General features: G+C 36.1%; 2 protein-coding genes across 3 annotated transcripts; one reads left to right on the top strand and one right to left on the bottom strand.

Annotated features, from left to right (window-relative positions):
* The first annotated feature begins 37,230 nt into the window (after nt 1-37,230).
* LOC107814060 (uncharacterized) lies at nt 37,231-54,134 on the top strand. The gene is made up of 25 exons (XM_075229388.1): nt 37,231-37,703; nt 37,803-37,984; nt 42,649-42,866; nt 43,055-43,160; nt 43,257-43,358; nt 43,516-43,575; nt 43,694-43,772; nt 48,947-49,094; nt 49,623-49,746; nt 49,843-50,023; nt 50,411-50,439; nt 50,532-50,680; nt 50,872-50,974; nt 51,088-51,183; nt 51,255-51,310; nt 51,391-51,514; nt 51,655-51,717; nt 51,832-51,891; nt 51,979-52,140; nt 52,530-52,603; nt 52,688-52,781; nt 52,877-53,013; nt 53,112-53,192; nt 53,326-53,431; nt 53,748-54,134. Exons 2-25 carry the CDS (start codon nt 37,811-37,813, stop codon nt 53,808-53,810), a joined length of 2,589 nt encoding a protein of 862 aa, XP_075085489.1. The 5' UTR covers nt 37,231-37,703; nt 37,803-37,810; the 3' UTR covers nt 53,811-54,134.
* Nucleotides 54,135-56,379: 2,245 nt separating this feature from the next.
* LOC107814059 (heterogeneous nuclear ribonucleoprotein 1) lies at nt 56,380-60,025 on the bottom strand. Of its 2 annotated transcripts, XR_001654477.2 has the most exons (3): nt 59,672-60,025; nt 57,297-58,584; nt 56,380-56,771 (listed from the first exon to the last, which is right to left on the bottom strand). XR_001654477.2 is itself a non-coding variant. In XM_016639386.2 (2 exons), the coding sequence occupies exons 1-2, from the start codon at nt 59,891-59,893 to the stop codon at nt 57,406-57,408; spliced, it is 1,401 nt and encodes a 466-aa protein (XP_016494872.1). In that variant the 5' UTR covers nt 59,894-60,025; the 3' UTR covers nt 57,142-57,405. The 2 variants fall into 2 exon arrangements, 1 of the variants encoding a protein (XP_016494872.1); XM_016639386.2 differs by lacking the exon at nt 56,380-56,771 and having other exon boundaries at nt 57,142-58,584.
* Nucleotides 60,026-72,089: the final 12,064 nt, after the last annotated feature.

The raw sequence follows: 72,089 nt of genomic DNA, 5'->3' as shown, positions 1-72,089 counted from the left end.
GACAGCTGTCAAGATACTCCTGGGGATCCTCTGAAGGAGCACCACTGAAGTGAACAGGAAAGAGCTTGGTAAACCTGTCCAATCTCCATAAAGCCTCAAAAGACATAGCTGGCCCATCTCCGACCTGTGCCGCAATAACCGGTAGAAGTAATCCAACTGGCTGAGCTGCTGGAGACTGATACTGGGGAGCTATCTGCTCTGGAGTGGGAGTGGTGGGAGTCTGGGCTCCTCCTCCAGCCTAAGAGACTGCTGGTGCTATGGGAAATGCACCAGTCTGGGCCACACTCTCCATAAGGCCCACCAAACGAATCAAAGCATCCTGAAGTACTGGGGTAGCAATGAACCCCTCCGGAACCTAAGCTGGTCTGGCAGGAACAGTCTCGGCTGGAACCTCCTCGTCAAGCTCTATCTGAGGCTCCACTGCTGGGGTTGCAGCTCGGGCCTTAGGCTGAGCCCTGCCTCGGCCTCTGGCACGGCCTCGGCCTCGACCTCTACCCCACGTAGGAGCTATCACTAGAGGCTCTGGCTGCTACTCAGCTGAGGAAGCGGTACGTGTTCTCTCCATCTGTGAGAGAAAAAGAGTAGAAGAGTTCAATCAGCATTGAGAAAGCAAAATCGCACGACAGAGAAGAAAAGAAGTGAAACTTGTTCCTAACTTCATAGCCTCTGGAAGATAAGCACAGACATCTCTGTACCGATCCTCCAGACTCTACTAAGCTTGCTCGTGAATCGTGAGACCTAGGAAACCTGGCTCTGATACCAACTATCACGACCCAAAATTTCCCAACGACGGGACCGTGATGGCGCCGAACATTTCACTTGCCAGGAAAGCCAACGTTAGAGAATCATTAAACCAATTCCTTATTTCCATTCAGTAAATAACAATAATTAACTAAGATGAAATAAAATAAGTGCAGAATATCATAAAATTGTATTAATTACTACCACCCGGATCTGGAGTCACAATTCACGAGCATTCTAGAATTTACTACAAGTAATAGTCTTAAAGAAATACAACTGTCTGAATGAAAGAAACAATAGAGCAGAAAAGATGGACGGGAACTTCAAGGTCTGTGAACTCCGACAGATCTACCTTGAGTCTCCGGACAACGGACCAATAGCAAAATCTCGATCAACCCGAGCCGGTATCAAAATCTGCACAGAAAGTACAGAGTGCAGTATCAGTACAACCGACCCCATGTACTGGTAAGTGTCGAGCCTAACCTCGACGAAGTAGTGACGAGGCTAAGGCAAGGCACCTACATATCAACCTGTACAATTTAACAGTGTATATACAAATAACAGAAATAAAGAACTAAACAGGAAATGTCAGGAGGGGAACATACTGAGGGGAATACAAGATAAATAACTACAACAGAATGATCACTAGAGCAGTCAATATACCATGAATCAACAGGAATAGTAAATACAACAAGGAAAAATGCACGGCATCACCCTTCGTGCTTTTACTCTCAAACTCTCCATAAAATTAATAAAAATGTCACGGCATCACTCTTCGTGCATTAACACTCATAATATGGCACGGCATTACCCTTCGTGCATTAACACTCACAATATGGCACGACATCACCCTTCGTGCATTTACACTCAGAATATGGCACGGCATCACCCTTCGTGCATTATCACTCATAATATGGTACGGCATCACCCTTCGTGCATTAACACACTCCCTTACGATAATGCAATGTATAAATAACAATAGGAAGATAGAATAACAAGTACAAACCTTACTTCAACATTTGGTTCCATAATATCAATCTCAACTTTGAAATAAAAACTCAATTATCACCAGAAAATCCTTAAACATGATAAGAAAGATAAATTGAACAACTCTAGTATAACACGTAGCAATTTGGCATAGGAATGAGACAATATAAGAAAAATAGAGAAACATGGAAAACAGGTAAATTGACGGCGCATAAGTACTCGTCACCTCACATATACGACGTTCACATGAATTTCACTTAGCAAGTAATCTAACATTCCTAATTCCCTCAAGTCAGGGTTAGACACAACACTTACCTCGCTCTGAAGGCCACTTAATTCTCAATCACAGCTTTTCCTTTGGAATTCACCTCCAAACCACTCGTATCTATTCAGAAATGACTCGATAATATCAAATATTGCTAAAGGAATCAAATATATTGTATAAATTAAATTTCCCAAATTTTCCTCCAAAAAGTCGAAAAAGTGACCCCGGGCGCGCTTGTTCAAAAGCCGAGGTTCGGACCAAAATCCATTTACCCATTCATCCCCGAGCCCGAATATATAATTGGTTTTGGAATCCGACCTCAAATTGAGGTCTAAATCCCCAAATTTCTGAAATCCCTAGTTTCAACCCTAACCCCTAATTCTACCATGAAAACTCTAGATATTTTGTTGAAAATTCAAGAAATGTAATGGGTAATTGAAAGAAAATGGTTTAGAATTACTTACCAATAATTTGGGGTAGAAATGGCTCTTGAAAAATTGCCTCTCACCGTTTGGTTTTTGAGAAAAATGAATTTTTGGCTAAAATCCCGTTTTTGAAGTCTGTTTTAAGTCACTGGACAGGCCTTCATCGCGTTCGCGAGAGGCCTGTCGCGACCCAGTGGACGCGTTCGCGTAGAAGAACATGACCCCCTCCCCCAGGTCCTTAAACTATCGCGTTCGCGTGAGACAGATCACGTTCGCGAAGGGTACCACCCCCAACGCTTCGCTTTCGCGAAGAAGAAATTTCCCCTGCCCCCATTTTACCTTTCTTGTTCGTGACACTACCTAAGCGAACGCGAAGAAGGGCACACCAGAACAGCTGCTGCAGCAAAAATCTCAGATTTTCTAAGTGCAAATCACCCCGTAGCCTATCTGAAACTCACCCGAGCCCTCGGGGCTCCAAACCAAACATGCACATAAGTCTAAAAATATCATACGGACATGCTCGCACGATCAAATCGCCAAAATAACACCTAGAACTCCGAATTTAGCACCAAATCGAATGAGATTCTCAAGAACACTTTAAAATTACTATTTTCTCAACCGAAGGTCCGAATCACGTCAAATCAACTCCGTTTCTCACCAAATTTCTCAGACAGGTCTTAAATATCATAATGAACCGGGTTCCGGAACCAAAATACAGACCCGATACTAACAATGCCAAATATCAATCAATTCTTAAAACAAATAATTTCCGAACTTTTAAGTTTCATCAAAAATTCATAACTCAAGCTAGGTATCTCTGAATTCGATTCCGGGCATACGCCTAGGTCCTATAATTCGATACGGACCCACAGAGACCGTCAAAATACGGATTCGGGCCCGTTTACCAAAAATGTTGATCGAAGTCAACTAAAATTAACTTTTAAGGCATAAATTCTTATTTTCAACATAAAATCTTTCCGGCAACCTGCCCGGACTGTGCACGCAAATCGAGGAGGGTAAAAATGAGATTTTTAAGGCTTAAGAGCGCAGATTCGAGTTCTAAAACATAAGATGACCTTTTGGGTAATCACACCTCCTGCGTACGTAGCCCCCCCAATTAGCAACAATTATTACTTTAATTACCTATGGGGTAATTTTCCCTCACAAGATTAGACAAGAGATTTACCTTAATTTGCTCCAATTTAATCCACTAGAAGGCCCTTTCCTCGATTATCCAACTTTGATTGGCTCGAATCCAACCAAAAATAATTCGATACAATCACTAAAATTTATAGGAATCAATTCTATAACAAAATACTACATTTTCATTAGAATTCCCAAAATTAAATAAAAATTCATCAGTGGGGCCCACATCTCGGAATCCGGCGAAAGTTATGAAATCCAACAACCCATTCAAATATGAGTACAACCATACCAGTTTCACTCAAATCCGACTCTGAATCGATACCAAAATCTCAAAAATTAATTTCTATGAGATTTCTAAAATTTCTCAAATTTCAATCTCAAAACACTAATTAAATAGTGGAAACAATGATATATTTGTGTATATAGACCAAATTCGAGTTAGAATCACTTACCCCAATGTCTTTCCTTGAAAATTTATCCAAAATCGCCTCTGCTCAAGCTCTAATTTGTTAAAAATGGCGAATGGGACGAATGCCCTCTTTTTATAAAACTGCCCAGAACTGGGCCTCGATCGTGGCTTCGATCATGGCCCTCGAGCCAAGACCTTGATCGTGGCTTCAATCACAGGCTCGAGCCTGGACCTCGGTCATGGCCTCGATCATGGCATCGAGCGTGAGCCTTCGATTGTGACCCTCGATCTTGGGTCTCAATCCTGGCCCTCGAGCATTGCCTTCGATCATGGTCCTCGAGCTACACCTTCGATCGTGGGCTTCTATATTGAGCCTCATCCCTGGCTTTGCCTCAGGCCGTCGACCATGGGCTCGATATCTGGGCTCAATCATAACCCAAAATATCTAGCAAAAGGAAAAATATTGCAGCAACCTTTTAAGTCTAACTTTTGATCCGTTAACCATCTGAAACTCACCCGAGGCCCTTGGGACCTCAACAAAATATACCAACCAGTCCTAAAACATCATACGAACTTATTTGAAACCTCAAATCACATAAAACGACGCTAAAACCACGAATTATGCTCCAATTCAAGCTTAATGAAACTTAAAATTTTCAACTTCTACATTCGATGTCGAAACCTATCAAATCAAGTCCGATTGACCTCAAATTTTGCAAACAAGTCATAAATGTCATAACGAAGCTATGGAATTTTTTGGAACTGAATTCCGACTCCGGTATCAAAAAGTCAACTCTCGGGTCAAACTTCCAAACTTAAATTCTTGTTTTAGCCATTTCAAGCCTAATTTCACTACAGACTTCCAAATAAAATTCCGATCACGCTCCTAAGTCCAAAATCACCATACGGAGCTGTTGGAATCATCAAAATTCTATTTCGGGATCGTTTGCACATAATTCGACATCCGGTCACTATTTGAACTTATACTTTTAATTTTTCATCAAAATTCCATATCTCGGGCTAGGGACCTCGGAATTTGATTCCGGGCATACGCACAAGACCCAAATCATGATACGGACCTACTGGAATTGTCAAAACACTGATCCGAGTCCGTTTTCTCAAAATGTGGACCAAAGTTAACTCAGTTGAGTTTTAAAGCTCTAATTCACATTTTAATCTATTTTTTCACATACAAAGTTTTTGAAAACTTTTACGGACTGTGCACGCAAGTCGAGGAATGATAAATAGTAATTTTTGGGGTCTTAGAACACATAATTAACTATTAAATTTAAAGATGATATTTTAGGTCATCACACTATTTTCAAAATCCTTTCCTTTCTAATCCCGGATCACGTTAAACCCCATTAATTGCCCCATCCTATTTTCTCATTTATTGTCTTCTCAAATATAAATAAATATTTTTCTTCTATCTTTTTCATTTCATAATAGGATCTACGTATCCATTGAATATTATTTATTAATTTATTCTCTATTTCAAAATGGTATATTGTAACGACCCGACTTGTCGTTTTAAGAATTAACGTCCCATTCAGTGACTTAAGGTATCGAGTAGCTTCACATTATGTATTATGACCTCGGGTGTGGTCGAGTTTGAATTACTGAATATTCGGAATTAAATTAAAAGAACAATCCTTATTTAGAAACTCAAATGGAAAGAGTTGACCGGAGAGGTTACTTTTGAGCAAGCGACTCCGGAATGGAATTTTAATGATGTCAATAGCTCCGTATGGTGATTATGGACTTAGGAGCCTGTCCAAAAAATTATTTGGAGGTCTATAGAGAAATTAGGCTTGAAATGGCGAAAGATGAATTTTTGGGAAGTTTGACCGGGGGATTGACTTTTTGATATCTGGGTCGGAATCTAGTTCTGAAAATTTTCATAGATCTGTTATATCATTTATGACTTGTGTACAAAATTTGAGGTCAATTAGAATTGATTTGATACGTTTCAGCGCAAAATATAGAAGTTGGAAGATTTGAAAACTCATAATTCGATTCGATGCGCGATTCATAATTTCGGCGTTGTTTGGTGTGGTTGGAAGCCTCATACGTTGCTTATTGTTCTTTGCTCCGAAACCTCTTCGTGTTTCCAAGCAAAGAGAGGCAGCTGTAAGCACGTAATTTTTGACCCGCGCAACTTTTAAAAGCAGTATTTTAAAAATATTAACTTATTTTTTATTTTAATAGGATTTCAATCAACTTTTAATTTTAATTTTAAAACATAAGTTTAAAAATACAAAAAATAGTTTTATAGTATTTCTTCTCTTATTATATATCTTTTTATTTTATCCTTTTTTTTATTTAATTTATGACCCGGCGCTTATTCAAAAGAAAAAAAAACGGCTAAAAAGATTGTGATCGAGCCCTGGTATTGAGCTGTCTACAAATCCTTGGCCATAAAGGAATCAGGCCACGTGTAGTTCATAAGTGAGAAGAGTGATGGAGTAAACCGAGGTGTTGGTATATTTTTTTAAGGTCCCAAGGGCCTCGACTGGATTTCGGAAGGTAAACGGAATGGATTTCGGATAAAGAGGGTAGCTGGAAATTTCTATTGCAGAAATTTCGCCAAATATTTCTGGTGCGTGGAGCCAAATTTGGAAGCTTATATCTCATAATTAATAAGGAATCGGAACATTGTCAAAACATGAAAGTTGTAGTCATTTGATTCTAGTTTCCAGAAAGTTAAACCATTCATTATTTGGACATTTCTATAGAAAGTTATGATGGATTGAAAGAAGGCTGGTAGAGCAGTTTCGCCAGAAATTTTGCCAGACATTTCTGATGCATGGAGCTAACTTTGGAAGCTTAAATCTCGCAATTCATAAGGAATCCGAACATTTTCAAAACATGAAAGTTGTAGTCGTTTGATTCTAGTTCGTAGAAAGTTAAACCATTTATCATTTGGACATTTGTACATAAAGTTATGATCAATTAAAGGAAGGCCGGTACAAGCAAGTTCCGGTGGACCTTTAGCGACAGAAATGGATTTTTAGTGACGGATGGGCAGAAACTTAAGGACCAAAAATGGTCATTTCCTACATTTCGTTTTGGATTTTTGGAGCACGGTTCTTGGGCGATTTTCACGGAAAAATATTGGGGTAAGTGTTCCTTATCCTATATTGATTATATTTCATGATTCCATACTCATTTACATCATGAATCCGTGAATTTATGGAAGAAAAATCAAGATTTTTGCAAAATCTTCCAAAAGTGAAAATTTAAGATTTGGAGGTCGAGTTGTTATCGGAATTTGATAAAATTGGTATGGGAGGACTTGTAATTGAATGGGTTGTCGGATTTCGTAACTTTTGCCAGATTTCGAAACGTGGGCCCCACGGGCGAATTTTTGAGTTAATTTCGGATTTTTATTGAAAATGTAGTATTTTCTTATGAAATTGATTCTATAATTTTTGTTGACTGTATTGAATAATTATGACTAGATTCGAGCGGTCTGGAGGTCAATTCAAGTAAGAAGGCAATTTTGGAATATCGACATAACTTCAAAAAGGTAAGTGTTTTGCCTAACCTCAAGTGGGGGAATTACCCCTTAGGCATCGAGTCTTATGTGCCAATTGTAAAATGTGAAAAGCCGTGTACGCGAGGTGACGAGTATGTACTCGGGCTTATATGTGCAAATTTTATTGGATTAAAGTCTTAGATATTATTGTGTAGTAAATTGAATAATTGTTGGAATTTATTACATCATATAATTGCCATGCCTAAATCCTTATTGTTGAATTTGCTTTTATATGACAATTTGATGTGATTGTTACTTGAAAATGTATGTAATTTCGTGAGTATTCCTGCTTTGATATTTCTTGGAATTTAATTTCATTATGAATTTTCCCTATGCAAATATTTAATTAAGCAAGTTTAAAAAGAAGTGTTAATATAATTATCTAAATTTGGCCTAATGAAGGTGTTGCCCTATGCTGATTATTTTCTATCTCTGTTGATTATTTTTGAGGTTTTATATACATTGTGTGGAGCCTTGGGCTATTTGTTGTGAAATTAATTAATTTGATTGTATCTTTGGAATTGTTTGTGTCCTTTGGGCAAATTGTGATATGAATTGATTTTATTATGTTGCTGTGATAATTTCTCGTATAAATTGTTGTGTTGTGTGAGTTATTATTTTGAGGATATAAGGGTGGCATTTTCACCATTGATATTATGTGGGTATAAGGGTGGCATTTCACTGTTATTGTATTTGTTGGAATATTATCTGGGCGGAGCGATAAGGGTGGTTATAGGAGGGATAAGGGTGGCAATAGGAGCGATAAGGGTGGCTATTGATATTGTCAGGGCGGAGGGATAATGGAGGCTATTATAGGAGTGATAAGGGCGGCTATAGGAGAGAGATAAGGATGGCTATTGTCAGGGACGATATGTGATAATGTGGTGTTGTGGTGTTGATGATTTTCATGTGATATTCTTGTGTTTATTTTTATACCTTGTGCAATTTGCCTTTTTGCTGGTAAATTGATAACAATCTGATTTATTTTGAAATTGAGAGCCTGTAGCTATTGCCAGGTGGATTATAAAATAAAACGTGGGCACGAGGTGCCGTGAGTAAATAATGAGGATATTGGCACGTGAATTGGTTGTGCAATTGTGGTATGAAATAAGGGCACAAGGTGCTGTGATTAAATGATAATGATACTTGTCATGTGAATTGTCCTTGCAGTTGTGATATGAAATGAGGGCACGAGGTGCCGGGAAAATATGATGATTTAATTATGGGCACGAAGTGCCGTGGAGATATAAAAAATGGGTTGAGACCCGTGTTTACGAAAAATATAAAAATGAGCTGAGACCTGTATTTTTATGATTATGAAATGAGGTGTCACATGTTGACTTTTTAATTGAAGAATTACATTCAAAATATTTATTTGGAAGGATTTTTATTTAGAAAGTATTATATGAATGAATTGTATTTGAAAGATATTTATTTGAGAAAATTATATTTGAAGAGATTTATTGAAAGAATTATATTTGAAAGATAATTATTTGAGAAGATTATATTTGAAAGAGAGTTATTTGGAAGAATTATATGTCAAAGACATTTATTTGAAGAATTTGATTTAATTGGGTATACTTGTATTTATTAATTATTGAGCGATATTAATGATATTTTGTTGTCTTACTGTGCATATCAATGGTTGTTTTATGTTACCCTTATTGTTATTTGTTCCTATTATTTTGTATATTATATTGCACAGGTTATTAGACTAGTGAGTGTCTTGACTGTACCTCGTCTCTACTCCATTGAGGTTAGTCTTGATACTTACTGGGTACCTACCGTGGTGTACTCATACTATACTTCTGCACATTTTTGTGCAGAGCCAGTTATTAGAGATATCGAACTTGAGCAGAGTTAAAGCGGAATCGTAAGGATTCAAGGTAGAGATGCTTGGTCGTCGCAGTCCCTTGGAGTCTTTTTCATTTCATTGTACTGTTAATTTTTAATCAAACAATATTGTATATTCGGTCCTCGTGATCAATCCATGTATTCAGTTAGAGTTCGTGACTTAGTACTACCAGTCTTGGGAGATTGAAAATTTATTTTGTTCCGCTGTTAGTTTTGATTACTTATTTTATTTAAATAAATAAAAAATCTTGAATTGTAATTCAAATCGGCTTACTTAGTCTTAGAGACTAAGTGCCATCACGACACCTGTGGTGAAATTTTGGGTCGTGATATATATAGTATATTATTATAACATATCTAAATTTTAGTATAATCGATGACTCACAAAATTGAGTTAATTAGATTATGTGACAACTGATATTAATTCCGTTTAATAATTTAATTAAAAAACATTTTTAAACTATTTGTGTACAACTGTATACCCTGTTGGTATATCTATATGCTATACTGGTATCATATATTAGTTGAAACTTTTTTTAGTTGTATTAGCTACATTTAATTGGTACATTATTTGATTTTTTCTTTAGTAATAGTAGAATAGTACAATATCTTGATTTTTTATAATTTTCCTTTACGCATATGTATTATATAATCATTTTGATTTTTTCTTTATGTGTTTGTTTTATATAATAGTATTATAGTACAATATCTTGAAATATATTATTATATTAATATGTGGTACACTATTATTTTGATTTTTCTCTTTATGCATGTGTATTATGTAATAGTAGTATAGTCATATATAGTTGCTTGGAATTAATTAGTAGAACTGTATACCCTATTGGTATAATTATATATCATATTGGTATCATATTTTTTGGTTGTTTTACCTATATTTTTAAGTGAATTATATTATGAAATAATTTATATGATCATATTTTGCTGTGTTGGATTTTCTTGTACCTATGGACATAGATTTTGTGTATTATGTACTACCTCCGTTCCAATTTATGTGAACCTATTTTCTTTTTGGTCCGTTCCAAAAAGAATGACCCCTTTCTAAATTTGGAAATAATTCTGCTTAAACTTAGAATTCTACCCTTAATGAGAAGCATTTATAACCACACAAATATTCTGCGCCCCTTTTTGAATTGTTTAGGACCACAAATTTCAAAGGTCTGTATTTTTTCTTAAACTCTGTGCCCAATCAAACATGTTCACATAAATTGGAACGGAGGGAGTAATAGTTTTTATAGTTATATACAGTTGCTGGAACGATCCGGTACAACTATATACCCTATTAGTATAGCTATATACTATATTGGTATCATATGTTAGTTGAATCCTTTTTTGGTTGTATTAGCTGCATTTAATTAGTACACTATTTGATTTTTTTTTTTAATAATAGTAATATAGTACAATATCTTAAAATACTTTATTATATTAATATGTGGTACACTATTTTTTTTTATTTTTCTCTTTGCATGTGTGTTATGTAACAGTAGTATAGTCATATAATTGCCAGAAATTAACCAGTAAAACTTTATACCATGTTGGTATAGTTACATGCCATATTAGTATCATATGGTAATTTGAACATTATTTTGGTTGTTTTAACTGCATTTTTAAGTGAATTCTATTCTTGAATTATTTATATAAACATGATTTGCAGTGCTGGGATTTTTTTGTGCCGATGGACATAGATTATGTGTATTATATAATAGTTTTTATAGTTATAGGCAATTATTGGAATGACGCCATACAACTATATACCATGTTAGTATACGGAATGAGCAAGTTACTTTGCGAATATTTAGCTTGCAATGCGAGCATGTAATTTCTCATACTCTTATTGCATCCTTTAATGTTTTTGTACAGTAGTATAGCCGCAAATAGTTGTAGCAATATTCTAGAGCAATCATATACTCTATTGGTATACATGTATACCATATTGGTATCATATGGTACTAGAAGTCTTTTTTGCTACTTATAATTTTATTGCATTTTCCAATATTTTATTATCATTTCTATTCTAACTAGTATATATGGAGATTTGGTTGTTGTAGATTATGTTTTGCTCCATAACTGGTTGAGTTACTGCTAATGGTAGAGTGTATACTGATATTTGTTGGGAATGAGATCACGGTTTGCATGGCAATCACGTGGAATTAGAAAAGGAACAAGAAATAAAGAAAAAAAATAAAGAAGGAGTCAAATTTGAGTGTGAAATAAGTTATGGTAAAAATAACAATAATACGATTTGGGCAAAAATAAATGAATAAAAGAGAAAAAAGAAAAAAATAAGAAGAAAACGAGAAAAAAGAAAAAGGAGAAAAGAAAGAAAAAAGGAAAAAAGAAAAGAAGCATTGAAATAAAAAAGAATCGGAGAAAAAAGAGAAAACTCCACACAAAAACTACCATGGGTAGGAAATGTAATTAGTTTGATTGGTAGAAAAATAAATGGGTAGATAAGAGTAAATAATTTTATTTTTGTGGGTAAATATGTCATTCACCTTTTTTTTTCGAGAAATAGAATATGTATTAGTCCAACCCAGTAGTCAGTGGTAAATAGCACAATGAAGTCGCATTGACAATCCGCACAGGGAAGTTGTCAAACCAAGACAAACACTGCTTAAGATATCAAGCATACGGGCAAAGTGCACGAGTTGTTACTTTTAAGCCCGCTATTTAAAATATATCAACAATTTAGAATGTATTTAAAAATTAGTCAATTCACCCAAACTTCAGGACTAAATACCCTGAAATTGAAATTCAAGACTTAGTGTCCTAAATTTTTGAGGTACTAATTTGAAACTCGGGATTAAGTGTCCTGAATTTTTGAACCGCTAATTTAAAATTCAGGACATAAGATTTGAACTTCAGAATACAATTTTTGAACTTTAAGACATGATGCCTTGAAGTTTGAATTGAGGTTTAAACTTCAAGACATCGCGTCCTGAAATTTAAACGAATTGGCTAATCTTTAAATATATTGTGAATTGTTAATATATTTTTAACTACACGAGTAAAAGTGGTTACCTAGTGTCATTTCCACCAAACATACTCATAGTTGGTATGATCCACTCGATGTATATTGATGTATGTGGTCTATCCCAAACATGAAATTTCAACAACCTTGATTGTTTTTTTCAGTAAAAAATAAATAAATAAATTATTTAATGTATATTGATGTACGTGGTCTATCTCTAACCTGAGTATCAACAACCTTGACTTTTTCATTAAAAAAAAAAAAGAAATTAGTTAAATTAATGTTACTTTACTTGATATAGTGGGGTGGGCATTCGGGCAGTTCGGATTAAATATGAAAATATTATTTTTAATTTTTGATGTTCGATTGAAGAAATGAAAATTCAAATCCAATCCAAATAGGCTTGTGTTTGATCATATTTTTTAAGCTCTATTTTGAATTAATCAGTTTGGATATTTCTAATTTTCGATTTTGAGCCTATAGGTTGAGAGTTCCTCATTCTTACCGCAATCATCCAAATAAAGTATTCAAGTAATACAATCATAATAATAAAAAAAATGCAACACAAACATTAATAAAGGCCGATAAGAATTAGAAATAGTAAAATCATGTCCAAATAAAAAGTATTCTAACAGTAACTTAATAATGATAATACAAGAGTTAAAGTCTCACAAGTACGTTGGGCTTTTAGTATTGACGTATGAACAATGAAGAGGACTATTGTCTAATGGGCATCCAAAAAGAATAAGAATTTTAGATTTTCGGATATCCACAAATTTGAAGTACCAAATGCAATATTCAATCCGAAATTTAAAATTTTTTAAAAATAAATCCGAAATCTAATCGGTAGTTCTAAAATCCAAACCAAAAATCTAAAGAATTTGAGTTTTGATTTGAATTTTGGATTTGGCCAAACTATGTCCACCCCTAAATATAAATGTTTGGTTGAGACTTCAAATTTTTTAGGTACTCATCAACTTCTTCTTGATTTGCGTTAACCGTAAAAAAAGGTTTTTATTGGTCTTGGAGACTTATCAACTCTAGAAATTTCCCTGAGTGATTTGAGAGGGATGGCCACTTTGTTTTGTGTTATGTTATTACCAAATTCTAATGATTTGGTTAAGTTTGTCGTAAAAATTGCATGTTTGTGTCTTTCCTTTAATTAATTTAGGTTGCATTCCTTTTATAGATCTAGAGGTAATAATGCCACGACCCAAAATCCCACCACAGGAGTCGTGATGGCACCTGGTCTCTAAGACTAGGTAAGCCGATTTTCATTGCATTTTTGAATTCATTTTTTTTAAATTAAATAAGTAACCAAAACTAACAGCGGAAATAATTATAGTATACAACCTCCCAAGACTGGTAGTACTGAGTCACGAACTCTAACTGAATACATAGAATGATCACGAGGACCGAATATACAATATTGTTTGATTACAAGTTAACAGTACAATGAAATGAAAGGACTCCAAGGGGTTGCGACGACCAAGCAGCTCTACCTTGAATCCTTACGATCTCGCATTAACTCTGCTCAAGTCCATTATCTTCAATACCTGGCTCTGCATAAAAATATGTAGAAGTGTAGAGTGAGCACACCACAGTGGTGCCCAGTAAGTATCAAGACTAACCTCAATGGAGTAGAGATGAGGTACAGTCAAGACACTCACTAGTCCAATAACCTGTACAATATAATATACAAAATAATAGGAAACAAATAATAATAAAGGCGGAATAAAACAACCAGTGATATGCACAACAGACAACAAGAATACCATTAATATCACTCAACAATTAATAAACACAATTACACCCAATTAAATCAAGCCCTTCAAATAAATGCCTTTCACGTAGTTCTTCCAGATAACTCTCTTTCAAATATAATTTTCTCAAATAATTATTTTTCAAATCTAATTCTTTCAATAAATCTTTTCAAATACAATTTCCTCAAATAAATATCTTTCAAAATACAATTCTTTTATATAATACTTTCTAAGTAAAAATCCTTCCAAATAAATATTTTGAATATAATTCTTTCAATTAAAAAGTCACCATGTGACACCTCATTTCAAAATCATCAAAATATGGGTCTCAACCCATTTTTATATTTTTCGTAATTATGGGTTTCAACCCATTTCTATATTTTCACGACACCTCGTGCCCATAATTAAATCATCATATTTGCCCGGCACCCCGTGCCCTCATTTCATATCACAACTGTACGGACAATTCACGTGCCAAATATCATTATCATTTCATCACAGTACCTCATGCTCACATTTTATATCACAACTGCACGGACAATTCACGTGCCAATATCCCCATCTCATATCATAATTAACGGCACCTCCTGCCCACATTTCATTTTATAAATCACCTGGCAATAGACACTGGCTCCCAATTTCAATATAAATCAGATTATTATCAATTTACTAACAATAAGACAAGTTGCACAAGGTATAAAAATAAACACAAAAAAATCACAACATCACATGAAAATTATCAACACCACAACCCCACATCATCACATATCATCCCTGACAATAGCCACCCTTATCGCTCCTATAGCTACCCTTATCACTCCGCCCAGACAATATCAATAGCCACCCTTATCGCTCCTATAGCCATCTGTATCGCTCCGCTCAGACAATATCAATAGCCAACAAATACAACAGTGAAATGCCACTCTTACAACCACATAATATTAACGGTGAAATGCCACCATTATCTACCCAAAATAACAACTCACACAACACAACAATTTACACGAAAAATTATCACAACAACATAACAAAAATTAATTCATATCACAATTTGCCCAATGGCCACAACCAAATTTCAAAGCTACAACCAAGTCAATTAATTTCACAATAAATAGCCAAATGATCCACGGATAGCCAAATTTCACCCACGCAAGAATCTCTCCAAAAATTGCCTTCTACCGAGCTCCAAATTAGATTTTGAGTTATGAACTCAAATCCCCATTTTTTGGGACTTTTAATTCTGCCCAGATAGGCCTTCTTCGCATTCGCGACCATTGCTTCGCGTTCGCGAAGGACAAAAACTCGCTGCCTCAATTTCTTCTTCGCGTTCGCGAAGGCCTGCCGTGCATATCATCATGTTCGTGCTCACGCTCTCGCGTTCGCGATGCACTCAGGTCCTACTGCTTCGCGTTCGCGATTGAAGCTTCGTTTTCGCAAAGGCTGATGACTCCACGCCCAGTCCCCTCCTTCCTTCTACGCGTTCGCGACTGGCCCCTCGCGTTCGCGTAGGTTCTTCAGGCATACCTTCGTGTTCGCGAAGGCTAAATTTCAGCAGCCTCAAAACTCTTCTTCGCGTTCGCGAAGAATGAAGTCAAATACCAGATGCAGCAGTTCCGAAACAACCTGAAATGATCCGAAACCACCCCGAAACACACCCGAGGCCCCCGGGACCTCAACCAAATACACCAAAAAGTCCTAAAACATCATACAAACTAAGTCGAATTCTCAAATCACCTCAAACCACATCAAAACGGTAAATCGCACCCCAAATCAAAATTTATGAACTTTGAACTTTTAAATTCTATAACTTGTGCCGAAACATATCAAATCAATCCGTAATTACTTCAAATTTTGCAGGCAAGTCCTAAATAATATAACGGAGTTGTTGCAACTCTCGGAATCGCATTCTGATACCGATATAAAAAATTCAACCCCCCGGTCAAACTTTCAAAAAAATTGACTTTCGCCATTTCAAGCCTAAATTGGCTACAGACCTCAGATTCACGGTCCGGACACGCTCCTAAGTCCAAAATCACCCAACGGAGCTAACGGAACCTGCAAAACTCTATTCCGGAGTCGTCTTCACACAATTCCGATTACGGTAAAAATCCTAAGGCTTAAGCTTCCATCTCAGGGACTAAGTGTACCAAATCTCTCTGAATCATCCGTAAATCAAACTCGACCACACACGCGGGTCATAATACATATTGCGAGGCTGCTAGAGACCTTAAGTCACTGAACGGAACGTAAATTCTTAAAACGACAAGTCGGATCGTTACATTCTCCACCTCTTAAACAAACGTTCGTCCTCGAACGTTCTAAGAATTATTTTGAGGTTACCGAGTTGATAATTTTACTTTTACACATAAACTCACGGTTGATTCCACGCTACCGCATTTGAGATAAGCCCGACAACATCATCTTACTTGAGATTATTTCTTTTATCCATATTTGTAAACTTTAAGGCCATTTTCTTACGCTCCAATATTTTCAAAAGGCCTGATTTCTCACAACAACGCACAATATTAGTCTCAACTGGATATAGAAACTCGTGCCTATGCACACATCAATTTTTCTCGATAGTGTTGAAGTAATTCAAAACTTCCTTTGGGGTGCTGTATTATTCCCCGCTTAGGATCATTCTCCCTCAAACACATAACATAATTTGTCTCTTTTTTTGCAAATTCTCAATCCTTCAAATTTTACTAACTCCCAAATTTTTCAAAAATTTCGGCAGAGTCTCCCCTGTAATTGGGCCTATCCACCTGCCAGAGTAACACCCAAACAACTCCTAACAATATATCCACAACCCAACAAAATATCACAGGGTATATATCAATAACATTAATCTCAGCATTGCCTGATCATAATGATTTCAGGACATGAGGCACATCATATTATGCTCATCACCACATCTCTGGTCTTAAAAGCTGTTCATAATTAATTCCCACATCATCAATTAATCTCATATTAACCATCACCCCGTTTTGAATTTTCACAATACTGACAACAGAACGTGAGGCATGAACACCTCATGATTACTTACTCAGATTAATGAGTCACATTTAATGCCACCTGGGCACTCATCTCATAGGCTAAAACTCAATATTTACAGCACAAAAATGGATGAATATGAACAGAAAATATACAAGCATTATCAAATAAGCCTAACAAGCATGACTCCATATTAATATTATTGCACAAATAAATTTCACAAAGGGAATTGTTTTTTAAAACTCATAAATATTTCATCACAAGGACCTCGTCCTTACATAACTTCCACCACGGCTTGCAGCCCGGTTTAAATATTTCACATCATATATAAAATGCGAGGATCTCGTCCTCAACTCCGAATCACAAGTATTTTGCACATTGTGCCAACTGAAATTTCAACTTTCCTTTTCTTTCTTCTTTTCAATATATTTCATAAATAATTTTCACAACATATAATGAACTCTCATACCGGTAGGGTATATAATTCATAAAAATTAGAATCAATTATTCCGAAACACATTAAACCTGTTGTATTGAATAATAATTTGTTTTGTTTGTTGGACTTATAGCCCTCAATGATACACAAAAATAAAGTGACAGACACAGGCTCACATCTTTAAATCTCCCAACAGGGATACACATATAAGTGGGTCACAAATTTAAGAAGCTCACCCATAAGTGGAGCATAATAGGAGGATTCACCTCAATATTCAGAACCGAATCAAATTAAGGAAAATATCCTTTTATAGTAAAAAATCAGGATTGTACCTGTAACGACACCATCTGGTGTATTGGCCTTAGCCAAATCATAGTGATTAAATCAACGGGTCAGGCCTCCACCTTTTACGCGACCACTACCCGCCTGTCCTCCACCTCTAGCTGACTGTGCACATGGAGTATCAACTGGAATAAAGCTTGTAGCTGGAGTGTTCTGATGAAATCCACCCCTCCCAAGTCTGGGACAATCTCTCATGATATGCCTAGTATCACCATACTTATAACAACCCCTTTAAGGTCGCGGCTGCTCGTACTGAGCCTGTGCCGGATAACTGGAATAACCACTATAAGAATCTCGTGTCGGTGGTGCACTATAAACTGGAGCACCCCAAGTAATCTGATGTGCGGACTGAGCTGACCGACTGCTCAAGCCTCCGCTATAATGGGTTCTAGCTGAAGAGTAAAATCTACTGAACCCTCCAGATCTTCGAGACATTTTGGCCTCCTTAGACCCCCTTTCCTCGCCTAAAACACCCTCAATCTTCCTTGCAATCTCCACTACTTGCTGAAAAGAAGCATCAGTTTTCAATTCTTGAGCCATGCATATTTTAATATCATAATCGAGCCCCTCGATGAATTTGCGGACCCGTTCTCTGCTTGTAGGAACTAAGATAGGTGCATGACGGGCTAACTCATTAAACCTGATAGCATATTCTGACACTGTCATAGTGCCCTGACGTAACCGTTCAAACTCTGTGCGCCACGCATATCAGAGAGTCTGGGAAAAAAATTCTTTCAAGAACATTTCCGAACATTGAGCCCAAGTTGGTGGTGTGGCATCGGCTGGTCTACCTTCTTCATAGATTTGCCACCACCGATACGCTACGCCTAACAGTTGAAATATAGTAAAGGCAACTCCGCTCACCTCCACAATACCCATGGTGCGGAGAATACGGTGCCAATTTTCTAGAAATTCTTGGGCATCCTCTGCAGCAGTGCCACTGAAAGCTGGCGGATCATATTTCTTAAGCCTTTCAAGTCTCATTTGTTCTTCTTATGCCTCGGGCCTGACCTCAGGCCGAACCGGAATAACAGGTTGTACCGATACTACACCTGGAACCTGTCCAACGTGAACTTGCTGCTCTGGAGTTGTGGTTGGAGTCTGAGCTACTCCCCCAATACGCGGAATGTTTGGTGCAACAGAGATCAATCCCGCCTGAGTTAATATACCAAACAGACTCAGGAACTGTGCTAAAGTCTCCTGAAGTCCTGGGGTAACAACAGGTGCTTCTAGTACCTGTCCCCCAACTGGAGCTACTAATGGTTCCTTAACTGTTATTCTGACAGGTGCTCTAGTCGAAACACGTGCCCTTCCTCGACCTCTACCTCGGCCTCTACCTCGGCCCCGGCCTCTTGCAGCCCTAGCAGTATGTGCGGATGCCTGCTCAACTAACCCAGTAGCACGTGTCCTCACCATCTGTGAGAGAATGGAGATACAAAGGTTCAAATTTCAAATTTAACAAATTCCGCACGGCAGGAATGAAAGAAATGGAAATTTCCTAACAGTTCCAAAGCCTCTCGAAGATAAGTACATACGTCTCTGTACCGATCCGCCAGACTCTACTAGACTCGTTCATGACTCGTAGAACCAATGAACCTAGAGCTCTGATACCAACTTGTCATGACCCAAAAATCCCACCACAGGAGTCGTGATGGCACCTAGTCTCTAAGACTAGGTAAGCCGATTTCCATTGCATTTTTTAAGCCATTTGTTTTAAAAATTAAATAAGTAACCAAAAATAACAGCGGAAATAATTATAATATACAACCTCCCAAGACTAGTAGTACTGAGTCACGAACTCTAACTGAATACATAGAATGATCACGAGGATCGAATATACAATACCATTTGATAACAAGTTAACAGTACAATGAAATGAAAGGACTCCAAGGGACTGCGACGACCAAACAGCTCTACCTTTAATCCTTACGATCTCGCTTTAACTCTGCTCAAGTCCGTTATCTTCAATACCTGGCTTTGCACAAAAATGTGCAGAAGTGTAGAGTGAGCACACCACAGCGGTGCCCAGTAAGTATCAAGACTAACTTCAATGGAGTAGAGACGAGGTACAGTCAAGACACTCACTAGTCTAATAACCTGTGCAATATAATATACAAAATAATAGGAGACAAATAATAATAAAGGTAGGATAAAACAACCAGTGATATGTACAACAGACAACAAGAATACCATTAACATCACTCAACAATTAATAAACACAATTACACCAATTAAATCTAGCCCTTTAAATAAATGTTTTTCACATAGTTCTTCCAGATAACTCTCTTTCAAATATAATTTTCTCAAATAATTATTTTTCGAATATAATTCTTTCAATAAATCTTTTCAAATACAATTTCATCAAATAAATATCTTTCAAAATACAATTATTTTATATAATACTTTCTAAGTAAAAATCATTCCAAACAAATATTTTGAATATAATTCTTTCAATTAAAAAGTCACAATGTGACACCTCATTTCAAAATAATCAAAATACGGGTCTCTGCCCATTTTTATATTTTTCGTAAATACGGGTTTCAACCCATTTTTATATTTTCACGACACCTCGTTCCCATAATTAAATCATCATATTTGCCTGGTACTTCGTGCCCTCATTTCATATCACAACTGCACGGACAATTCACGTGCCAAATATCATTACAATTTCATCACAGTACCTCGTTCCCACATTTTATATCACAACTGTACGGACAATTCATGTGCCAATATCCCCATCTCATATCACAATTCACGGCACCTCGTGCCCACATTTCATTTTATAACCCCCCTAGAAATAGCCACAGGCTCCCAATTTCGACATAAATCAGATTATTATCAATTTACTAACAAAAAGACAAGTTGCACAATGTATAAAAACAAAACACAAGAAAATCACAACATCATAGGAAAATTGTCAACACCACAACCCTACATCATCACATATCGTCCCTGACAATAGCCACCCTTATCGCTCCTATTGCCACCCTTATCATTCCTATAGCCACCCTTATCACTCGGCCCAGACAATATTAATAGCTACCCTTATCGCTCCTATAGCCACCCTTATCGCTCCGCCCAGACAATATCAATAGCCAACAAACACAATAGTGAAATGCCACCCTTATAACCACATAATATCAACGGTGAAATGCCACCCTTAACTCCCCAAAATAACAACTTACACAACAGAATAATTTACACTGGACATTATCACAACAACATAACAAAAATCAATTCATATCACAATTTGCCCAATGGCCACAACCAAATTTCAAAGGTACAACCAAGTCAATTAATTTCATAGCAAATAGCCAAATGATCCACACAATGTGTACAACACCCAAAAACAATCAATAGAGATAGAAATTACTCAACATAAAGCAAAGTCTTCATAAAAGGTCATATTTTCAATAATTATATAAACACCTATTCTTAAGCTCATTTAATTAATTATTTGCAGAGGGAAAAATCCAAAATGAAATTAAATTCCAACAATTATCAATCCAGCAAATTCACGAAATTTCATAAATAATCAATTAACAATCACATCACATTGTCATATAACAACAGAGTCAACAACAAGGATTTAGGCACGACAAGTAGATGATTAAATATATGCCAACAATTATCCAATTTACTACACAATATGCTCAAGACTTTAACTCAATAAAATTTGCATATATAAACCAAGTACGTACTCGTCACCTCGTGTACATGGTTGTCAATTACCCAAGTTGCACATAAGACTCAATGCCTAAGGGGAATTTCCCCCACTCGAGGGTAAGCAAGACACTTTCCTTTTTGAAGTTAGGCCGATATTCCAAAATAGTCTTCTTGCTTGAATTGACCTCCGGATAACTCAAATCTATCCAAATTAATTGTACAACTCCATTAAAAATCGTCGGAAACAATTCCGGATAATAATATGTCAACTTAAAAATTTATTCCAAAAAGTCAACAAAGGTCAACGCAGGACCCGCCTATCGGAACCCGACATAATTTTCATAAAATCCGAGCACCCATTCCGATACAAGTTCAACCATACCAATTTTATCGAATTCCAATAACAACTCGACTTCCAAATCTTAAATTTTCGTTTTTGGAAGATTTTACAAAAATCTTGATTTTTCCTCCATTAAATCCGAATTAAATGATGGATTCAAAGACATAATCATGGAAATTAATCAAAACTGGATGAGAATCACTTACCCCAAACACCCACGCAAGAATCTCTCCAAAAATCGCCTTCTACCGAGCTCCAAATTAGATTTTGAGTTATGAACTCAAATCCCCATTTTTTGGGACTTTTAATTCTGCCCAGATAGGCCTTCTTCGCATTCGCGACCATTGCTTTGCATTCGCGAAGGACAAAAACTCGCTGCCTCAATTTCTTCTTCACGTTCGCGAAGGCCTGCCGTGCATATCATCATGTTCGTGCTCACGCTCTCGCATTCGCGATGCACTCAGGTCCTACTACTTCGCGTTCGCGATTGAAGCTTCGTTTTCGCAAAGGCTGATGACTCCACGCCCAGTACCATCCTTCCTTCTACGCGTTCGCGACTGGCCCCTCGCGTTCGCGTAGGTTCTTCAGGCATACCTTCGTGTTCGCGAAGGCTAAATTTCAGCAGCCTCAAAACTCTTCTTCGCGTTCGCGTGACTCTCTTCGCGTTCGCGAAGAAGGAAGTCAGATACCAGATGCAGTAGTTCCGAAACCACCCTGAAACACACGCGAGGCCCCCGGGACCTCAACCAAATATACAAACAAGTCCTAAAACATCATACGAACTTAGTCGAATTCTCAAATCACCTCAAACAACATCAAAACGACAAATCGCACCCCAAATCAAAATCTATGAACTTTGAGCTTTCAAATTCTATAACTTATGCCGAAACACATCAAATCAATCCGGAATGACTTCAAATTTTGCAGGTAAGTCCCAAATAACATAATGGAGCTGTTCTAACTCTCGGAATCGTATTCCGACCCCGATATCAAAAAGTCAACCCCCGGTCAAACTTTTCAAAAATTCAACTTTCGCCATTTCAAGTCTAAATTGGCTACAGACCTCAGATTCACGGTCCAAACACGTTCTTGAGTCCAAAATCACCAAACGGAGCTAATGGAACTAGCAGAACTCTATTCCGGAGTCGTCTTCACACAGTTCCGATTACGGTAAAAATTCTAAGGCTTAAGCTTCCATCTCAAGGACTAAGTGTCCCAAATCTCTCCGAATCATCCGTAAATCAAACGCGACCACACACGCAGGTCATAATACATATTGCGAGACTGCTAGAGACCTTAAGTCACTGAATGGGGCATAAATTCTTAAAATGACAAGTCTAATCGTTACAAATAATATAAGAAATAATGTCGCTACTTGGACTTTTTAATCACTAGACAATCCTAGACAGAGGCGGATCTAGGATTTAAATCTTATGGGTTCAACTTTGAAAGTTTTTAGCATTGAACCCATTATATTTTGTACAAATTGCACGGGGCACCCTATTTGGTCGCTCCCATTTAACCTATACCCATATTCTTAAAAATTCTTTAACTTGTACCCTAATTTTGACAACTTCAGATGCCTCTTCTTCTTCCTCCTGACCTATGCGCTTCTTTCTTCCTCCTCTTCTTTTCCGCTTCTTCTTTTATCTCTCAAACACATGAGACTTATGACCCGTAGCACATTCGAAACACACCCAAGGCCTCCAGGACCCTGTCCAATCATACCAACCATTCCCAAAACATGATGCAAATTTGATCGAGGCCTAAAATCACATCGAACAACATCCAAACTATGAATTGATGATCAAAACCCTTCTTTTAACTTTCAAACTTCGCCGAACGCGTCCGAATTAACTTTAACATTCCGGAATGACGCCAAATTTTACGTACAACCCACAAATCACAATACTAACCTATTCCAAGGCTCGGAATCCCAAACAGACATCGATAAAACCAAAGTCCAATTCAAATTAAACTTAGAAAATTCTAAAACCTTCAAAATGCCAACTTTCCACAATAAGCGCTGCAATGCTCCCAGACCACCCGATACTTAATCCGAGCATACGTCCTAGTCCAAAATCATCATACAAACCTATTGGAATTTTCAAATCCTGATTCCGAGTTCGTTTACCCAAAAGTCAAACCTTGGTGAACTCTTCCAACTTAAAGCTTCCGAATTGAGAATTTTCCATCTGAATCAACCCCAAACTTCCCGAAATTCAATTCCAACTATGCGTACAAGTCATAAAATATGAAGTGAAGCTACTCATGGCCTCAAACTGCCGAACAACACACTAGATATCAAAACGACAGACCGGGTCGTTACATTCTCCCCTACTTAAACATATGTTCGTCCTTGAACGTGCCAAGAACCACTCCGAAATTTCCTAAACCACTGTTTAACATATCGTGCACCTACCCGTGCCACCACAACCCATGTGAGCACATTAGATCTAGCCCGACTGAAGATCCTTCCTGCTACATTAGCCCACAAGCCTTAGAGCCAAATTCCAAAATTCGGAATTCTCTATGAGACTTGATTCTAACATACGAACACCATATCAATCTCAACCCGTTGTGTGGTTTCTGCACCCATGCAGAAACCACACAATGCACCACATAATTCATATGCCCATAATAATACCTTCCAACCGTAGAAGCTATAAATTCACTAACATGATGCCCGTAGTATACCTCATAATGTGTATAAGCCCTGATCCAACCCTCACGATATTGCAACGATGAAAGCGACACGTAGAAGCTCATAACCACTTGCCAAATCAATAAATCATGGAGTCTCTCCGCTTGACAAGAACCATGCAACCTGATCCACACATGACATCGTTATAGCGTGCAACCCGATCCAAACATGACATCGTTATGGCGTGCAACCAGATCCAAATATGACACTGTTGTAGCATGCAACCTGATCCAAATATCATACCTGTGGAGGCGTGCCACTTAGTCCACACATAACAATCAATAAGGAAATACCCATCAAGACATAATGCTCATACCTACAAAATGCCCGAATATCGACCACAAACATGCCCACTGCATAAACACAAATCCTCGGGTACATTAAAAGGTAGGTTAAAAGATAAAATAAAATTATTTAATAATAATGAAGGACAAGACGAGAAGAAAGAATAAGGTAACGATGTGACCACACCAAATCAGTCGTTCCATAAAGTAACACTTTTCGTCGTTACGTAACGATTAATTTAACGATACGATACAACAAAATTTAAGTAACATCCAAAAAAATTATATTTAAAGTAACAATACGGTACAATACAACATGTAACAACCATCCAAACAAGCTGTAAAATGGAGGAAGAAAATAAATGGAAAAAAATAAAGAAAAGAAACTAGTGGAAAAGAAACATGGTGGGTGCACCTGTGTTTTTCTTGTGGGTTCTTATTCGATATTTACTACCCATTTTGGAGTTTGATTAATTTGAATTCGCATCAAAAGGTCAAACTTTCAGAGTTAAGAAATTTCTATCAAAAGTAATTCCAGCAAAGTCCAGCAGAGATGTTCCTCCTCCGTTCTATCTCCAAAACCAAAGCCACCATGCACATCATCATACCTCCCAGACATCGCTCCAATATAACCGTTGAAATCCCCTCCTATGAAAAGTTTCTCGGTATGCGGGATACCATGCACCATCTCATCCAAATCTTCTCAGAAACACCTCTTGACTTCCTCATCCAAGCCTGCTTGGGGTGCATACGCACTGATTATGTTCAAAGTACAACCTCCAACAACTAGTTTAATAGTCATCAGCCTATCATTCACCCTCCTAACCTCCACTACTAGTTCACGGAGGTCCTTATCAATCAAGATACCTACCCTATTCTTGTCCCCCTCCCCCTCCCAGAATACCATAGTTTGAACCTGTCTACATCCCGCCCTTATCTCCTACCCACCTAGTCTCCTGTACACAAGCTATATTAGTCTTCATTTTCTAGAGAATCTTCGCTAACTCTACTATTTTTTCAGTCAAAATTCCTATGCTCCAAGACCCCACTCTCAGCCTAGTATCAGCTTAATATTCAAAGGTCTTATTATCCTTATTTAAATAGGAAATGAGGGCTCAGCAATTGACTGAGTATTCAATTGTTGTGAAGCTTAAGGAAAGAAACTAAGATACTGTTTGGTTGGAAGGAATGAAGGAAAAACTGTGTTAGAAAATTAGGCAGGTACAACGATGGAATAGTCAAGGTGTATATAAGGTAGTTGGATACCACCGCCAGAAAAAAAAAAAAAAAAAGGAAAGTCAGATTAAAATAATAACTTTAAAACACAAGAAGTGGAAATAAAATTAGAGAAGGGAAAAAACAACAAAGGAATTCTCTAGTAAATTGATCATTTCTTGATACGGATTCCCGCTACTCTATTTCTACTATACAATATAATTTGATATATACAATGTCTCGATACATTAAGGGTGGCAAGTGGGCCGGTCCAGGACCGGGACCGCGGGCCAAATGGGCCAGGACCGTTTGGCCCGGTTTTAGCGGGCCTGGGCCGGTCCTATGATTTGGGCCCGTCAGGACCGGGACCGTTTAGCCCGCCAGGGCCCGGGACCGGCTCGGTCCCTTAGCGGGCCAAACGGTCCCAACGGCTATTTTTTTTAAAAAATATAGCCGTTGGGCTGTCAAAAATAACCGTTGGCTATTTATAAAATAGCCATTTAACCCCCCACCATTTAACCCCCCCAACTTTATTTTAATCCCAAACTTTTTATAATTACACTTTTTCCCTATTTTCAACTATAAATAACCCATCATTCTTTCATTTTTTTCTTACAAAATCATCAATCTATCACAATCTTTCTCCAATTTTCTTCTATAATTGCTACTATTGCTTACTTTATTGTTACAATTTGTGAAACAATTGTGAAGTTGGTGAATTGAAGTCTTCAACGATAATCAATTTCCAACAAGTTGTTCGTCAATTCGGTAAACTCGTTCCAACTCTTAAGTTTTAATATTATAATTTTGTTTGTTTTATTTATTTTCTATTACTTTATTAATTAAGATGGCTTCCTTAAAAAAACTTTTTGGTAAAAATAAGGGAAAATCCAAGAGTGACGAATGTAGTGCTCAATCTGTTCCTCCCCCACTGCCCCGGGCTCCCCGAACCAAACTCCATATACGTCCTACACCTGCTATTCTTGATAGCGATAATAGTTTATTACAATTTACTGAAAGTCAATTTTGCCATAATATTAGATCTGGTGAACAATTAGACCATGAATTAATGAATGCTCTTTATTCTAATCCAACTATTGATGAAAATGATGACGAGAAAATAGATTTTGATGAAACTCAACCGGATGATGATACACCAACTAGTCCTGCTCCTGATGTTAACCCAACTAGTGGTAACCCTACTAATTCAAATGATGCCCCATGAAGACGAAAATCAGTACTTTTCAGAGATTGGATCCGGTCGGAAAGAAGAAATTTTAGACTTGCTGAATCACAACCAGATGAAGACGAAGCTTACGAAGAAATGCTAGCTGAACTTGCGGAGGATATTGCTTCGCCCGGAAGTGGCGATGACCAAGCAACTTTTCTGCCACCACCAACGGAAATTCCTCCGGACCTTGATAGATTTATGAAGTTTGTAAGAGATACCATGTAACTTGTATGAACAAAAATTAATTTGTATTATGTAACTTATATTTTGGCACATCTTGATTAGTTTCTTTTTCTTCTCAATGGTGGTATTAGCACCTTGTTGTGCTCATTCCATAGGGGGATGAAGACTAAGAAAGATATTGCCATATTTTTTAATGCTATAATAAAATTACAAGGCATATCTCTTTACAATATTTTTGTCTTTAGACTTAGATATTATTTTTAACATCTTTTTGTCTTTAGACTAATATATATACTATATATACATCTTATATATAGTATATAAGCTGTATATATAGCTTATCGAATATAACTTTTATATATATATACTATACTATACTATATATACATCATATATATAGTATATAAGATGTATATATAGCATATCGAATATAGCTTATATATAAATATACTATATATACATCTTATATACTATATATAAGATACCCTATACTATATAATATATATATAGTATATAAGATGTATATATAGCTTATCGAATATAGCTTATATATATATATACTATATATACATCTTATATACCATATATATTCTATATATATATATAATATATATACATATATAGTATATAAGATGTATATATATATATATATATATATATATATATATATATATATATATATAAGCTGTATATATAGCTTATCGAATATAGCTTATATATATATACTATATATACATTTAATATATATACTATACTATATATACATCTTATATATAGTATATAAGATGTATATATAGCTTATCGAATATAGCTTATATATATACTATATATACATTTAATATATATATTATACTATATATACATCTTATATATAGTATTTAAGATGTATATATAGCTTATCGAATATAGCTTATATATATATATATATATATATATATATATATATATATACTATACTATATATACATCTTATATATAGTATATAAGATGTATATATAGCTTATCGAATATAGCTTATATATATATATATATATACATCTTATATCGATATACTATATATACATCTTATATCGATATATTATATATACATCTTATATACTATATATATTCGATATTAAATATTGAATATTAAAATTTAGGATGTTAAATAAAATTTAGGTCACAATTCTATAATAAAATTTACAAAGCATTGCCTTAGATATTTTTTTTAACATCTTTTTGTCTCTAATATCTATTTAATTATTATTTTTTTAAATATATATGTTGGGTCCACTTAGCCCGTTTAGCCCGTTTTGCCCGCGGACCGGGACCGTTTAGCCCGGGCCCGGGCCGGTCCATACAAAAAGCCCGTTTAATTTTGGACCGGCCCGGGACCGGGTCCGGGACCGTTTGGACCGGCCCACTTGGCCCGTTTAGACCCGGGACCTATCCACTTGACAGCCCTATGAAAGATACATGACAACCATCCAAACAAGTTGTTAGGTCTTTTCACTTTAACTTCACAACTTCTATTATCCTTAGTAAATTATCACTTGTGACTATTCACCACTAATGGTCCCACTCCACTCTGCCTCCCCATTCTAGTCTCTCCATTTTTGTTTGCACATTCAACATTATTTTCAGACGTTTAATGACTAATATTATTGATATCTTTTATATTGGGATGTAATTCAGGTCTGTGTATATTGCATAACGTATGCATGATTTTCGTAATGGAGTAGAGGGGACTAGTCCCTTTAAGTACAATTGATATAATTAAAACGATACAGAATGAAAAGGTCTGATTTATTTTCTTGGACTCGTTTAAAACATAAAACAAAAAATTGGTTTCCCTAACAGTTTTAATTTCTATCAGAAATGGTCAAGCACTTCAACATAGTATTGGAACTCAGTGAACCAAGTTTTGAATTCGTCATCAATTAACAAAAAGATGTCATAATTTTGACGTATATGAAAAGAATCAGATCCGCACGCTAAAAACATGAAGAATTTAATTAATGTTTAGATTTAATTAATGTTGAGCAATTTAGCTCCTATATAATAATTCTTGGTAGCTTTCCTTCGAGTAATAGTAGCACTAATACTTATTCCTTTCTAAAGTAAGTTTACAGTCTTGTATCATAAAGAATTATAGTATATAGCAAAATGTGATACGCTCTAAACTTTGAACTAGAGTTTACTGTCTTCTATAGTTAATAGAGCAAATAAGAGTAACTATGAAATCAATAAATAATTTCAAACTCGTTCATTTTGATTCAAAATATGATTTATTTTTTTATTTTTTTAAAATCACTATTGGAACTTGCTAGACAAATTAAGACAGACAAAGTTAAACTTTTTCCTTTGTTCAAGACTTGGTACTTGGAACTCTAATTCACCTAGTGTGGTGATAGGTTTCTATTAAGCCACGTTGCACTTAAAGTCCCTTGCAAAAAGACAGACAAATATGTGGTTCAAAAATGTATGTGTTTGTTATAAGAGAAATCAAATGATGTGGATATTTACTCTTCCTCCATGATCTTCTCAAATACTTAGTGACATATTTAATGACATATTTTTATGCTTAATAACATATTTAGTGACATATTTTTATTTATTTTTCATGGCCTATATAAAGGCCTTGTAATAGATAGGAAAAATACACAATTGAAAAAGAAATAAGAATCTCTCTTCCTCTCTTTCTCTCTATATTTCTTAGCTTATTTTTCCTTGTTCGATATTGTTATTTTGAATTATATTTATAACACGTTATCAGCACGATTGTCACCTTTATTTTCACAATCACATCCTAGTTGTGTTCGATTCTCCTTCAGGTATATCACTATATATTCTTTTAGTTTATGGTAATATATATGCACCAATATGCTATTTATTAACAAATTCATATACTGTTAAGCATTTATTTTAGTTGATCATGTTACTGAAGTTCTCTTACCTTGCTTATTGTTAAAGAAAATATAAGATATAGATCTTAAGTGCGTTAAACTAACAAAAATAATTTAATAAATATGTGTGGACTTGCGTAGAGCAAAACTTATCTTCAAGACATTCTACAAAAATAAAATAGTGATAACCAAGGTGACAAAGTAATTATTGTACATACTAGTTTAAATTACTTTATAATTGGTGGAAAGTAATATTTGAATACATTCACTCTTATCACCGTATATGGTTATTCCTCAAATCCATGTTTATAATAAATTGCTTTTCTTTTAAATATATCTCTTTGTGTTTATTCATATACTCCATAATTTTTGATTATTTGACATATATATTATATGTTACTTTTTATACTATATGTTTGAAGTGATCAACTTCTTAATTAGTTGTCTGATTTATTTTTACAAGTATATTTTCATTGAAAATTATTTGTATTTGTTCTAACCCATTTACTTTTGTGATTAGTTTCAATATGTCAAACTTGTCAAAGCTTGAATTTGTGGCACTAGACATTACCGGGAAGAATTATTTATCATGGGTCCTTGATGCTGAAATTCACCTTGACGCTAAAGGTCTTGGAAATACTATTATACAAGAAAATGAAGCATCAAATCAGGATAAAGCGAAGGCCATGATTTTCCTTCGTCATCATCTACATGAAGGGTTAAAAACTGAATATTTAACTGTAAAAGATCCACTTGAGTTATGGATTAATTTGAAGGATCGATATGACCACCTAAAACTTACGGTATTACCGAAAGCTCGGTATGAATGGATACATTTAAGGTTGCAAGACTTTAAAACCGTAAGTGAGTATAATTCGGCTATCTTTAAAGTAAGTTCTCTATTAAAATTATATGGAGACACTATCACAGATGATGACTTATTAGAAAAGACATTTTCTACTTTTCACGCTTTAAATGTGGTGCTACAACAGCAATACCGTGAAAAGGGTTTTAAAAAATATTCTGAGTTAATCACATGCCTACTTGTGGCAGAGCAGAATAATACTCTATTAATGAAAAATCATGAAGCCCGTCCCACTGGGTCAGCACCATTCCCGGAAGTGAATGTTGTAGCAGCATATGATAAGTCTGAAAGAAAATAAAATAATTACTGTGGTCGGGGACATAGTCGTAGACGTAGACGTGGCAGGGGACGAAACAATTATCGTCATTATGGTGGAAATAAATAGGAGAACAATAAGGGTTCTCAAATTAATCCTTCAAAAGGTAAAATTAGTATGTGTCACTGATGTGGTATGAAAGGTCATTGGAAACACATTTTTCGTACGTCAGATTATTTTGTCAAACTTTATCAAGCCTCCCTTAGAAAGAAAGAAAATAATGTGGAGGCACACTTGACCTTTCAAAATAATGATGATGAAGCAAGTCCCTCAAACAAATATGATTCTAAGGTACATCTTGCATATAAAAATGATGATTTTGGAGGCCTAGCAAATATTACTCATTTAGAAGCTACAGACTTCTTTGAGGATTTTGACTAAAGAACTAATCATCTTACTGGGAATGAAGCTATAATAAAAGTTGTCATTTTGTTATGTTTGCAACTAGTTTATTTTTCTTAAGTGTATTTTCCTAATGTATAATGTGTTGCTAGTTTCGACATTCCTAATGTATTTCTTAATATATATTTTGTTTGTCTTTCATATTTCTTATAATGTACTTTTTGATTATTTTTTTTATGAAGAATATGAAAATTTTCTGATTTTCAGTTGGACTCAAGATTAAAAAATATGATATATGTCTTCTGGATAGTGCTACAACACACACTATTTTAAGAGATAAGAGATATTTCTCTTATTTGGTAATGAAAGATTGGTAATGAAAGAAGCCAATATTAATACAATATCCGGTAGTACAAAATTAATTGAAGGTTCTGGAAGAGCCAATTTATTACTACCAAGAGGAACAAATTTGGCTATTGATAAAGCACTATATTGTAGTAAATCTCAAAGAAACTTATTAAGTTTCAAAGATATTCACCAAAATGGCTACCATATTGAGACTACAAATGATGAAAATATTGAATATCTTTATATTACTACAATAATATCTGGTAAGAAATGTGCTTGAAATATTACCTGCTCTTTCCTCCGGCTTATACTACACAAGTATTAGCACGATTGAAACGCATGCCATATTAAATGAAAAGTTTACTAATCAAGATAATTTTATTATTTGGCATGACCGGTTGGGTCATCCTGGTTCTACTATGATGCGTAAAATAATTGAGAATTCACACGGATATTCAATGAAGAGTCATAAGATTCTTCAATTTAAAGAATTCTCTTGTGCTGCATGTTCTCAAGGCAAATTAATTATTAGACCATCAACTATTAAAGTTAGGATGAAATCCCCTACATTTCTGGAACATATACATGGTGATATATGTGGGCTCATTCACCCTCCATATGGACCATTCAGATATTATATGGTTTTGGTAGATGCATCTACAAGATGGTCACATGTGTGTTTACCATCAACTCGCAATATGGCACTTGCGAGATTGTTGGCTCAAATAATAAAGTTAAGAGCACAATTTCCAAATTATGCAATTAAGACAATTCGTCTTGATAATGCTGGTGAGTTTACATCGCAAGCCTTTAATGATTATTGTATATCAACTGGATAACAATTGAGCATCTGGTTGCTCATGTTCATACACAAAATTGTCTAGCGTAATCATTGATAAAACGCCTCCAATTAATTGCTAGACCAATGCTTATGAGAACAAAACTTCTCATTTCAATATGGGGTCATGCTATTTTACATGCAGCAGCACTTGTGCGGATAAGACCCACAAGTTATCATAAAGTCTCCCCATTGCAATTGGCTTTTGGTCAGGAGCCAAATATTTCTCATCTTAGAATCTTTGGTTGTGCAATATATGTTCCAATTGCTCCACCACAACGCACAAAGATGGGTCCCCAAAGAAGGTTGAGAGTATATGTTGGGTATGAATCTCCTTCTATTATAAAATATCTGGAGCCTATGACTGGAGATTTATTTACAGCAAGATTTTCTGATTGTCATTTTGATGAATCGGTATACCCAATATTAGGGGGAGAAAATAAGAAGCTGAGAAAGGAGATAGATTGGAATGTATTATCACTATCTCATTTAGATCCTCGAACAAATCAATGTGAACAAGAGGTTCAAAAGATAATTCATTTACAAAATATTACAAATCAACTGCCAGATGCATTCACTGACCTACCAAGAGTGACTAAGTCACATATTCCAGCTGCTAATGCTCCAATTCGAGTGGATATCCCAGTAGGATAATTAATTAAAGCAAATGATTTTAAACCATGCTTGAAACGAGGTAGACCTATCGGTTCTAAGGATAAAAATCCTCGAAAAAGAAAAGGAGCAAATGATCAAAGTGATCATAATACGGAGGTAGTGACTCAAGAAGAGCACAAAGACATAACAAATGATAAAACCTCAAGGGAGGTTCAGGTACCTGAAAATGATAAGAATGGAGAGATCTCAATATACAGGTACCTGAAAATGATAATAATGAGATATACATGAAAATTTCCCAGGGATTTAAAATGCCTGACGCACATAATTCGAAGTCCCGGGAAATATTTTCAATCAAATTGCAAAGATCTTTGTATGGTCTAAAGAAATCAGGTAGAATGTAGTATAACCGCCTTAATGAGTATTTATTAAAGGAAGGTTATATAAATGATACCATTTGTCCATGTGTTTTTATAAAGAAAACAACATCAAAGGTTATTGTACTTGCTGTATATGTTGATGACATAAACCTTATTGGAACTCCTACAGAACTCCAAATAGCAATTGATTATTTAAAGAAGGAATTTGAGATGAAAGATCTCGGAAAAACAAAATTATGTCTTGGTTTGCAATTGAACATTTGGCAAATGGGACTTTTGTTCATCAATCTGCCTACATAGAAAAGGTATTGAAATGGTTTTACATGAATGGAGCATATCCATTAAGTACTCCGATGATTGTTTGATTTACTTGATGTGAATAAGGACCCGTTCCGATCTCAAGAAAAGAATGAAGAACTTCTTGGTCCTGAAGTACCATATTTTAGTGCAATTGGTGCACTTATGTATCTTGTTAATACTACAAGGCCTGACATAACATTTTTAGTCAATGTCTTAGCAAGATATAGCTCTGCTCCTATAATGAGACATTGGAATGGAATCAAACACATATTGCGGTATCTAAAAGGGACTATCGATATGTGATTATTTTATGGCAATGATTGCAGTCCCGATCTTGTTGGTTATGCCGATATTGGGTATTTATCTGACCCACATAAGGCTCGATCTCAAATAGGCTATGTGTTTACATATGGAGGTACTGTCATATCTTGGCGATCGACTAAGCAATCAATAGTGGCTACTTCATCTAATCATGCTGAGATAATTGCTATTCATGAAGCAAGTCGAGAATGTGTATGGTTGAGGTCTATAATACACCTTATTCGAGACAAGTGTGGTTTGAAGTGTGATAAATTACCCACATTTTTGTATGAAGACAATGCAGCATGCATAGCCCAATTGAAAGGAGGATTCATAAAAGGGGATAGGACAAAACACATTTCACCAAAGTTATTTTTTACACATAATCTTCAAAAGAATGGTGATATCAATGTGCAACAGATCCGTTCAAGTGATAATATGGCTGATTTGTTCACCAAATCTCTACCGACGTCAACCTTCAAGAAACTAGTGTACAAGATTGGGATGCGAAAGCTCAAGGATGTGAATTGATGCTCTCATCAGGGGGAGTTAATATGCGTTGTACTCTTTTTCCCTTACAAGGTTTTGTCCCACTGGGTTTTTCTTGCAAGGTTTTTAACGAGGCAACCAAAAGGCGTATTTCTAAACATGTGTACTCTTTTTCCTTCACTATGATTTTTTTTTTCCATAGGATTTTTTCCTAATAAGGTTTTAGCGAGGCACATTATCTATGGACATCCAAGGGGGAGTGTTATAAGAGAAATCAAATTATGTTGGATGTCTACTCTTCCTCCATGATCTTCTCAAATGTTTAGTGACTTATTCAATGATATATTTCTATGCTTAATGACATATTCAGTGACATATTTTTATTCACTTTTCATGCCTATATAAAAGCCTTGTAATAGATAGGAAAAATACACAATTGAAGAAAAAATAAGAATCTCTCTTCCTCTCTTTCTCTCTATATCTCTTAACTTATTTTTCCTTGTTCGATATTGTTATTTTGAGTTATATTTATAACAGTGTTTACTTTCTCCTCTCTTTTTCGTTTCATCTTCCTCTATTATTCTGTCAAGTTGGACAAATTGAGATTATTTTTTTCATAATCCTTGCTGGAACTAAATTATTCTTGCAACGGAAAAAATCATAACTAGGCAATATTTAAAAAATATTTACAAAACCGTAGCAGTAACGGGAAAATTTTCACTTATTTTATTTTGATAAATAATCGCAAATAAATGATCCACGGTGTAATTCTCTCAAAAATGAACCCAAAAACTGTATGTGACATTGTTGACGGAAAAGGGATTTGTTGTTAAATTTGACAAGATTAATGTGAATTAGTGTGAACATTTGAAAGCCTTCTTTTAGGAAAAAAATTAGTAGATATATTTTTCATGCACCTACATTGCATGATCACACTTTGTGTGATGTCATGCATGACATTATTAAGGTCATTTTCGTTCTATAAATAGCAAGGGTTTTGTTCATTTGTAAACATCTCTCACTTGTCTTTTTATCTCATAAGCCATTTGAGTCTTCTTTCTCTCTTGTAGTATTTTACTTGTATTTTTGGAGTGAAATAAAGTTTGAGTTGATTGTGTCCGAGGACAGAAAATTAAATTTTGCCGATTTATTAGCTAACATTAAATATACTAGTTGTGATTTAATCACTGTTTATATATTAATTCGTCTTCCGCAACCTTCGTTTGGTTAATTGATTAGTCACATGTGAACTGACTTTATCGTACCATATTTTTCGATAAGTCGCTATATATCCTCGAACACGTGTTTTGGGGTTGGGGATATTAATAAGAATTGACGAATGATTAAATCGTACTAGTGAAAACACAAGTCACTCTTATGCATTACGACAGTTGACACAATTGAATGGGTCATCCTATAATTTTGACCCAATTATTTACTAACTGAGAGACGCACGCAACTCACAGTTATTGCGATCATGGCGATGAGTTGATATTTTTAAATTATCAAATTATAATGTGAGAATTATGAATTAAATTATACTATTTTGTCTTACGTTTAATTGCTCAAACGTGAGATTCATTTTTTTTTCATGCTTAGCATAGATTCCCTTTGTCCTAATTATGTAAAAAGTACTTTTAAATCACAATAATTAATAATTTAAAATATATAAGGCATATGATAAAATAACGGTCAAAATAAAATTCGTTTGACTTTCAAAATTCAAATAGCGATGAAGGGAGTAATTCTGAAACGAAGAGAAACAAATACAATGTGTTCCAAATGTACTTAATTCTAAGATTGTCAATTTTACTGTTTTATCCTGGAGTAACTTATTCTGATATTATTATTCCACCCTCTGACATGTATAAGTTATCCAGATACTATTTTTAATCTTGGAATAACTTATCCGATGATTAGCAACCAAACAAGGAATAGTGTAGTCTAAATTTTTATCTCGTGATTATTTTGCTTATTCATCGTACCAAACGATCCCTTAGTGTATATTAAAGTTATGGATTCATAACTTTAGCCCAAACCATGCATGTATTAGAAAAAAATGACTATATAAGTATAAATAACATATTTCAAATCGAGTAATTCAAATAGAATACAGTAAAATTTTGCAATTTCGAATCCATTTTGAATCCGCCTGAGCTTAGTACTAAATGCAGGAATAGGATAGCAGTGTTTATTTTAGTGAGGGAAAAAAAAATTGGATGGGTCCGTAAACAGAAGACTGAAGACCCATGACCTTATCTTAATATATACTATATCACAGGCTAAGTAGTAAGACAGAATAGCGCCCACTCTCTGTTTCCTTAGTTCCACTTGGTTTTTAGTTTAGTGTCTTTTTTGTAGTGAGCCAACCAATCCTCACTAGCCTTTGCCTTTGCTTAGCCTTTGACAATATTGGTTGAGTCTGCTAAATATTTTCCACAAATAAAGGAGAATACCATCACTTTAATTCCTTACATTTGTACCTCAACTTCAAAGTCTCCATTATCATTAAGGTATGGGGTGTTATCAGTTTACTGTCTTACTAATTATATGGCTATGCATTCTACATTTTACAGTTCTATATTTCATCTTAACTATTTTTGCACAAGTAGGGAAAAACATGAAAGTAGCAGTAGTTGGGGCAGGAATAAGTGGACTTGTTTCTGCATATGAATTGGCAAAAGCTGGTGTTAAAGTTGTGGTTTATGAGAAGGAAGATTATCTCGGCGGCCACGCCAAGACTGTTACCGTCGACGGCGTTGATCTTGACCTTGGTTTTATGGTCTTCAATCGGGTACGTATATGTCCTAAGTACAAATATAACACATGGATATGGTCCTTGTTCAACATATGTAAAAAGTGAGGTCTCTAGATTTTTTCTATTTATGTAGGTAGAAGATGAGCCTTAAAAAGTAACTATAAAGTGGTTTCCGCGTGATTTATAGGTTACGTGTTTTAGCCGTAGAAGTATTTAATAATATTTGCATTAGTGTAGGGTTCTTGAAATGCGATATTTTTTCGGATCCTACGCGAATATAGAATGCCGTGTGCACCGAACTGACATTTGCTTCTATTTATATCCGTAGGAGACAAGATAAGCATGGTCTATAGTCTTTAGCTCTTTATGACAAATAGAGAAAATAATTAGAGATAATCAACTCCTTTAATTTGTTTAATAAAATCTCGAACGATCTACATTTGTCATAATTGTTCACAAGGATATAAAGTGCAAAGGGAGGATTCTGCTATGATGTAGTGGTAACCCCAGTCACTTGTCACATATGATTTTGATTTGCTAGTGAATTTTTAGGACATCCTTGTTAAACTACTCTATTTATCAAATGTTAAATTTTATAGGAAGTCTACAATAATATACAATAGGTTTAAGGATGTTTATTTTTAGTTGGTTCAAAACTTACCACGCGTTCTCTTGTGAGTCGTTCATGAACTTCGTGTGTTGTGTGGGGTGGGGTGGAGGTGGGGGTGGGTGGGGTGGGGGAGGGCTTATCTTGTCTTTCAAATAGACATGCAGTTCGACTCTTTTTCTGGTTTACTTTTAGCCATGTGCTGCAGTCACTGGCCCAAGTAGAACTTTTATGGGATTCGAAAAATAAAAAATTAAACGCACGAAAAAGTCAAGAAATTCAACATCTATATATATTAATATGTTTAATTTTCGGCGAAGTCGATTGAAACCCATTTTATCCGCCTAACTCCGCCACTGGCTCCAGCCATGTGCCTAATACTAATTTTCTCTCGATTTCAAAAAGATTGTATTAGTTTGACTTGAGACAAATTTTAATAAATAAGGAAAGACTTTTGAGATATGTGATTTTAAAATTTAAATAAGTCATAGCATTTGTGTGGATGTTAAACTTTTAAACTTATGATGTGAAACCTGTGAGTAAATATGGGTGGTCATTAAACTTTGTGTTCATTACCCAAAAGTCATTTTTCTTTCTTTAGTTACATAAAAGTCATTCAACTTTATGTTAATTACCCAAAAATTAATTTTCTTTCTTTTATTACACAAAAATCATTTGACTATACTCTAGTTATCACAATAATCACTTTGACCAGATTTTACATTTGAATTGACTATAAAAAATACGACTCCCATTTGTTAAACAAATCTGTTTGTTGTTATTTCAAATAAATATTTTTTATGGTTTTTATATTTAAAATATGTTCATGTTTAAATATGATTAAATAAATTGAGTGCCGTGAAAAAATTAAATGTATAGATATATTATAAAAATAATAAATAAAATAATTGAACGATATTTTAATTATAAGTAAAATACCTAGTTAAAAATATATTATATAGTATATAATATAGAAGGTATTACATGAATGAGAGGATATATAATGTCAAGGGCATAATAGACTTTTCAAGGAAAAAAATTATAAAATCTGGTTAAGGTGACTTTTGTAATAAATAGAGCAAAGTAAAATGATTTTTGTGTAACAAAAGAAAGAAAATTGACTTTTAAGTAATGAACACAAAGTTGAATGATTTTTACGTAACAAAAAGAAGAAAAATAACTTTTGCGTAATGAACACAAAGTTGAATAATCATCCATAAAATTTACTCGAAACCTGTCATACCATTTGCCTGGCTTCCTATTAAGGAAATATTGAAATGTGTCAATCTTTTTGGAACAGAGTAATAAGGAAATAGTGCCAAACTTTTTGAAACATAGGGAGTAATATTTAGAAAAAAGAGCTTTTTGATATCCACAAGTTACCTCTTTGTTGTCGTTTACATTTGAAAATAAAAGAGAAATTTTTGATGTGTTTACCTAAATAATTAAATTAAAAAATGATAAAAGATTCCAAACGATCGTTAACCAAGTCAATCTGAAATAGTACATGACAACGAAATCTCTTTCATACTTTATAGAACAAGTTTATCTTTATTAGAATTGAAAATGAGGACCAAAAAAAAAAGAGAATTGAAAATTATATTTTTGTACTTAAAAATATTATAACATACTGAAAGGAACAGGAGAAGATACAGACTTAATTTAGGCCCAATGAGTAGTCTGGCGATAATAATAAAACAAAATGCCACTAGATACTTGTCGGACCGTATGGCTGTTCTTGTTTGTCACATTTTTTAGTACTCCTCAATTTATTTAATAGTATCATTTGACTTGGACAGAAAACTTTTTAAAAAATTGCAAATGAAGTTTTTGATAGATAAGCTTAGTAGGCGTTTGATACTAAAAAAAAATGGAAACAGAATTTTTGAAGTTTAGTTAAAAAAAATTGTATTTGAAAGCTAAAGTTGTATTTGGACATGCATTTTATTTGAGAAAAAAATTAAAATTTTATGAGTGGGGAAAAAATTCCCGAAAAACTTGAAAAAACGGTACCATTTTTTGTTTTTTGAAAAATTATTTTCGAAAAATTTCCAAAAACTTATAAATTTTCATGAACAAATACGTTTCTGAAAAAGAAAAAAATTGAAAAAAAGAAGTAAAAATGTGTATGGCCAAACGCCTCCTTCATGGGTGTGTAACATCAAAATTATCTTCTAGTGGGATTCATACAAGTCATGCCAACTCCTAGAAGAGCATCTTATTAAAGGCAAAAGTGAAAAGTAATTATTTATAGAAACTATTTAGAAGTTAGAATGGAAGGAAAAAAAATTCAAACAATCTAAGGAAGAAGAAGTACTACACAAATCAGAGGCAGAGCTAGGATTTAAAGTTTATGGGTTCTAAATTTGAGTCTTTTTTAAGTTACTTGATTCTGAATTAAGATTAATAATTTGTACATTTTTACTCGATTTTTTAAAACAATAAGATTTGGACCAAAGTTACTAAATTCGGCTAAACCTGTAATTCACATGCTAGCTCCGCCCCTGATACTAATACGTTTTAGCCTTTGTGTGTGTGTGAGATGTAAAAGGCTAAAAGCTTCCACATTTAAGGTTCTGTTAGGCCCAAAGTTCATTTCTTAACAAGAAATAACAAAACTAAGAGTAAAATATGGTTACAATAACAACTACGTCACAATCTTAGTTACATGAATATCACTATTACACATGAACACGACATACTGCATGTATTAATCATAGATTGAATAGTTTTACATTAGCATCAATCTATCTCAATCCTCCTTTATTGGCATGTGTGCCAGCAATGTGAGCAAGTTCAACGATTGGAGTTAAACAAAAAATCGTTCAAATTAAAAAAGAGAAAAAGAGTATTGTACACTTCTCTGCAAATCTTCACTCGTCTCTATACATAAAATAAACTATAAATGTCCATATTTATAATAGTACGAAACATATTTCAACTAGAAACATGAAAACCTATTCCTATATAATTCTGACTACAAATCATATTTATACATAAATTAACTAAACTAACAAATATCAAATCCTAAACAATTAAGGTTTTCTACAACTTTGAATTAGTTTTCCAACAAATCATTTTTGTTGGCTCTAATGCATATTGATGTCTATAAGAAGAAATCTAAATATGTATATGATCAACATTAGATTCAATTTGAATTTTGTCAAAGTCTCAAATTGTTTGGAGGTTTGGGTCGTAATACGTGGTTTGGACGTCTTCATCTCATGAGCAAACTTTGGGGTTGAGTTAATTGGTTTAAAGTTTATTTTCTTAATATAGTATCAGAGCTAGAGCTAGACTCATTCCTAATGTTGATTTACCCAATGTTAAACCTCCATGTTATGGTATCCCTGCTCCGACCTTGGACATGACATAGTGTTAAAATCCAACATTGGTTGAGAATATGAGTTATGATCTCTTTATATTGTTTTGGTCAGTCCTTACCTCATGAACAACCTTTTGGAGTTGAGTTAGGCCGAAAGCCCGCTATTTAAATTGATTTCATGTTCATAAAGTAGCTAGTAGTAAGCAGCTCTTACTTCATCTTCCATCATATTTCTATTGCAACTCCATCCATAATGACATTGTTAGGAGTTTTAGAAGCTTAACTTGTTGAGTTCCGTTAAGTGTCCCACATTGGTTAAGAAATGGATTGTTTGTCTCTTCGTTTCGCCTTGGGCAATCCTTACATTATGAGCTAGCTTTTGACGTTAAGTTATCTATTTCTTAACATGGTACCAAAGCTAGGCATAACCCTGTTATTTTGTTTTTCAATTCCCATGTTATGTTATACACGCTCCAATTGGAAGGCCTGGGTGTGCGAGAGGGGTATTAAGTGTCCCACGTTGGTTGAGGGATTGGTCATTTGTCTTTATATGATCTTAGGCAGTCCTCGCCTCATGTGCTAACTTTTGCAGTTGAGCTAGGCCTAAGATCCATTTCTCAATAGGTTCCAAATTGTGTTGAATTGACGTCTTGATTTTTTCTAAGATTCTTGAGTAAATCATTATCAGCTGGAATTGTTCATAGCTAGAGTTGTTTTAACTCCATTTTGTTTCAGCACTAATGTATGTTGAATTGGTGTATTTGACAGGTAACTTATCCAAACATGACGGAATTTTTTGAGAGTCTTGGAGTTGATATGGAGATCTCCGATATGTCATTTTCAGTGAGCTTGGACAAAGGCTATTGTTGTGAATGGGGCAGCCGAAATGGACTCTCTGGTTTATTTGCACAGAAAAAGAATGTCTTGAATCCATACTTTTGGCAAATGATTAGAGAAATCATCAAGTTCAAGCGGGATGTCATAAGGTACCATTACATCCTTTAGCTTTACTATCAGTTAATAAATCCCTTTGATGTTGATGTTTCATTGTTAGAGCACAGAGTATTATTCTTTGGTTGAAAAGGACTAAATCATTCTGTTTTGCACCTGTGCTGTATTTTATGTCAAAAAAGAGTTGTCTTTAATGTAGTTTATGTTTCCCATTCCATTGCAGTTACCTTGAGGCACTTGATAACAATCCTGATATTGATCGGAATGAAACGTTAGGACATTTTATTCAAACACATGGCTATTCGGAGTTATTTCAGAAAGCTTATCTGGTGAGACTGTTGTTCTGTCATAGTTCTTGACATAGGCCATTTTATTCGTTCAAAAAATCAATCTTGCTATAAGCAATTCACACATATGTTCCACAGATTCCAATATGTGCTTCAATTTGGTCCTGCCCCTCGGAAGGAGTAATGTGCTTTTCTGCTTATTCCATTCTTTCATTCTGTCGCAACCACCATCTTTTGCAGGTAGAGTTCTCACATACATACTGTTTAATGAGCATATTTTCTGTATAGATTATAGCCAATTGCTAAATGTGGTCAATAAAAGATACTGAATTTGAGTTCTTCTATATATCATTTTGTTGTCCTTATACTTATGAGTGCTTTCGTTTTTTCTTTACAGCTCTTTGGTCGCCCTCAATGGCTCACAGTTAGATGGCGATCACGTACATATGTAAACAAGGTGGTATTTTATTTTCCATGTACCACAAACTACTAGCAAGTAGCATTTTCTTGCTTTCTTGAGTGAATTGTTAAGCTTCTATCATCCGTCTGAGTTATACGATGGGTGTACAAAGCAGGTTAAGGAGGAGATGGAGAAGAGAGGCTGCCAATTAAGGACTGGTTATGAAGTAAATTCTATATCAACGAATGAAGAAGGTATTGTTGAATTTTGACAAGATTAATATGAACTAGTGTGAACATTTGAAGCCTCCTTTTAGGAAGAAATTGGTAGATGCATTTTTCATGCATTTACATTGCATGTTCACACTTAATATGATGTCATGCATGATATTATTAAGGTTATTTCTCTTCTATAAATAGCAAGAGTTTTGTTCATTTGTAAACATTTCTCACTTGTCTTCTTATCTCCTAAGGCATTTGAATCTTCTTTCTCTCTTGTAGTATTTCACTTGTATTTTTGGAGTGAAATAAAATTGAGTTGATTGTGTCCGAGGACTAGGCAAAAATCAAATTTTGTCGAACCTCGTTAATTTCTGGTATTTATTTTATTATTATCTCATTTACTATTTATTAGCTATCTTTAGATATAGTAGTTGTGATTTAATCACTCTCTATATATTCGGCTTCCGCAACAATTGGTATCAGAACCAAGATTCTATCTTAGTATGCTCTGTGGTTGCAGCATAGTCTCAACTTCCACATCAGAAAAGAATTACTTTGGTGTTCTGTACTGTCAGCAAATAAATAGTATTTATAGTAAAATGGGAGATAATAAAAATGAAAAGTCCATATCGGGTGTCAGTAATACGTCGTTGGCATCTTTGCTTATGACAAGAATTATGTCAAATGCGAAATTTGCAGTTGAAATTTTTGACAGATCAGGACATTTCGGGATGTGGCAAGCTGAGGTTCTTGATGTCCTTTTTCAACAAGGGCTAGATATTTCCATAGAAGAAAAGAAACCAGACAATATCGGAGAAGGAGATTGGAAGATTATCAACTGCGTTGCTTGTGGTACCATTCAATCTTACCTCGCAAGAGAACAGAAGTATCCATGCACAAAAGAAACTTCTGCAAGTAAATTGTGGAATGCGTTGGAGGTTAAATTCTTGAAGAAAAACAATCAAAATAAACTTTACATGAAAAAAAGACTGTTACGCTTCACATATCTTCCTGGTACTACAATGAATGATCATATCACGAGCTTTAATAAGTTGGCGACAGATTTGCAGAATATGGACGTGACTTTTAGTGATGGAGATATGACCTTAATGTTATTAAGTTCACTTCTCGAAACTACTCTACTTCATGGGAATGATGAAGTGTCTATCAAAGAAGTTTGTTCTGCCTTGTACAGTTATGAACAAAGAAAGAGAGAAAAATAAAAGAGTGGAGAAGGAGAAGCACTGGTCGTGAGAGGTCGTTCTCAAAATCATATGAGAACGAAGAAAGGAAGATCCAAGTCAAGATCCAGACCCAGCAAAGATGAATGTGCCTTTTGCCGAGAAAAGGGGCATTGGAAGAAAGACTGTCCAAAGTTGAAAAATAAGGTCAAACCTAACAATGAAAAGGCTGTCATGGATTCAAATGCAGCTGATTGTAACGACTCTGATTTCTCACTAGTTACAACTGAACCATTCAAACCATCTGACATATGGCTCATGGATTCAGCTTGTAGCTATCATATGTGTCCCAACAAGGACTGGTTCGTTGATTTTCAAGAAGGAGAATGTGGAGTTATTCACACCGCAAGTAACAATCCTCTTACCGCATATGGTATTAGTTCAATCCGATTAAGGAACCATGATGGATTGATCAGAACATTAACAGATGTTCGATATGTACCAGAATTGAAGAAAAATCTCATTTCTGTAGGAGCCCTAGAGTCAAAGGGGCTCAAAGTCGTTGCAGAAAATGGGGTAATGAGAATATGCTCTGGTGCACTAGTGGTAATGAAGGGAATCCGGCGAAATAATAACATGTACCACTATCGCGGTAGTACAGTTATTGGGACAGCAACAGTGACATCCAGTGATGACAAGGAGGCAGAAGCAACCAAGCTATGGCACATGCGCTTGGGACATGCCAGAGGAAAATCCTTGAAGATTTTATCAGATCAAGGATTGTTAAAAGGAGTAAAGACTTGCAATTTGGAGTTTTGTGAGCATTGTGTCAAGGGAAAACAAACAAGGGTTAAATTTGGAACAGCAATCCATAATACTAAAGGTATTTTAGATTATGTTCACTCTGATGTTTGGGGTGCTTCCAAAACACCTTCATTAGGTGGGAAACACTATTTTGTAATCTTTATTGATGACTTTTCCCGGAGAGTGTGGGTGTATACTATGAAAACCAAAGATGAGGTACTGGGAATTTTTCTCAAATGGAAGGCGATGATAGAGACTCAAACAGGCAGAAAGATAAAGTGTCTTCGCACAGATAACGGTGGAGAATACAAAAATGATCTTTACAATAAGATTTGTGAAGATGATGGCATTTTGAGACATTTCACCGTCAGAAATACACCACAACAGAATGGAGTGGCAGAACGCATGAACCGGACTTTGCTGGAGAAGGTTCGGTGTATGTTGTCCAATGCTGGCTTGGGCAAAGAATTTTGGACTGAGGCAATAACATATGCATGCCACCTCATTAATCGTCTACCATATGCCGCTATTGGAGGCAAGACACCATTTGAAAAATAGTATGAAAAACCTGCTGAAGATTATAATTTTTTGCATGTGTTTGGCTCAATTGCATACTATCATGTGAAAGAGTCAAAATTAGATCCAAGGGGAAAGAAAGCTATATTTATGGGGATTACTTCTGGAGTCAAAGGATACCGATTATGGTGTCCAGAGACAAGAAAAGTTATATTCAGCAGAGATGTTACCTTTGATGAATCTGCCATAACAGATAAGGTGACATTTGAAGATGTCAAATAAACTGATGGTGCTTTAAAGAAGGTGGAGTTTGAGGGAAAATTAATTTTCCCAACACAGGGAGAAAACGAGAAAACAATAGAAGATTTTTCCCTGGAAGAAGAGTCAGTGGAAGGGGAGATTCCAACTCAGGAACCCCAACAACAACTTGAATCAATAGCAACCAGCAAGCCAAAAAAAAAATAATAAAGAAACATGTTCTTCTCATAGAGACAGTGGCTTGTGCAGCCTCAATTGTAGCTGATGGTGTTCCTACCACTTATAAAGACGCAGTCCAAAGTTCAGAAAAAAATAAGTGGAGGATTGCCATAAATGAAGAAATGCAGTCCCTTCATCAGAATTGCACATGAAAATTGGCCAATCTCCCGACGGGCAAGAAAGCAATTGGGTGCAAATAGGTATTTGCAAAGAAAGAAGGATTTCCTAACCAAGAAGATGTTCACTACAAAGCAAGATTGGTGGCCAAAGGCTACGCTCAAAAGGAGGGAATTGATTACAATGAGGTATTTTCTCCAGTCGTGAAACACTCCTCCATTAGAGTTTTGTTGGCTTTGGTAACACAGTTGAATTTGGAACTAGTTCAGTTAGATGTAAAAACTGCATTTTTACATGGAGACTTGGAAGAGGAAATCTATATGACTCAGCCAGAAGGATTCAAAGTTACTGAAAAGAAAAATATGGTGTGCAAACTTGAAAAATCATTGTACAGATTAAAACAATCTTCTAGACAATGGTACTAATGATTTGACAAGTTTATGTTGCGGCAGTAGTACAGAAGAAGTAAATAAGATCATTGTGTATATTTGCGCAAGCTTGAAGACGGATCTTTCATATATCTTCTCCTATACGTTGATGATATGTTGATAGCTTCCAAAAGTCAAGAGAAAATTGAGAAGTTGAAGATTCAACTAAGAAAGTAGTTTGAGATGAAGGATTTGGGTGAGGCGAAGAAAATTCTTGGCATGGAGATAAAAAGAGATAGACATTCAAAGAAACTCTATCTATCTCAAAAAGAATACTTGAAGAGAGTAATAGATCGATTTGGCATGAATGAGAACACGAAGTCGGCTAGCACTCCTCTTGCTCCTCACTTTAAGCTTAGTGCTGCTATGTCACCGAAGAATGAAGCTGAACGAGAGTATATGTCAAGAGTGCCATATGCGAATGTCGTTGGTAGCTTGATGTATGCAATGGTTTGCACAAGACCTGATATTTCACATGCTATCGGAGTTGTAAGCAGGTATATGCATGATCCAGTAAAGGAGCATTGGCAAGCTGTGAAATGGATTCTACGGTATAATTATAATACTGTAGATGTTGGATTGATTTTTGAGCAGGAAGATAGTCAGTATCCAGTTGGATATTGTGACTCGGATTATGCGGGTGATTTGGACAAGCGTAGATCAACTACTGGTTATGTTTTCACTTTTGCAAATGCACTAGTTAGTTGGAAGTCTACTTTACAGTCAACGGTTGCTTTGTCTACTACTGAGGTAGAGTACATGGCAATTACAGAGGCTGTAAAGAAGGCAATTTGGCTTCAAGGGTTGCTTAGAGATCTTGGTATTGGTCAAGAAAACATCACACTATTTTGTGATAGTCAGAGTGCTATCCAATTAGCAAAGAACCAAGTTTATCATGCAAGGACGAAGTACATTGATGTTCGATATCACTTTGTACGAGATATTATAGAAGAAGGTGGAGTCATGGTGCAGAAAATTCGGACTACAGACAACCCTGCCGATATGCTAACAAAAGTAGTGACTACGGTCAAGTTTCAACATTGTTTGAACTTGATCAACATTGTTGAATTTTGAAGATTGGAGTTGAAGACACAATCAAAATTTATCAGTAAGAGAAAATTGCAAAAGTGGAATCTTGCCAAGGTGGAGATTTGTTGAATTTTGATAAGATTAATGTGAACTAGTGTGAACATTTGAAGCCTCCTTTTAGGAAGAAATTGGTAGATGCATTTTTCATGCATTTACATTACATGTTCACACTTCATATGATGTCATGCATGACATTATTAAGGCCATTTCTCTTTTATAAATAGCAAGGGTTTTGTTCATTTGTAAACATCTCTCACTTGCCTTCTTATCTCCTAAGGCATTTGAATCTTCTTTCTCTCTTGTATTATTTCACTTGTATTTTTGGAGTGAAATAAATTTGAGTTGATTGTGTCCGAGGACTAGGCAAAAATCAAATTTTGTCGAACCTCGTTAATTTCTGGTATTCATTTTATTATTGTCTCATTTACTATTTATTAGCTACCTTTAGATATAGTAGTTGTGATTTAATCACTCTCTATATATTCGGCTTCCGCAACAGGTACGGTTTGGTTCTAGCATCTTAAATCCCTCTATTTTAGATCCCACAGTTAGGAACTACTCATGATTCTAACTGTAAAAGAAAGAGTACTTGCAGGTTGTACTGTAGCTTGCACTGATGGTTCCAAAGACGTATATGATGGATGCGTAATGGCTGCACATGCACCAGATACTCTGAGAATGTTAGGCAAAGAGGCAACATATGATGAAACAAGAATACTAGGTGCTTTCCAATATGTTTATAGGTACTTTGAACGTCACTTTCTTAAACAATTTGAACTAAAACTTCTCATCCTCATTTACTTTCTTATCCGAAAGTTCATCCTTAGACTGAGATCAGTGATGTGGCTAATCTTCTTCTCAGAAATGGTCGTAAATATATGTCCATCTTAGCTAGTAATATATGTTACGAGGGAAAACTATTTTGTGCTTCAATGAATTTCAGTTAAAATGTGTGTCTTAAGCTGGTTGGTTGTAGTCAACTATCAACTCAGCTGACTAAACTTCTGATGCTAATCTGAAAATGCTTCTGTAGACAGCAGATTAATAAAGTTAGTAGTTCTGCCTCTGAAATTAGTGAATGAATTCTAATGAACACCGCGTAAAGGGCAGAATATAATGTTGAAGAGAATGCATCTTCTTGATAAATTCTCTGAACTGAACTTCTTCTCTTGCTGCTTTATTTGAAAGAAGGGAGTTGGTATTTTGAACCATAGTGTTACAAAGATTTTATGATGTCAAAATGCACACTCATTTCTATTCCTCTACGACAGTGATATTTACCTTCATTGTGACAAAACTTTCCTGCCTCGCAACCCAGCAGCATGGAGTGCATGGAATTTTCTTGGAACCATGAACGATAAAGTATGCGTGACATATTGGCTCAATATACTCCAGGTGTGCTATGCATCAGAACCATTCTAATGTTGTTCAGCGGAAAAGTCTTTTCTCTTGTTAACTGTCCTCTTATCTTTGAAATGTATATACCTACAGAACCTTGGTGAGACAGAGAGGCCTTATTGTGTAACTCTTAATCCTCCTCGCACACCAGAGCATACGTTGCTTAAGTGGACTACAGGCCACCCCGTACCCTCAGTTGCTGCATCAATAGCTTCATCCGAGCTAGATCAAATCCAAGGAGAGAGAGGAATATGGTTTTGTGGAGCATATCAAGGTATGAATCCTTTTCTGTACAGAATTCGGAGTTGCTTCAAAATGGATGTTCCTTGTAGCTTGTAACCTGCTATAGTGCTTATACTGATGTTACACTTCAACTTATTCCTCCAACTCAAACTTAAAAGATAGCACACACTCACTGATGCCATATATATTAGATTGGCAGAACCTACTCTATGAAGCAATAACGACTCTTTAGAATTATCAAAACTATCTCTGTTAGGCTTAGGAAGCTATTTGGTCCGTCAGATTGCAGCTTATAATTTTGAATCTTCTTTCTGATATTATCCTGATTCTCGAATTTTTGCTTCCTTTAGTGCACAAACTTTGTAGCCGCTTTGGCTTTCACCGGTTATTGATGTTATATTTCTTGCAATACTTTCAGGTTATGGATTCCATGAGGATGGAGTAAAGGTAGTACATATTCAGTTTTCTGGAATAGCAGAAATGAAATCCATGAGCACAACAGAATGTGTCGATAATAATCTACTTTTGCTCCTTCTCAGGCAGGTGCTATTGCTGCACAGGGTCTGCTTAAGAGAAACTATAGTGTCCTGAACAATCCCAAACACATGGTACCTACCTGGCCAGAAACAGGAGCGCGCCTCCTCGTTACTAGATTTCTCAAGAGTTTCATTTCAACAGAATGCATAATGTGAGTTATAACAGTTTCACCGTCCAATTTCTCATCTTAATATCTTATAACATGTTAAGATACCAAAACTATTTTATTGAACGAATCTCGTGTGCTTAAAATTTCCTGCTACTTTCTATTTTCTTGTGAGCTTAAAGACGTAAACGAGTCATGCGTACATTGTTTCTAGACTATATATTTCTTGTGTTCAGCTTATTAGAAGAAGGGGGCACGATGTTCACCTTCGAAGGAACAGAGAATAAAAGCTCTCTCAAAGTTTCTCTTAGAGTTCATAGTCCACAGTTTTACTGGAAGGTAATTGGAGTTCTTTTTTTTCCTCTCGGACAATTCATCAAGCCAATAAAAAGAAAATTTCAAAGAATTCTACAATATAGATAAATTCCTTAGCATAAAATAATCTCTTACAGGTTGCAACTCAAGGTGACTTAGGCCTTGCTGATGCTTTTATTCAAGGGGATTTCTCTTTTGTCGATAAGAATGATGGTCTTCTTAATCTTTTCATGGTGAGAAAAATGACCCTATTACTGTGTAAATAGCTATTTGTTGGTACTTGACATCCTGAATTCTTTTACAGATTTTTGTTAACAACAGAGATTTGAAAGCATCAGTGACAAGGTCTAGTAAGAAAAGGTAATACTATCAGAAACTGAAATCAGGAAATTGCAACTTATGTTCATATGTTAAAAGTTTTCGTTACCTTTGCTCTCCAGAGGCTGGTGGACACCATTGCTTTTTACAGCTGCAGTGTCATCTGCAAAATATTTCATTCGACACGTTTCAAATCAAAACACCCTGACTCAGGCTCGTCGGAACATCTCTCGTCACTATGACCTGGTAAATAACTTGTTTACTGTATCACCCAAAGCACATACTGATGTCAAGATCACTAAATCAATTGAAATTCTCAATGCTTAAGGATTTTTGCCTGCTGTTTTCTTGTAAATTGATAAGTATATTTATTGCTTTGTTTTCAGAGTAATGAACTCTTCTCGCTATTTCTAGATGAGACAATGACATATTCATGTGCAATTTTTAAGGTGACCTTAAATTTCAAATATTTGCAACGTCGCCTCTTTATCTTATGCAATCTACATTTCTGTCCTTCAATCTCATTCTTATGATGATGTATTTTTCTTTTATACTTGCTCTAGAGTGAAGAGGAAGACTTGAAAGTTGCACAGGAGAGAAAGATTTCTCTTCTCATTGAAAAGGTAAGTCATCAACAAAGTAAATAATCCCTTATTTCGACATAAATCTCAAGCCTAACCTGATTCTGATTCTGATTCCAATCTTTTTAGGCAAAAGTTAGCAAGGAACATCACATTTTAGAGATAGGATGTGGTTGGGGAAGTTTGGCGGTGGAAGTTGTTAAGCGAACCGGATGTAAATATACTGGTATCACTCTCTCTGAACAGCAACTGAAGTATGCACAAATAAGAGTTCAGCAAGCAGGCCTTCAGGTACATAACTTAAAACAATTGTGGAAACTCAAGATGCACAGTTCTTTTGTGCTATTCTAAACTATCAAAAGATCGAAACAAGCAAGGTCTAAAGTCAGGCTAGAGAAGTTACATCATACAAGAACACTTGAAGCCAATTTTGGACAATTTTAATAAATACTAAGTTCAATGAGAAGGGGAGCCTTGGAGCAACGGTTAAGTTGTCTCCGTGTAACCTATAGGTCACGAGTTTAAGCCGTGGAATCAGCCACTGATACTTGCATTAGGGTAGGGTGCCTACATCACACCCTCTTGGGGTGCGGCCCTTCCCCGGACCCTGCATGAACACGGGATGCTTTGTGCATCGGGCTGCCCTTTTACTAACTAAGTTCAATGAAATGTATTCACAGGATCACATAACATTTATCCTATGTGACTATCGCCAATTGCCAAATATGTCGAGATATGACAGGATTATATCATGGTATGTTTTTGCCTACAACAATTAGGTCATTTCCTATTACTCATTACCATCCAGTCTGATAACTGTATTAATGATCATTTTCAGCGAGATGTTAGAAGCTGTTGGTCATGAGTTTATGGATGAATTCTTTACTTGCTGTGAATCTGCATTGGCAGAAGATGGCCTTCTTGTTTTGCAGGTAATGAATTAAAATGACCTCAACACATTCCACTTTTTTCACCTTTTCCTTTCAATTTGTTATGCTGCTTTTTCACAAGCGTTGGCTTTCCTTAGTTCATATCAATACCAGACGAAAGGTATGACGAATACAGGCAGAGCTCGGACTTCATAAAAGAATATATATTCCCAGGTGGATGCTTGCCTGCACTAAGTCGAGTAACATCAGCTATGGCTGCAGCATCCAGACTATGGTAACAAACAATTTCATTTTGTGATTTTGCACATAACATGCTGTCTCTTATTATAAAGCATATTGTTTTAAATCATTTGAAAAATGTTGTAAATGCAGTGTAGAGCACCTAGAAGATATAGGAATTCATTACTATCAGACACTGAGATGCTGGCGGAAGAACTTCCTGCAAAAACAAAGGTAAGTAAACCAAGATCAGTTATATATTGTGTTCAACCTATTTCTTTCATGTATCATTTGTAGCTTAGCTTGTTCAAAAGTAATAGATCATTTCTAGACTCTGATATTTGATAATTAATAAATGTGTCACTAGCCAAATTCATGCTTTGGGATTCGACGACAAGTTCATAAGAACATGGGAGTATTATTTTGACTACTGTGCTGCTGGATTCAAAACATGCACATTAGGTGATTATCAGGTATGGTGATCAATCTTTGAATATAGGGGCAAAACCAATTCATATGTCATTTTCCCTCATCTTTTAGGACATATGAGTTGATTACATGTAATTCAAATCAAATGAATAGGCTCAAACACTGCGAAGTGGACTAAAATAATCAAATGGACCTTGATCTTCACTTTAGTAGATAGTTCATGCTACTATTCTACATAAAAATCTAAGGTCAAGTGATTATGACATAATAATGACATTGACTCTATTAAATTACACATCCCAAAAATTGGTTACCAAAGTTGTGAAGTAAAATTACTTAACAGTGCTCCCTTTTTGGTAGATTGTATTCTCAAGGCCAGGCAATGTTGCAGCATTTGGTGATCCTTACAATGGTGTACCTTAAACTTATTAGCATTTCTTCGTTTTCAAGATTGATCATATTAGCATTTTCATAAAGGTTTGAGTTTGATTCTTTGTTGCCAAAGAGAAGAGTTCACTGTTTAGGTCCTACTATAGGCTGTTTTTCTTATCCATTATTGTAGATTAAGAACCTCCTTTTGGAGATAGTTTAATTTACTTCCTTTTTCACTGCAATAAAAAACTAATCAAGCCATGATACAATAGTGTCATTGGCTTATTCTTTCTGTAACGTAATTCTCTCATTGTATTTTTGTGAAACTTCTACTGCACGCAATTGAGAATAAATCATTCTTTTATGTGGCTCTAATTGCTTGCAAGTTGCAGCTTATTAAGTAATTTTCAATAGCCAATTCAAATAATTTAACTATTATTCAATTTGGTAATTATAAAATTTTAGGAATATTACTTGCTTCATGCAAATTACACTTCATGATTATGGCAGAAGCACTACATTTCAAGCTGTTACCGCTACCAATAAGAGTTGTGGTAGAGTGGTAAGTACTCCTTCATTCTTAATCAGCGGTCTCGTATGCAGTCGCCTTTGTTAGGGAGCATTTTACCCCTCCAGAGTGGGACTTCCCGGACGAATCCGGATTTAGTTGGGCACCAATACGCATACTGGATACCGGGCAAAAAAAAAAAAAAACTGTTATCGCTAACCCTAAGTGGGAAAAGCTGGGACGACTAAAATTTGAAATTACAAATATTCTTAAGTTTAAGGAAAGAGATAATCACTTGGTTGTCTGCAAAGAAGAAAAATGTGCAAGAACTTTTCCTTTTTTTAGTTTTTGCATCTTTTTGCTGTTTAATTAATAGGATATTGTGAGAAAACGGTCGAGAATTTCCAGCAGAAATTTGTTTACAAACTAAATCTGCAGAAAGAGTATGAAACTTGAAAGAAAACGCTTTCTTATTCACACTTTTCTTTTCCTTTCAAACGCACGCTTGCAGAAAATGACCCTTTTCATCCTTTATATTACTGCACTTCAGTTTAGAAATATATTTTCAGAAAAGAAATAGGTGCATTTGATTCTCGGTTTTAGGACTGTTCAAAACCAAAACGCAAAATTGGCTTATTGGTGAATGGATTTGAATTTTATAATTAACGATTTATCGGTGTAGGGCGGATTACTCAATTTTTTTATCGGATAAACCGTTTAACCCATTAAGAATTACTATTATATTGACATTTTTACCCGTGTGCATATAACCTTTCCCTTTTTATTTTGATAAACCGCAAGTGGCAGTGCTATAGCCTTTCCCTTGTAATTTTGATACAATTGTTTATGTTCAGTATTTTAGAGTCTTACATTTGTTCAGACAATTATTTATGTTCATTGTTCAGCCTTTTCTTTTGTGAATATGGAATATGTATTAAGTTTCCCCTTATTTCTATTGAGTTATAGTTCGTGTACTTTATATTTATTGTTTATTTAATTTAGCCGATAAACCGCTTGATTATAGCTAACCCGATATCTTATTGATTGGCTAGCAAATTACTATATTTATAAGCCGATAACCAATAAACCAATCCGTTAAATGTAAATATCCACCCGATAAACAACCATACTCGGGTTCTCCTGATGCCCTTGAGGGCACGCGAGTAGGCACCATATCGTCCTCTTTTCAGAGTTCAAGTTAATATAGAAAATTGCACGAAGAAAATCTTCACAAATTTTAAAAACTGGTTAAAACTTTTATGCCTTTTCGTATTTCTTTTCCAATTTTTTAACACTGAAAGTCTTGCTTTCGGATATGAGTTATTTTACCCAATTAGGCCATGCTAAAACTTCATGTTCTCAAGGACCTCACCCATTCACAATTGCTTAATTCATTGATTCAATTACTGACTCAATTCACTACTAATTTCCAGAACTGACAACATTAAAACTGACACTACTCCCTCTCAGCTATGGTAACCAAGGAGAACAAAGAACACATGCTTGGAAGCACAGGAAATTGCACACGCAATGGAAAGTACAAGGATGAGTAAAATGATAAGTAAACAAGCAACAAGATCCAAAACTTTTTCACCTCAGATGTATTCATAAAACAAGAGATGGACGCACACCAAGATAGTGTCAACTCTCGCCCATATAGACCGTAGATGGAAACATGAACCTATCTCGACCTAAGAAAAGAACTTAGCTCCTTAAGAGGCCAATCCGGGAGCTAAATTACCACATGAATTGAAAAAGCAATATGCTCTTATTACACAAGGCAATCTCCAGTATAAAAAAGCTCAACTAACAAGCTACACACTTCTAATTTGATGTAACAGGCAGTATACTACTACTAAGTTACCCTACCGATATAAGATAACGCAGCAATGTGAGAAGCACGGAAGATGGAAACTCAGAACATCTTACACTACTGATCCAACTTACCAGTATAAAAAGCTCAACTAACTACAATCCGCAGGCTGAATTCTAATTCTACGAGGCACCTACTAATATAAGATGATGGATAAACACGAGAAGTAATGGTGGAAACTGGCAAGAGAAATCAACTTACACTAGTGACCTAAACCATGCTAATTTCTAACAACCATCTTGAGAAAGAATCCATTTAATTGACAAAAGCTGTTTCACACCTAAAGAAGTTCTGCAAGTTAAATTGTCAAGTACCTAATCAAATTATCGAGACACTAGAAGTCTAACTCTCCAATTTCAAAAGAAAACCAATACGACGCTCAAAATCAGCTGGATGCAACATATACCATGTGGATGGCTGTTAGTCTTCACCCTTGCACAAATTACACAACTCAACAGCGCCTGCTTGGCCTTGGTCTGCCTCACCATGACAAGTTTCAGGATAATACCACATCAAACAAGCCAAACCCACAAGTACGGTACCTTTCTTCACTAAACAACATCTCCAGCACCCAGGTCGTATTTTTCTCCGAGTGGACTGTTCATCACATTCAGTGTTCAGGCCTCTCCTCCTGTACAACACAAGGTCAAATACAGGGGGAAATGATTATGCCATTCTCAAAATTCAACTACCGCTAACATTATCGCTAGCCATTACGTACTGATCTACCAAGTCTGCTACAACTGCTCTCCTATGAGTAAGTAGCACCACCATATCTCATGGTCCAACTACATCAAGCAAAGAAAAATAGAAAGAGTTCTATTTTTCTTTTTAACTTTTTCTTTAAATGATATGTAAAATAGCACCATACCATCCTGCTTCAGAAGGGAAAGGGTTAAAGCCACACTTCAAATATTAACTCCACAACCCATGGCTCAATCAAAAGGTAAACTCACGCAAGTTTAACAAAAGCAAATATATATGTGCACTACGAAAACAAATGAACCACATTAACTAATAAACATAACCATAAGCAAGCCAGATCAAGAATGCACTTAACAACAATAACAGAAATAGGTAATACTAGTGACAATACTAGTTATTATAAACTAGAAAATAAGTACTGCAAACTACTAGGGGATTCAAGCAATCCAACCAGTCTCATTTAGCAGGTGACATCTCGCAAGAGCAGCATGTGAAACGCAAAAGTGAAGCAAAACTCTCCAGTAAAAGGTGAAGTCTGAGACAAAAACGAATCATCTCATTCACTGCTGTTGGGCTTGCCGACTGGGAGCACCTCCATATCCACCACCATATCCAGCTTGGCCACCATGAGCTCCGTTTGGTGGAGCACCATAATTACCGGAACCCTGCGAGTTATCAGACCTCCATGCTGAATTCCCATAGCCAGAGTTTCCACTGGCATCACCATAGCCACCGCTCATGTAACCCCCAGCACCTGATTGCATGTCTCCTGCAGCACCACCTCCAACAGGTGAATTACCACTTGGAGCACCACTGGCACGTCCAACAGCCCCATACCCAGATGGATTTCCATAAGCACCATCATTTCCAGCATAACCGCCATAACCATAACCTTGATTCCCATATCCTGTGGTACCAGTTGGAGATTGACCAGATCCTCCACTAGCAGGCCCACCGCCACCACCAGCATTTGAAGCACCCCAAGGAGCATTACCATAGCCCACGTTCCCATATCCAGAAGGAGCCTGAGAACCCCATGTGCTTCTTGGTCCACCCGCAGGAACAGTTCCATAACCAGTACTGGGTGCATTTGGATTTCCATAGGCAGCAACTGCAGCAGCTCCATAGCCAGGATTGGCTCCACCATAACTTCCATAACCACCATAGCCCATACCATTGTTGGATGGTCCATAACCGTAACCTGGGGTACCATATCCTGATGAACCATATGGATAGCCACCTCCAGCATTTTGAGACTGCATGTACCTGCTGGAATCCATTCTGCTGTCATAAGAACTAGGATTGTTACCTGATGCACCATATCCCTGATAACTTCCGCCACCCATACCACTACCGCCTCCGCCGCCCATGGAACGGCCACCAGCACCAGGATTAGCATCTTTAGGAAGAGCACGCTTCACTTCTACCTGCTTTCCATTCAGATCATGAAAGGTCTTCTGTAAAACTCTATCTACTGCATCTTCAGAATCAAATGAAATGAAGCCAAACCCACGAGGTCGGTTGGTCTGCTGGTCATACATAATTACTACATCAGTGACGCTACCAAAAGCTTCAAAATATTGCCTAAATCCATCCTCGGCCAAAGTGGGAGGCAATCCCCCAACAAAAATTTTCTTGGTCCTGGTATTTCCACCACCTCCAAAATTTCTGGCACTATTAGCATTTCCAGATTTTGAACCCTGCTGCTCCTCTCTCGACAAGGCCCTCTTAGCATCAACCTATACAACAAATATGTCAGGTAAACCAACGATAAAGGCTTACATGAAAAACAACACCCCTCGAAAGATCAGCATGAAATATCCAGCAATCAGATTAGCACTCAATAAAGCATACAAAATGAGTCATAGTTGTATGACATAGAAAAACTTTACAGAACCTTCTGAGATCTTTGATAGGGTGAAATGAATGCAACAAAAGATCTAAAACAACCAACATACATGGCATTTTTCAAAAATCTTGAAAACATCACAAACAATAAATCTCAAAGACAAGAATCAATGAAATACAGTTATGCAGAAGCCAAATTAGCAAAAAAGAACCACAAGTGAAGCAGTTAAATAAAAAGTCCAAAAAAGTGAACATCTACAAATCTAAGGATTCTATAATCAATGAAACACAAGTAAGTGTTTTTTTTTTTTTTTTTGGGGGGGGGGGGGGGTAAGAAAAATAAGCTCTATGAAAAAGCACTAAAACACATATAAATCTATGGGGGCCATCAAATAAATCTTACCTTGAATAACACTATCAAGCCTAAACTAAAATCCCACAAACAATTAATCTCACAGAAACCACAAATGAAGCAGAAATATAAAGGTCCAACAGAGTACTTAAATGTCTATAAATCTAAGGGGGGAAAACTCACTATACGGCCATCAATAAAAAGTCTATCTTGAACCCACAAACAATTAATCACAAGAAAACCAACGAAATACACTTACCCAGAACCCAAATTAGTTTTTTAACCCCAAAAAAACACGAAGTAAGCAGACAAATAAAGGTCCAAAACAGTACATATCAATAAATCTAAGGAAAAAACCACAATGAAATACAGTTACCCATAATCCAAATTAGTGTAAATAATTAATAACAAAAAAACAAGAATCAATGAAATAAACTTACCCACTAAGCCAAATTAGCTTTAAAACCAGAAATAAAGCTCCAAAACAATAAATATCTACGAATCTAAGGAAGTAAACAAGAATCAACAAAATTAGTGTAAACAGAACCCCCGATAAAACGAAGCAGAAAAATATAGTCTAAAAAAGTACTTATAAATCTGAGGATTAAAAAAAAGAATTGACTCACGGTACGGCCATCAATAACGTGTTCATCTTGAAGAACCCTATCAAGAACATTAGGATCTGCAAAGACAACGAAACCAAAGCCACGTGGCTTCCCGGAAATCTTATCTCTCATAACAACAGTCTGCAAAACGTCGCCGTATCCTTGAAAATAGTCCTTCAGTTTCTCCTCACTTGTCTCCCATGATATTCCTCCGATAAACAGCTTCCCTTGATCTGAATCCATTTTAGGGTTTCTGAGGAGTGGAAGAGAGACGCGGCCGACTTGAGGAAAGAGGAGAAAGACAAAGAAAACGAGGGTTAGAGAAGTGAATAAGGGGAACTATGTTAGCGTACGAGGAGTTAACGGTTCAGATTTAATGTGATGAAATGTGGTGATATTCGATTATTTGTAAGAGATATTTTTTTCTAAAGTGTATAACTATGTACTAACGTCACTATTCGATGCTTTGATTTTATTTTATTTTTGCCTTTTTTTTTTCTTTTGTTTCCTTTTAAATTTTTATATTTTTCAACCTCCTATTTTTTGCTTCTCTATAGAAATTTGTTCATGAGGGAGGGACTACAAGTTTTTTAAATAAAATTAGGCGATGAGATGTTAATTTAAAAGAAGAATAGTGATTATCCGTAAGGTAATATAATTTCTTAAAATAGAAGTGCAAAATGAAAATATTAAATTTGATTGACGAGTAAAATAGTTTATATGTACACAAAATAATTTTCGTTTTAAGAAGTCATTTTATGAACCTTTAAATACACTAATCGAGATATAATTGAAAATTAGATGTGAAATTTTGTGGCATGGTGATTAGATTAACATTTAAATCAATTTAGTATTATAACAAGTCTAAGCTAATTTGACCGCTTGTCAAAAGCTATAATTCAAAACGAAAAAGAAATAAGAAAAATAAAAAATTAAATACTCGAAATCTATTTTAATTGAAACTTTGAAGCTGTTTAGAATAATTTAGCTTAAACTCAAAATGAGTCTATGCCCTTTTTATCACAAGATAAGAAATAATTACGACTATATTTATGCATCATTAAATTAGTGCATATTGGCATTAATAGCACATAATGGTGATGAAAGTACTAAAATAGAAGTTGATCATTAACTCACACTTTTGTGGGAATAATTAAATATGATATTGTCCATTTGCTCTCGTTTGGACATAAAATTTTTAATTTATTAAAAAAATTAAAAATATTTTTTGTTACTGGAATTTGATCAGATTTTTAAACAATTTAGAAGAAAGAATTTCAAGTTCTAAAAAGTGATTTGTGCCAGTTTTTGGGTAAAAAAATTTCTCACACCCACCCTTCAACTTTTCTCAAGTAAAATACATGACCAAATACAACTTTAACTTTTAAAACTATTTTTCAATATAATTTCAAAAACTGTCTTTTCAAAGTTTCCATCAAATGTCCAAACGCCTATATTTAGAAGATATTGAAACCTAAATATATATGTTACTCATAAATGTTAAACTAGTTTAGAAGATTTCATAATTAGTTACTTCTAATCAAGCTTAAGAGAAAAGTTCACAACAGACCGCAAAAATAAAAGTGAAAATGAATAATTTAGAAATAGTACAAAAGCATATATGACCACTTAGTGGTAGTTATGTGAATGTTTTATAAAGAATTTGGAATGTTATGCTACATGTCATTTTATTAGAATGTTGGGTGATTATATTCTGATTTTGCAACATTTTCCACTTCCAGAAAATCAAAACTCTTTCCATGGTTTCTCATAAAATTCGATGCAAAGTGTATTATGGTATATGGCGAATATCATAATTATTTAAAAAAGGGATACCTAAGTATATACCGTAAAATCATGATATACCACATGTCTCCAACTTTTGAATGGTACTTTTGGAATAGATTAATTGTATTTCTAGCCCTTATACTTTTATTTGGTTCAATTTTTCTGCTTTGTACATCAAGCTTGGGAGTTTCTAACCGTCATTTTTTACACTCTACGAGTTAAACATGGTGTTTGGATCATAAAATAATTTAACTTTGTTTAATCTTAAGAGAATTTATTTTTGCTTTTGTTTTCTGATTTGTTATAGTTGTGGTTTTCTAATGTAAGAAAAGCAAAATTAAAATTAACAATAGAACTGTGACTTTTGCTTCAAAATAGGTTGAAATATTTTCTCAGATAATATAATCTATCTATATAGAATAGGAGAAGCAAAAGAATCTCATTAAACTAAGTGGCATAACCACAAAAAGCCAAGTGGCATTGTTAAGACAAAAATAAACTAGCTTTCTAACTAAAAAACCTTTTGAATTTTAAATTTTAAATTAATTGGTTACTCATTTTGAATTAATAAATGTAGATATCTTATAATTATCTATAATAAAAAACAAAAATATAAATAAAAAATAACTACCCATTTAAATTGGGGAGTAATTTCAAGTTGAAGTTTTAAAATAAGAAAACAAAAATAAGAAAACATAAAAAACTAAAAATATAAGACGACAAGTGTAGATTTTTAGGACAAAGCTCAAACAAAGTTGGAGTTTTAAAATTATTTTTAAAATAAACAAAAAAATTAAATAAAATAAAAAAAAGTTGTCAATTCAAATTTGGAGTTTTAACATTATTTTAAAATAAAAACAAAAATTAAGAAATAAAAAACTTTCAATTCAAATTTGGGAGTAGTTATTATACTAAGCTAGCAATTTATTAAAAATTCATATGTCAATTTAATAATATTAGGTAATGGATAATACAATTAGATAAGTAACGAACAAAAAAGAATTAAAATATAAATTTGTGGGAAAATATAAAAATATAAGACTTATAATTAGAATTATTATGAGAAAAGTCGTACATATACACATAACTAAAATCATAATAAACAAACAGTCATAAAGGAAGAATACTAAAAGAAAATCAAGCGATAGCGTAAAAATTTATATACTAATTAAATTTCTCATGTAGAAAATTTTAGTTAATAAATAAAACTCATAATTTCATAAAGAAAAATACAAAAATATAAAGAAAATATTAGGATATTATACATAAGATAATATAAAAAACAAATGATTAATTATTAAAACTATTATTATATGTTTTATAAAAAATATAAAAGGTATTATCTCTTTATACTTTTTGATAAATTCAAAATTATAATTTAGTAAAAAAAATTATATTATTTAAATTTGCAGTAAAATACAAAATGAGAAAACTAATCAAATATTACAATAGAAAAGAATGTACGAAAAGAGAGGGATAAAGATAATTTTATAATATTTATATTTTAATTAATTAATAACACTCAAGAAAATTATTGATAAATTTATACAATTGAAGAATTTGAACAATATAACATAAGTGTAAAAGAAAACAAAAATTCCAGAATAAGAAAATATATAATTATGTCATATTAAAAGAGAAGTAGTATCAAAATATTAAGTCAATTGACAAGTGTCACGACCCAAATCTCACATGTCGTGATGGCGCCTATCGCAATACTAGGTAAGCCGACTTTCACACAAAAAACACGCATCTTTAAATTTGGAAAGACATAGTAATATAAGTTCAAGAGAAAAATCTCATAAATACTCCACGAGAACACTACAACTCAATACAGAATTTTCTAAAATTCGGGTATCACTAAGTACATGAGCATCTATACAATAACACGGTATGTCAACTGAAATATTGTCTAGGAAGGTAGAACAATATAAATGAAACTAAGAGATAAAGGAAGAGAGTCAAGGTCTGCGGACGCCAAGGCAGCTACCTCGATAGTCTCTGAACTGAATAAGCTCCAACACTAGCAACCTCTGTGCCCGAAAGTACCTGAATCTGCACACGAAGTGCAGAGTATAGTATGAGTACAACCAATTTAATAAGTAACAAGACTAACCTTTGGACTGAAAGCAGTGACGAGCTCAACCAATACAATCCAAATACAGAGTTTAAGAGTACGGAAATGACAAGAAATATGGCAATAATATCTTAGAGAAACTCATAATCTGTTGGTACCCAGTACAAATGTAGACATGCTTTAAGGTTTAACAGTTAAGTTCAATACAATAAAATATGCCAAGTATGACTAATACGAGGAATATTATATCTCTATATCTACATGCCAATGTGCATATAACATGTGATGCAACACAATGAAAACCTCACGTAACACTCTCAAAGTACTCAATCTGACTGTCTCAATTCTCGCTCATCAAACTCAGTCACTCAGCATTGTACGGTACATGCGCTCATTGCTGGTATGTCAGACTCCGGAGGGGCAGATCCTGCCCAAGCGCTAATAATAAGCCAATCTGGCCTGCAGCGGCGTGCAACCCGACGCCATAATAATAATGCCTAAAAAGTTTGTTGCGGCGTGCAGACCGATCCATATAATAATAATAATAATAATAATAATAATAATAATAATAATAATAATAATAATAATAATAATAATAATAATAATAATAATAATAATAATAATAATATATAAAGCCAATCTGGCTTGCTACGCCGCGCAGCTCGATCCCATAAATCTCACTCACAACATGGCTCTTGGGCCCCAACTCAGTCATCAATCTCTCGGGCTCAAAAATCGCCGATCAGTCCAAACAATGATATATAACACAACAATAAATTGTAATAAAGACTGAGATATGATATGCAAATGATAGATGTGACTAAGTACAAAATTTCCATCTAAGCAAATAATTCAACAGTAGGAATGACCCCAGTGGGTCTCAACCGGATAAGCATATAGCCTAACATGATTTCTAGCATGGATTATAGCTCAATTGTTCTAACACATAGAGATCACATGAATAGAAACAAGGTTTGATGACCACACAGTACCACAGAATCGACCATATCACAATTACTACGATGCACGCCACACGCCCATCACCTAGCATGTGTGTCACCTCAACACCAACCACATAACATGTAATTCAAGGATTCATACCCTCGGAACCAAGTTTAGAAGTGTTTCTTACCTCAAGTTATGCAAATCTCTACTCCAATAAGCCCTTTCCTCGCGAATCGGCCTCCGGGCACCTTGAATCTAGCCACAAACAACTCGATACAATCAACTCAAGCTATAGGAATCAATTTCATATGAAAAAACTAAGTTCTTTAACAAAAGTCAAAAAGTCAACTCGGGCCTCACTCTCGGAATCCAACAAAAGTTACAAAATCTTAACACTTATTCAAGCACGAGTCCAACCATAACAAATTTATCAAATTCTGACACCAAATCATCACTCAAATTCCCAAATCTTACTCTCCAAATCTCTAGCCCAAAACTCCCAAAATTCCACCTTAAAAATACATAAACTAGGTGGAAAATCTATATTATTGAATAAAAATGATCAAAAGTGCTTACCTCAAGAAATCAGCGAAACCTCTCTCAAGAATCGCCTTAATCTGAGCTCCCAAAGTCCAAAAATGAATAAAATCTCGGAACCCTTCAATTAAATACATTGCCCAGGAGATTCGCACCTGCGAAGCCACTTAACCGCTTCTGCAGTTCCGCTTTTGCGGAGTCTTTATCGCTTTTGCGACTCCACAGTCTCCTTCCCATTTCCGTTTCTGCAGTCACTCATGCGCAGATGCGCATCCGCATCTGTGGGCATCCTTCCGCACATGCGCCCCCAGGTTCCCTTTCCAGACCTCGCACCTGCGCCTCCACTCTCCGCATATGTGATCTCGTAGGTGCAGACAAACCCTCGCACATGCGACCACTGGATCGCTTCTGCGGTCACGCACCTGCGACCAAACCTCCGCAAGTGCGATGGCACCAGACATCAGTAGTAACAAAATCCTCCTAAGTCCAAATTCTAGTCTGAATCACTCCCGAGGCCCCCGGGATCTCAATCAAACATACCAACAAGTCCTAAAACATGATACAAACTTAGTCGATGCCTCAAATCACATCAAACAACATCAAAAACACGAATCACGCCCCAATTCAAGCCTAATGAAAACTAATGAATTCCAACTTCTACAATCGATGTCGAAACCTATCAAATCAACTCTGATTGACCTCAAATTTTGCACACAAGTCATAATTGACACAACAGACCTATTCCAACTTCCGGAATCAAAATTTGAGCCCGGTAACCACAAAGTAAACTCTCGGTCAAACTCTTAACTCTCCAAATTTCTAATTTTCCAACTTTCGCCATTTCAAGCCAAAATCACATATGGACCTCCAAATCACTATCCGGACACACTCCTAAGTCCAAATTCACCCTACAGAGCTATTGGAACCATCATAACTCCATTCCCGAGCCATTTACACATAAGTCAATATCCAGTCAACTCTTTCAACTTAGACTTCCAACCTTGGGACTAAGTGTCTCAATTTATTCCGAAACATCCCCGAAACCAAAACAACTACCCCGGTAAGTCACATAACAACAATTGAGCACAAAATAAGCAGTAAATGGGGAATGAGGTAACAACACTCAAAACAAGTCATTGCATCCTCCCCCTATTAAACAAACGTTCATCCTCGAACGGGTCTAGATTCATACCTGGAGTCTCAAATAGACGTGGATATCTGCTCTGTATCTCCCGCTCGGTCTCCCAAGTAGCCTCCTCGACTGGCTCCACATCATAAGTCAAATCACCATCTAACTGAACCGTGCTGAAATCCAAAATATGAGACGAATCACCGACATACTTCTGGAGCATGGGAACATGAAATACTGGACGAACACTCGATAGACTAGGCGGCAATGCAAGCCTATAATCCACACCTCCAATCCTCTCAAGCACCTCAAAAGGCCCAATATACTGAGGGCTCAACTTGTCCTTCTTTCCGAACCTCTTAACACCCTTCATAGGCGAAACTATGAGCAGTACCTTCTCTTCTACCACGTAAGCAGCATCACGAACCTTCCGATCGGCGTAACTCTTCTATTTAGACTGCGTTGTGTGAAGACGATCCTGAATCAACTTAACCTTGTCCAAAGCATCCTGAACCAAATTAGTACGCAATAGCCTAGCCTCACCTGGCTCAAACCAACCCACCGGAGACCGACATTATTTCCCATACAAAGCCGCATGCGGGCCATCTGAATGCTCGATTGGTAGCTGTTGTTGTAGGCAAACTCTGCAAGAGGTAGAAACTAATCCTAAGAACCACCAAAATCTATGACACAAACGCGTAGCATATCTTCCAATATCTGAATAGTGCGCTTGGACTGTCCGTCCATCTGAGGGTGGAATGTTGTACTCAACTCAACTCGTATGCCTAGCTATCACTGCACTGCTCTCCAAAACTGCATTGTAAAGTGTGTGCCCTGATCTGAAATGATGGACACAGGTACACCGTGAAGGCGAACAATCTCGCGGATGTAGATCTCAGCTAACCGCTCTGAAGAATAAGTAGTCCCAATATGAATGAAATGCGCGGACTTGGTCAACCGATCCACAATCACCCAAATAGCATCAAACTTCCTCGAAGTTCATGGGAGCCCAACTACAAAATCCATGGTGATACGCTCTCATTTCCACTCCGGAATCTCAAGCCTCTTAAGCAATCCGCCCAATCTTTGATGCTCGTACTTCACCTACTGACAATTTAGGCACCGAGCTATAAAACCCACTATATATTTCTTCATCCTCCTTCACCAATAGTGCTGCCTCAAGTCATGATACATCTTTGCGGCATCCGGATGAATGGAATACCGCGAAATGTGGGCCTCCTCGAGAATCAACTCTCGTAGCCCATCCACATTGGGCAAACAAATCTGACCCTGCATCCACAACACCCCATCATCCCTAATAGTAACCTCTTTGGCATCACTGTGCTGAACCGTGTCCTTAAGGACAAGCAAATGCAGATCATCATACTGACGCTCTCTGATGCGATCATATAAGGAAGATCGAGAAATCACACAAGTTAGAACCCGACTGGGCTCCGAAATATCTAATCTCACGAACTAATTGGCCAAGGCCTGAACATCTGATGCAAGCGGTCTCTCATTTAACAGAATAAATGCAAGGCTGCCCATATTCACCGCCTTCCCACTCAAGGCATCAGCCAACTACATTGGCCTTCCCGGGATGAGACAGAATGGTAATATCATAGTCCTTTAGTAGCTCCAACCATCTCCGCTGCCTCAAATTTAGATCCTTTTGTTTAAACAAGTGCAGGAGACTCCGATAATCCGTAAATACCTCACAAAACACACCGTAGACATAATGCCTCCAAATCTTCAATGCATGAACGATGATTGCCAACTCCAAATCATGATTATGGTAGTTCTTCTCATGGGGCTTCAACTAGAGTGAAGCATAAGCAATCACTCTACCCTCCTGCATCAGTACACACCCAATACCAATCCGAGAAGCATCACAATACACAGTATAAAAACCTGATGCTGAAGACGAAATTAGAACTAGAGTTGTGGTCAAGGCAGTCTTGCACTTCTGAAAGCTCTCCTCACACTCATCCGACCACCTGAATGGCGCACCCTTCTGGGTCAACCTGGTCAAAGGCACTGTAATGGACGAGAAACCCTACACAAAGCGACGATAATATCCGTTCAAGCCGAGAAAACTCCGAATCTCAGTAGCTGAAGACGGTCTGGGCCAACTCTAAACCGCCTCTATATTCTTTAGATCCATATTAATCTCGTCACTGGATAGCACGCTCCCTAAGAACGATACCAAACTGAGCCAAAACTCATACTTGGAGAACTTGGCATAAAACTTCTCCTCCCTCAACCTCTGTAGTACAATCCTCAAATGATGTGCATGCTCATCCTAACTACGTGAGTACACCAAGATATCATCAATAAATACTATGACAAACAAATTAAGATATGGCTAGAATACACTGTTCATCAGATGCAGGAATGTTGCTGGGGTGTTGGTCAGCCCAAAAGATATCACAAGGAACTTGTAGTGACTATAGCGGGTCCTAAATGTCATCTTCAGAATATCCGAGTCCCGAATCTACAACTAGTTGATACCTAGATCTCAAATCAATCTTAGATAACACCCTTGCTCCCTGAAGCTGGTCAAATAAATCATCAATGTACGACAAAGGATACTTGTTCTTGACTACAATCCTTCTTTTTTACAAACAGAATCGGTGAACCCCAAGGCGACATACTAGGCCTAATAATTCCCTTATCAAGAAGCTCCTGAAGTTGCTCTTTTAATTCCTTCAACTCTGCTGGTGCCATACGATACGGAGGAAAAGAAATGGGCTGAGTGTCCGGCACCAAGTCAATACCAAAATAAATATCCCTGTCGGGTGGCATGCCCGACAGGTCTACAGGAAACACATCTGAAAAGTCTCGCACTATCGGAACAACATCAATAGTAGGGGTATCAACAACAACATCCCTCACAAAGGCCAAATATGACAAGAACCCCTTCCCAACCATCCATTGGGCCTTCAGACAAGAAATCACCCTGCTGGAAACATAATCTAGAGAACCTCTCCACTCGATCATTGGTAGCCCCGGCATCGCCAATGTCACAATCTTAGCATGACAATCAAGAATAGCATGACATGGAGACAACCAATCCATACTTAAAATCATGTCAAAATCAACCATACTAAGTAATAAGAGATCAACTTTAGTCTCCAATCCTCCAATAGTCACCACACATGACCGATACACACGGTCCACAACAATAGTATCGCCTACCGGCGTAGATACATGAACAGATAAAACTAAGGGCTCATGGGGCATATCCAAATAATGAGCAACATATGATGATACATATGAATAAGTAGAACCAGGTCAAATAATATTGAAGCATCCCTGTGGCATACTGAGACAATACATGTGATCATTGTGTCTGAAGCAACGGCCTCTGGTCTGGCAGGAATAACATAAAATCGAGCCTGATCGGTCTTCCCCTCTAGGGCAACCTCTAGCTGCCTGAGCCCCACCCTGAATTGGCTGCGCGAGTGGTGAAGTAACTGGAGCAGAAGTCATAGCCTAACCCCTTTGATGAACTGGACCTCCCAAGGGACGGGGACAATACCTCCTCACATGTATAAGCCCCCCACACTCATAGAAACCCTAATCTGTCAATGGTGGTGGGGACACAATTGGACCCCGAGAACCAGAATAACTGCTAGAAAAACCCGGCACAAATGAACCCTGAACTGATGGAGCACAAGATGAACTCTGAGTTGGGAGGGCACTGAGAGATGACTGGCCCAGACAAGCATTGTATGAACCATGGCTAGCTGATATGCCACGATGAACCGGATGAGCCATTTGAGCGGGCATGTAAGGATGACCCCTGCTGTGGTTGGACTGACCCCCAGAAGAAACACCGCTGAAACCACCCAATCCACATGGCCTCTTGGACTCCCTCTCCTCACGCTCCTGACTACGGACCAGCTCTAGCTGCGTAGCAATATCAACAACCTAGTCGAATATAGTACCTGATACATTCTCTCGAGTCATAACAAAGTGCAGTCCATAGTTGAGGCCACCAATGAACCTTCTAATCCTATCCCTCTCTGTGGGAACCAACCAGACCACGTGACGAGCCAAACTCTGAAAATCTCATCTCGTACTAGGTCACAGACATGCCCGCCTGGCGCAGTTACTCAAACTACCTACGTAATTCCTCTCTCCGGGTCAGTGGCACAATCTTTTCCAAGAAGATAACGGAGAACTAGTGGTATTCGTTGCTGCCCGAGCATTCCATAGATTCCTTTAAGATGCTCGCAGATTCTTTCATTAAAGCTCATGCCGGGGCCAGAAAGGTGCAAGCCTGGAAGGCCGACATATTCAGAATCGCATAAGTAGAATCAGAATTATTATGAGAGTTTGTTACACGATTCCAGAAAGAAAGAATGTTGATCCCGGCCATCCCAGAAGAATGGGCAGCTGAAGCATTCACCAAAGGATTGAATCCAAGAGGTTTAAACACTTCCCGACTGCTGAAGGAGAGCCTGCTTGAGTTTCATGCAACAACCTGGGCAGATGTTCACAACCGGTACGAGTCGAAGATAAGGATCGAAGATGACCAGGTCAGTTCTACATCATCGGCCAAAGGACGGGAGAAGAATAAAGAAAAACCAAAGGATGACTATAACGTGGATAGGCGAACTTCGAGGGGTCAGTTTTTACCCTACGAGCGTACCGAAGGCTGTGACGCAAATTTTCGAGCAGCAAAAACGTTCACCGTTGACGGAGGGACTGATCATGGTCGAAGCAATAGATCACTTCAAGATAAATAACTGTCGGCGTCTCGAGATCTTTCTTACCACATGTTATCAGAATATAACTTCAATGTCAGTGTAGTGGAACTGGTGTCAGCCATGAGGAACATTAAATAAGCATGATTCCCGAGACCTATGAGGTCCGATTCCAGCCATAGGGATCCTAATTTATGGTGCGAATACCACGGGACGAACGGTCACCGGACATGGGACTATCGACATCTTCGGGAGGAGGTGGAAATGCTATTGAAGAATGGTCATCTCCGAGAATTCTTTAGTGATCGAGCTAAGAACAATTATAGTCGCAATAGAGACAATACGGAATCCTCGAAAGCAGGAGAAAAAACCCCGCATCAAACGATCAACATGATCTTTGGGGGGAATAAGATTAACGGGGTCACCTTTTTGGCGGCAAAGAAGACTAAAGTATCGATAACTCACAACAGACTTTGGGAGGACGATATCACTTTCATAGAGGAAGACACAGATGGATTGCTGTTACCACACAATGATACACTGGTAATTTATTTAAATGTGTTAGATTTTAAAATTAAGCTTGTTCTAATGGATCTAGGAAGTTTGACTAATATCATATAATGAAGAGAATTGGAATAAGCTAAACTCACCGGAAGCATTATTCCGACGACAAAACTCCTCGTTGGATTCAACCTTACGAGCGTGACGACCCGGGGAGAGATATTGCTGCTCAGGAATGTTGAAGGAGTAATGAAAATAACTCTCTTCGAAGTAGTGGATGGTGACATGGGATACAACATCATCTTAGGAAGGCCATGGTTACACGAGATGAAAGCTGTACCTTCGACGTATCACCAATTGCTGAAGTTTCCGACGCTCGAAGGAATCAAGCAGATAAGAGGCGATCATCTGGCAGGGAGGGAGATGAATGCAATCTCAATTTCCAGTAGCAAAGGGAAGGAGCGCACGACATAGCAATTACAGGAACCGGCGCCTACTCCCGAGTTAGAAGAGGTTATTCTAGGGGAAGAATCATCAAATTAATATCAGGTGCTGAGATATTTCCAAGTTCTGGAAGAAACGAATGCAATGAAATCCACGACAGAGGAACTAGAGCAAGTGGAATTGTTTGAAGAATTCTTAGAAAGAAAATTTCACTTGGGAACATGACTGCATCCCGAGCTCAGGTCCGGTTTTATTGAATTTCTTAAAATTAATGTTGATTATTTTGCATGATCTCACGAGGATATG

Source organism: Nicotiana tabacum, chromosome 14, assembly GCF_000715075.1.
Source record: "Nicotiana tabacum cultivar K326 chromosome 14, ASM71507v2, whole genome shotgun sequence".
Lineage (NCBI taxonomy): Eukaryota > Viridiplantae > Streptophyta > Magnoliopsida > Solanales > Solanaceae > Nicotiana > Nicotiana tabacum.
This window is presented reverse-complemented; position numbering and strand designations above follow the sequence as displayed.

Coding starts and splice junctions, on each gene's coding strand:
- LOC107814060 (XM_075229388.1), top strand. CDS start 37,811: ATGAAAGTAGCAGTAGTTGGGGCAGGAATAAGTGGACTTGTTTCTGCA. Junction 43,359..43,515: donor GCAACCACCATCTTTTGCAG/GTAGAGTTCTCA, acceptor TTTTCTTTACAG/CTCTTTGGTCGCCCTCAATG. Junction 49,747..49,842: donor ATTGGCTCAATATACTCCAG/GTGTGCTATGCA, acceptor ATATACCTACAG/AACCTTGGTGAGACAGAGAG.
- LOC107814059 (XM_016639386.2), bottom strand. CDS start 59,893: ATGGATTCAGATCAAGGGAAGCTGTTTATCGGAGGAATATCATGGGAG. Junction 58,585..59,671: donor ACGTTATTGATGGCCGTACC/GTGAGTCAATTC, acceptor TTTGTTGTATAG/GTTGATGCTAAGAGGGCCTT.